This window comes from Tympanuchus pallidicinctus, unplaced genomic scaffold, assembly GCF_026119805.1.
Source record: "Tympanuchus pallidicinctus isolate F22 unplaced genomic scaffold, pur_lepc_1.0 scaffold13, whole genome shotgun sequence".
In the NCBI taxonomy this organism is placed as follows: Eukaryota; Metazoa; Chordata; class Aves; order Galliformes; family Phasianidae; genus Tympanuchus; species Tympanuchus pallidicinctus.
Window position 1 is genome coordinate 17587782 of NW_026294648.1, and position 59904 is coordinate 17647685.

The following is a 59904-nucleotide window of genomic DNA, read 5'->3' on the forward strand; positions in this document are numbered from 1 at the left end:
ATGAAGTAGAACCCAGCGTTCTCATTTGTCTTTAAGCAGAGAAGCTCTAAGGCACTGCAGGAGAAGCTCACGTTGCTCAGTCCGTGCTTGCAGCCTGCAGGAGCACGCCTCAGAGCCCTGCGTTTCTACGTTCTGGCGCTCCTCTAGGCCCTGTCGCACACTGACGGCCACTGCCGGGCCCAAACCCCACCGCCCGCAGGCAGTCAGGCCGGGCCTGGCGCCCCGCGGCGGGGTCTGAAGGAGAGGAGACTGAGACCCCGGAGACCGGAAGTCTGCATGCGCGCTTCCGCCTCGGTGCTCCCGTCGGAGTAGGCGGAAGAGGGAGCTGCCGGAAATGGGAACTACCGGAAGTGGAAGGTACCGGAAGATAGCTGCCGGAAGTTGAAACTACCGGAAGAAGGAGCCGCCACAGAACCGGCAGAGGGAACGAAAGCGGCCGAAGCCTTCCTGCCCTGCCCTGCGCCGGGCCGAAGCGCTGCTGGGCCGCCATGTCTAACATGGAGAGTATCCTCGGATCGACAAGCAGCTCTGTGGGGCGGGCTGGGGATATGTGGGCGGGGTGCGGTGGCGCTTTGCTCTCCGCGGCTGCCGGTCCCCTCGGAAGGCCTCGGTGGGGCTGGGCTGGGGGAGGCCTCGGCGCGGGGGAGGTATGAGGGAAGGAGTGGGCGGTGTGGTGGCCGCGTGTGGCCGAGGCTGGAGGTCGCTGCCTGAAGCCTTGATCGGGAGGAAAAGGTTTGGGGTTAATGGTGGGAGCTGAGGTTGTGGTGGTTGTTAAAGGAGAATGGGAAATGCTGATTTTGTTCTGATGGTGAGCTCGGGCCTGGCTGGTTTCACTGGGGCCTGATCTATGTGACTCAGGCAGAAAACCAGTTTTCTCTGTGCTGTGCTGTAGGACCCTGCAGATTGTTCTAAACACTGGCAACCCACAAAGCGACAGGCAGTGGCTGCTGTGCTGATGGCACGTTGCTCCTCAAGTGTTTGTTTCCTGAAGCCTGACTGCTGTCAGCTGCACAAACTGCTCTTTGTTTCCTGGTGTCAGAAAGAAAGTACAGCTGAGGAGAACCCTTATGGGTGAAGTTGAGCTTTCTGGCTGTATGCAATCATCATAATACAGAGAAGTAGAAAAGGCTTAAAAGACGACAAAGATCTCAGTGTAGCTGAAGCGTGCTGCTGGTTGTTGTGGTAGGGAGAGGGGTGGAGCTTGGAGCAAGTGACTGTGAGTCACCTCATGACTGGTGGTGGAAGTTTGGTTTCGATGAGGTTGTGCAGCTGCAAGGGAGGAGCGAGGCTGTGTCGTCATAGGAGGAAGAGCCATGGAGGTAGCAGAGTGCCAAGGGTAAATGTGTATCTGATGAGTAACTGGGGGAGTTACTTCAAAATAAGGTATTCTGAAATGCTCCTTCTCAGTGCAAGCAGGTGTGCAAGTCAGTGTAAGCAGGTGATCTCATCTTTTGCCTGGTTATTCTGGTCTCTGACCCATCGTATACTTGAATGGACTTCAGTATGTTTTCTGGTTTGGTAAATGGTTTGGTTTGTGACTCATTTATTGCTGCAGAAAGAAACAGCGACCCAGATTTTAAAGAAATGAACGCAAATACAAGCAGCAAATTCAATTTTATTGTAGTTTTAGCTCCCTTAATAGTTAATAAGTCCAGATGACAGAACTGTTGCTGCTCATGTGACACAAAGATGGAAAGGCTGCTGTTTAAGCCTGAGATCATCCTTTGGCTGGGAAGGGCAGCTCTGCCTCCTGTGTTATCCTGGGTGCGGTCAGCAGAGCCAGCTTGCAGTTATCCAGGAAATTTGTCTTTTGTTCCATAACACTTTTTTGGGGTGGCTGAGGAGGATCCAGGCAGGCCAGTAAGCTGCTCTTCCATTGCTGTGCTCTTCCATTTCACTGGGAGCCAGAGGCTCAGTGTGCGTGAGTGAAAGGAGCACAGTGAGCCTTTGATTTCTCTTGGGGGGTGTCTGTTTTGTTCTGTGTATCAGTCTGAATCGGATTTGCTGTTATGTGGAGCCAGCTGGGATCTGAACTGCTTTCCTATGGCCCAGTAGGATCAATAGGATGAGTGTCTGTTCTTAATGTCAGTAGAGCAGTGCTGGGGTTGGTAGCACCTTAAACAGGAGAGCAGGATGGTAAGGAGGAAGGATCGATCCTGTTCATGGACCCCTAACTTGTGCTGCAGAACACCTGTTTAATTTGAAGTTTGCTGCAAAGGAACTCAACAGGAACTCAAAAAGATGCGACAAAGAAGAAAAGGCTGAGAAAGCGAAGATTAAGAAGGTGAGCAGTGGGGCTGAAACATCTTCAGGTCTGGTTACATCGTGTAGCAGAATCTGTTACTGTTTCCTGGCATGCCTGCTATAGCACTGATAAATGCTTGTGACTTAAATTGCATACTGTACGTTTTCCTATGCTTATTAATAAGTGTGAGGATGTGTTCTTCATGAAGGACTGGTGGCATTTAGCTGCTAAGAAAATTGTCTTAGATCCATTTTGTTTTAATTCATAAAAATATATAATAAAAATATATTGATGTGATCAATTGATGCTTTTATAAAAAAATAGGCTGTTAGAAGAACATGCTTATGAAGATCCAGGAGAGTTGGAATGCTTTTTTTCTTCTCTCATACAGGCCATCCAGAAGGGGAACATGGAAGTTGCACGAATACATGCAGAAAATGCCATCAGGCAGAAGAACCAAGCCATTAATTTCCTGCGGATGAGTGCCAGGGTTGATGCTGTGGCAGCAAGAGTTCAGACTGCAGTGACAATGGGCAAGGTAAGTCTGTTTGAATGCATCCTTGGAAAGGATTAGTCCCCTCTGATCCTCTTGGGAGGGACTGAATTCCATCTGTAATGAGCTGGAAGGTTGGTTTCACATGTGTCAGTTAATAAGTCGGGTGCTGGAATCATACAGTAGAGGCATAGGATCTCCAAGGTTGGAAAAGACCTCTGAGGTCATCCAGTCCAACTGTCCAGCTGTCACCAAGACTTCCCCTGAGCCACATCCCTCAGCATGACGTCTGCACAGAGTCTAAAGGAGCTCTGCTGGCACTTGCTCCTTAGTAATAGGTGTTTCTTTGCCATGATTGTAGCTTGTAACTCGTTAATTGCTGTTATTCATGCTCCTAAGGAGGTCCCTTCCCAATTACATGCAGCCATTTGTGGACTTCTGATCCCAGGAGTCAGATTCCCAGGGGAATGTGGTCACTGTGCGTGGTGGGGTGGGCTGTGCTTGGGGACCTCAGAGGGCTTTTCCAGCCTTACCCTTTTAGCTCAGGTGATCTTTTACGGTACGTGGCTGTGCTGCTGCTCAGGCTCAGTTTGTGCTGCCCTGTGATCTGTGTACCTAAACACATCCGTTATCCTTTGACAGGTTTTGAGACCCTCAGAAGTTAATGCCATATTTTAGTGAATGAATGGATTTGTAACATTTCCAATGGAAGGACCCTAAAAAAAGGGATGTTCTAGATGGCAGTAAAATATGCCCTGCTATTTGGTACTGTAGGAACTGGATAGAAGTGAGAGGGCTCAGTAAGAAGCTCATCATTTTTCCTCCTTGTGGTGAATTCTTGACCTCGTTTCAGGTAACAAAGTCGATGGCAGGGGTGGTGAAATCCATGGATGCCACTCTGAAGAGCATGAACCTGGAAAAGGTAAATGGAAACTTTTTGTGGAGGTATATATAAAAAGTTCTAGGAGTTGTGCTGCTCTTCTGTTATCTGCAGCTCAGTGATTCGATTTGTATTTTTGTAGATATCTGCATTAATGGATAAATTTGAACATCAGTTTGAAACACTAGATGTGCAGACACAGCAGATGGAGGACACCATGAGCAACACTACAACACTAACAACACCACAAGTAAGAATACTAAACAAAAAACTGTGTTCAAACTGCATGGAAAAGTTACGTGCTCCCTTCTGCCTGCTTTGAGGCACCTGAAGTGTTTTCACCTTCTGCTTCTTGATGAGAAGAGAGTCATTCAAGTTACAGCCACAGTGTGGCGGGTCCTGCAGTTGCATTTTGCTCTCTCTCACTTCTAGTAGGACTGATTTTATATTATCCATTGAGATCTTCAACCCTGCTGTGGAATGAGCAGTGCTTTGGTGAGCTCTTGGTAAAGCTTCTTAGCTGAGATACATTCTTAAGCAATGCTTAAGGTAGTTTAATGTTCCTGGCACCTGCCAGCTCCTGGTAGCCCAGAAGATGTTGAACTTCATCAGAAGTTTTGTCTGATGCTTATTGGAGACAGAGCTTTGTAAATAAGCCTTAAAGCACTTCTGTTGGAGATGGGCTTTCTTTCCCAGTGTGCAGAGCACTGGTTTAATGGTTTGCAGTCAGCAATTGATAACACTGCCTTCAGAGATGTTTGCTTTGTTTGCTAACAGCTGACTGCAGTTCTTCAGGAGCATTATTTCTCAGACGCTGAAGTTCAATGAATGGGCTTTTAATAGTCAGAACTCTGCTGGTTTTTGAGTTCATGCAGAGCCCTCTGGTGGTTAAGCACAATTTTGTTAAAGATGTTTCACTTTAAAGCAGTGTTTTGTTTTTAAAATCTGTTCTGGCAGGATTGAGCAGAAGAGCTCAGCGTGAGCTGCAGCAGTGCAACTGAGCCAGCTTTGTTTTCTTTTCTCTAGAACCAGGTGGATATGCTTCTACAGGAAATGGCAGATGAAGCAGGGTAGGTAACACCAACCCTTCCAGGCAGACACAGAGGTGAGGTATCAGTGCTTCAAATGTGTCTCTTGGAAGCAGACAAGTATCAGTAACTTTCCTTTCACCCCTGGCCATCAGTCACTGTTTATAACTTAGCTGTAGGTTTTTCTGTCTGTATGTCACTCGTATACGTGATGTGTCTGATATATTACTGTTAAACTGAAGTCTTGCTCTGTCCTGATGCTGGTTGCCATGTGTGGCTTGTCTTGGTGGTGAAACTAGCTTCTTGACTGGGCTGTCTAAGCAGATCTGCAGTGTTCATTGGGTGCCAGGGATCTCCTGCTGTCTCAGTGTTGCTCAGTGTGTCACTTCTTGTACTTCTTCCTTTAGCCCTGTGTGCCTGACTTTTGTTCTGGTTTTGTACTTTTCTGTTATCTGCAGCCTTGATCTGAACATGGAACTACCTCAAGGGCAGACAGGTTCTGTTGGTACAAGCGTTGCCTCAGCAGAGCAGGTAAGTTAAGACTCAATAGAAGTCAATGTTTCTAAAGAGCTGTGGAACAGAACTAATGCTTCACTCAGCCAGAGCAAACTTGCTAAATTCTAATTAGATTTTGGCAATTCAAAAGAACTAATATGTAATGAAAGCAGTCTTGTAAGCACAGTGATTAAACATACGTTTAGTTTAGTGGATGCATTAAGTTTAGTTATTTCCAAATCTTTTTTGCATGATTGTCTAATAGAGTTCCAAACTGCTGAGTCTCCGATCTGCTCCAAATGTAACGAATCCTCCCAACTCCCTTTCCATACACAGAGACCTTGCTTTTTTTTTTCTTTTCCCCATTTAACCTATGAAAATCTTTAAAAGATGAGTGTGAAGTGCTCTACATTTGCCCTAGGCAGCTTAGAATTTCTTGCTGGGGCTTGGACTCGATGCCATCTGCACGCACGACTGCAGAACCCCACAGTGACCACGTGCTTCCTGAAAATCAGTGTTCCTTTTACTGATGGTTTCTTTGCTTTGCATCTCTGCAGGATGAGCTGTCACAGAGGCTGGCCCGCCTTCGTGATCAAGTTTAAGTTAAGCAGAGCTGCAGCCCTGGCTGTGCTTTCAGAATACTGAGGTTTCCCCCCTGCACTCGAAAGGTGCGCGCAGTGCGGCGTAGGTGTTCCAATATTTGTAACGTAGGGTTCTTCACTCTGAGCTTCTCCTCTTTCTAATACATTCAGTAATCCAGAAGTATCAGCTCTCTCATGTCTTTTTCTGTACATTTTGAAGTTGATATATTTTTGGCAAGCTTTTTTTTTCACTGAATCAAGTTGATATCCTAAGTCAGCCAGTAACGCCGGAGCATTCTAGCTGAAAGGAAAGCAGAGTGCTATTGATAAATATTTTAAATTATGAAGTGATTTTTTTTTTTTTTTATTAAATTATGAGAACTGTTTGTGGTTGGAGAACTGATATATTCAGTTCTGATGATTGTAGTAGCCAACTTTCTTATACAGCCAAGCTCCTGGAACCTTAGAGGTGGACAGTGTGGACTTCATGCAAGTACACTTGTCAAAATGAAAGAGTGGACTTCGGTCTGTGGTGGTTGCAATATTGTCAAGCTACAGTAATGGTGCAGGTTCAGTTAAAAATAAGTTACCAAGAGCTGTTTTCATGTAATTGGGAACTTGTACGGTTTGATCACTTTAGTCCAGGAGGAATAAAATATATTTTTCAACTTGGTTGGTTCTGTTGAATATTTTAGCTTGCATGTTGTTTACTGTTCAGTGCTGTAGCTTCTCCGTTTTGCTTTTCTCAGCATCCTGTGGTGCAGCCAGTAGTGCCCACAGTCGTCTCTGTTTCCACCACCGTGGTGTGGAGCTCCTGCTCTCTGTTATCCTTAGGCTCAAGCTGAGAAACCCATGTGAGATAACCGAAGCCTGCTTTTCTCATTCCTTATCATGCTTTCTCTCCATTTGTTTTTCCTTTATACGCAAGGAAAAGCACTGATCGTATCCCCTACTTCTGCCATATAAGAAACACCAAAGTGCTTTTCCTCAGGTTTGCATCCTCACAGTCATCCTTCATGAGCCAAGATCCCAACCTTGTCCTCTCCAACCAGGGCACACTCCTGGGTCAGCTTGCTTCCTCTGCTGGTTGCAGCTGGTCTGGTATTGGAGAGAGCAAAGTGAGAACTGGGTGAGCAAGGGGGGCACAACTGCTGTGCCTCCACTCAGCTGCTGGATGAATGCATTGGTTCTGCTGGGTTGAGAACAGCTGCCTTGTTTTGTGAGGTGTAATATTGCTCTCTGCAGGTGGGGTAATGTGGTCCATAACATTGAAGTCATCTATGGAGAAGGTGGTTTGTTTTAGTTCATCTCCTTACACTTCTGCACAGTGAGAGATTCGGACTGCTTTCAGGAGCTTTCAGACTCCTGTGGCTGTGAAGTAAAGAAATGGAGGTAGAAATTCATAGCAGAAACTACTTGTGGTGTGTTGTGGTAAGTGGTGATGTTAAAAATTTCTTCCTGACTTTTTTGGAATCATTTTTTGTAGGTGTGAGGAAGATGTGAAGCACCATAGACTTAGAATTACTTCTTAATTCACCGGTGCTGAGGACCATGCAGACTTGCCAGCATTGGGGAAATGTTTCAGTTAAAAACTGCTTACTTTCTTTTAGTCAGCAGGATTTTTTTTCAGTGAAAATGGGCAAAAATGAGGAAACTGTGGAGCTGTTTCAAGCCATTTTTGATGTGCTGCTCAGTCGCTTTGGAGACGTAGCAGGATGTTACGTGCTGAGGTATTCAGGGCACAAAGCATGGAAAATCAGATAAAGCAACCTGAAATGAGGGTTTGTATCTCAGGCTGGCAGCCTGAATTTGAGTGATTTAAATGTGCACTTTTCCTGTGTTTACACTTAAGTTCAGTGCAGCCTTCTTTCAAACACCTTTCAACGTTCCTCCTGCAAATAGGAGAAGCTGGAAGGTATTTTAGAGATGATACACTCTTAACTGTAGGTACAATCCTTTAAAACCATTAAGGTAAATGTATGCTACCCCTTTCTTCCTCCTAGCTACTCCTGAGCAGCATGACAAAATGGCAGTGGTGTATCTATGCAACCAGGTTACCCATAGCTGTGGAAACTGCTGGTGTGTGTGCCTTCATCCTGGTGTACTTGTTGACACTCAGTTACTTCAGATCTCGTGACAGGACTGGAAGCTGCTGCTGTGTAATAAATGCACTAAATCTGAACGTGCTTTGCAGTTGGTTGTTGGTAGGGCTGTACCATAAGCTCAGGATTCCTTGTGTTTGGCAACCTGCTGTGTTGCACAGAGCTGGGCAGACTTGGCTGATGAAGCAAAGAAGGTTGGGACCAGAAGGAATCTTTGCCCTGCTGCTTCAGCTTTGCTGTGTGTGAGTGTTGCCAGCATCGTGCACCAGTAGCTTCTGCGTGTAGATCTGCCTTCTCCTGGGCAAGGAGCCTGTGTGTGTGAGCTGCCCTTCACCACGTTGCAGGAGTTGCATTTGTAATGTCTGCATGTTTCTCCAGTGTTTTGCAAGTGCTTAAAACTGGAACTTCAAGCAATATTTGACTCTGGTATAATTCTTCCATTGGAGTTCTCCTGGAAACGTTTGGTTTTTTTTTTCTGACCCACTGTGGCTCCTTGCTTTTATGTTCCTGGTGTCTCTTGTGAGATGATGGTGTACTTCTGCAGCAGTCTGCTTTGTGTTAAATAAATTGTATGAGCATTTATGCAACCTCTTTACCAAACAGTGCTTCAGTATTTGTACTTATGAGCAGGCACATCTAAGGTGAAACGTTGCTTCAGGGTGGTTTTGCTCACTGTTTAATTCCTGATTTACTATAGACTGTGGTATCTTTGTGTTATGCTTCCAACTGCTCATGTCCAGGCAGTCTTCATTCATTTGGATTCCACAACAAAGCCATGAAAAGATCCAGCTGAAAGGAGAAGGGAGGAAAGGAACGAAAAGAAATCTCAGTGCCAACGGGAGAAGATCATCACTCTGCCTTTGTGGAGACCCTCAGAGCCCAGAAATTTTGTTACATATGGTCAGCAACGATGTACAGAGACAAATTCTGAAGTTGGTGACGTTGTATAGAGAAGAGAATAATTTTTGTAGCTTGGCAGTGTTCATGGTGGAAACGGCTTTACTTGTTATGGGACAATTTGTAACTGTAACTGCAACTGGTAAATAAAACTGTACAGCCAAATGACTTCAGGTTGTGTTGCCCAGGCTGTGGATGGTTTCTGGCATGGCTCTGTGCGGGGACAGATGAGCGGCGCGTCGTTGGTGTGCTGTCCTTAATGCACACAGTGGGAAAACTGGCAGCTGCTGGTGGCTGAGTTGGTCCTCCGTGGAGATAAGGTTTATTTTCTCCTTCCATCGTTGTTTGGGACCCAGCAGAGGGAGCCTTGAGCTCTGCTTTTGTGTGGGTCCAACAGAAATCAGCATTTCATTCTTACAGGGGGGCTTTGGCGACCCTGCGAGCTGCTTTGAGCTCTTTGTCTCATGGGGACCCGTTGGTTCCGGATGGCATCGCTGCCGTTTCATACAGACAGAAGCACACTGTGGACTGATGGAAAATAGGATTGAATAGAAAGTTTTGTTTTTGTTTTCAAAGGGTGTGTTGAGATTTTGATGGAGCACGTGGTGGCTTTGCTTCAGGACTCCGTAGAGCACAGTTCTCTGCTGTCAGCGTTGGCATGTGTGTCAAGCTATATTTTCTCCATGAAATCCCAGTGGGGTCAGTGGCCTTCCTCGTGTCAGAAGCAGCTCTGTTACCATTCAGATAAAGGAAAAGAGCAACGTGAGCAATCTGCAGCTGATTCCAAGTGCCATCGCCCTGCTTGACACGGAAGAAGACGCAGTCAGGCAGTCGCTGTGCTGTGGGATGTGAGCTCTTTGGGAAGCCCTGCAGTGTCCTCCAGCAGTGGGCTGGGGCAGACTCACTGCTCTCTGTTTGTTACTCATCCTTCTCAGCCTTTCTGCTCAGACAGACTGCGTGCATTGGTAAGGAGAGCCTGAAGTTGTTAGCTCAAAATGAAATAACTGTTTCCCTGAAGTCTAAAGTCATAAATCAGACATGCAAGCTTATCCGACAAGATAACAATCAGCTTAATTTAATTTCCCCACTATCTGCTTCGTAATACTTTGTTATCATCAATTTCTGTCTGAAGGAGCTGGCAGGGGTAGGAAAGCCTTTTGAAACATTCCATGAAGACATCCTCTCCCCATGTATTCTTTCTATGTATATCGTTGCTTGCTTTTAAGAACTCTCCTTTTATTCCCAAGAGGTAACGCTGCCATCCTGCTGGGATGTTTGCTTTGGTGGAGGTGGCAGTGCTCCATTCCTCTCCTCTCACTGCACACTGGGTCCACGTTGGCTGCTGAGCGCGTCGGTTCCGACCCCGGATGGAGCCCAGCACTGACTGCAGGCTGTAGGAAAGCTGCCAGTCCCTTTGGAGTGTTGTCAATTAGTTCCAGTCTCCCGGAGCTGGCCGTGACCAATTGCTGTGACCTGGAAGTGGATTAAGTCCGTCACAGGGAGATGGACTTTTCCTGCAGTAATTTGACAAACGCAGTCTTTTTTTTTCCTTTTCAAGTCCCATGTAGAAGCTGTGCCTCATTTGCTCCCTGGTGATGGACGTCGTTTCCGGATCGAAGCGATAACGATTATCCAGATTGCTGCTGATTGGTGTAGCAGGTGCCTTAATTTATTAATGCCAGGAGAAGAGAGGGATTCGATGGCAATGAGAGGAGGGCTCCTGGCAGCAGCTGTATATCACAGTGCTCCCTGACCCCCTTGCCCCACTGCAAGCACTTAAGAACCTGATATCTCCATACACTCGCATCCATTTCTGCACCAGAGATGTCTGTGGGGTTAGAATTATTAATACCTATCAGCCTGGCGTGGCTCTGGTTCGGTAAGATGCACAGCTGGAATTCAGCCGTTGCACCCACTGTTGACTTTTGCCACTTTGGAGGCTTTTGCCTTTGCTGGAATTACTGCCTTGCCACATTTGCATGCTGTTGCATACAGAAGGAGGCATTTGGACTTAATTTTTGGCGCTGCTGTGTGTGTTAATCAGCCAAGGTACGGCCTGCTCCCAGGCTGCGGCTGTTTGCAGGCACGGTGGGATGGAGATGTGTCGGCACAGCTGCTGAGCACATTGAACAGGGAGCAGTCAGTCACACTCCGGGAGTTTTAATTGAATTACCTTTGACAGTGAACAGCAAACCTGGTGGGTGATCTACTAAATTAAACTGATGAATGGGCTCCCGAAAATCAATTAGCGCACGGGGCTGAGAGCACGAGCACATCCTGCTGCTCCGCAGGGACCGAGCGGGGCCGGACTGACAGCAGCAAATGCGAGACAAAGTGAAAGCATGCATCTGCCTCTGCTGACCTCTGCTCCAGCATGAAAGCAAAACAGGAGCTGGAGGAATCCGCCAGTAAATCACCGGAGCTCTGTTCTGCAGAGCTGATACAGGATGCTTCCAACCCTCTTGATTAATGCTGGGCTGTGTGCTGAGGAAAGATGTGGAGGCTGCAGAGACACAGCAAGGGAGAACAGCTGGCAGCTCTTTGGTTTTCAGCTGCTCGAAGAGGGATCCTCTAATGCTGTAGTGCTGTGGATGGGCTCTGTCTGCAGCCCTGAGAACCTCTGCTGCCTGGTGCTGGGTGGGGGCTGCCCCAACCCTGTGCCCCAGCATGTAATGAGCTGCAGGTGCTGCAGATGGGATGCACACACCACAAGGGCTTTTGGCTTGCGGCAAAATGAGAAGGGCAGAGAGCTGCGGCCATCGGCCCCAACCCATCCCCAGTGCCCTCATCCCTCGGTGCCACGTCCCTCTGCTCTGGAGCAGCTCTGGGATGGTGAGCCCACCACTCCCTGGGTGGCTGTGCTGGTGCAGCGTTGCTCTTCGGAGAAGAAATTTGTCCTAACATCCAACCTGAGCACAGTGTGGGGCCATCACATCTCATCCTGAGAAGCAGCCACAGACTGAGAGGAGCACAGGGCTGGGAGAACCTCAGGGAGACACAGCACGGAGCGCTGCATTTCAGATGCACTTCTGTGACCCATCTGAGGTTTTAGCTGAAAAAGAGACAACTGGGAGCACGGAGCTGAGGAATAGGAGCAGCCCCTCCGTGGGATCCGTTTTCAAGGGGTATCTGCCACAAATTGGAAAACAAAAAGCACCGAAAAGACAACAGCCACAAACCTCACAGCGTGCGGAGTGAGAAACGTGGCTTTCATTTGGGCGACTAATGGCTTCCAGCTGAAGCAGCCATTAAAACCAGTTGAAGAATTACAATGTAAATAGATTAATGCAGACAAAGCAACATGTGTGCTGTCCCGTGTCTTCTCATTACCTACAGAATGCCTCAGCAGTGACACGCTGTTAGTCTAAGCCACTTGTTGGGCCCTGTGCTAATCAGCTCAAATTAAATAAACGCGGCCAATAGAAATGGATGTTGTGTTTGAAAACCGATGCACCAACAGAGTTGTTCTCCAGGAGATAATTACAGCCGGGTCCGTGACAAAGAAATGATTCTTGCAGAGGACTGGGGGAGCAGATTGATTCTCCAGGCTGGAGAAAGAAGATCTGAAACTCTTTCTGAAGTTTTGGATGCTTTTCAGTTCTTGGCATTGCACGAAGGCAATCTCAGAGATTAAGACTGACCTTCCAAATGGGAAGATGTTCTTCAGGCAATATTTAGAGTGGCTTTGGGTTGGAAGGGACTTAAGGGCCATCTCATGCTTGTTCCTTGTGTGATTTACCATTAACACAATAACATCGACTGGAAAGGCTGCAATTCTTGTTTGCCTTTTTCCCTTCCCCACACGCTGTGCTGGCAGAGTGGTGATAGAGACATCCCAAGTGCTGTCAGGACTGGATGAACGAAAGGCATCATTTGCAGGCGTGGCATCTTAATTAATTGAACACAAAGTCCTCGTCGGTCACAGGTGAGCTTCATCATCACGTCAAAGAGGAGCAGCTCGCCCCAGGAGTGGTAACAGGATACGGCCCCAGCTGCTATTTATTTCTACAGGCAACCCAGTGCCGTGGTCTGATGGCACGGTGTGGCCAAACCAGTGGCAGATGTGCGCTCAGCCCTGCTCACAGCCTCCCCTTTGCCTCTGTTACTGCAGCAGTGTCGTGCTCTGCTGCCTTTGTGGGGCAGGCAGGGGTTGCCTTATCCCAGCAGTAAGGTGGGATGCTCATGGGCAGCTTCTTGTGCAAGGGCACGGCGTCTCCCCTGTTTGTGCAGACCTGTGCTCTGCCCAGCCTGCTGGGCTTGGGGTGAGAGGTAACAGCCCCACGTTGTGTCAGGGGAGGGGCAGGTTGGATATTAGGACAGATTTCTTCTCCAAAAGAGAGGTGGTGATGCACAGGATGCCCAGGGGGGTGGTGGGTCACTGTCCTTGGAGATGCTCAGAACTGTGGGGAGGTGGCACTGAAGTATGTGGGGATGGGCATGGTGGCTTGGGCTGGGGTAGGATTGGTGATCTTAGAAGCCTTTTCCAGTCTTAGTGAGCCTATGAAAGCTTAGAGCTGCTTCAACGTGTTTCCAAAGCGTGGTGCCAACAAAGCTCTTACAATTCTGCTTAGGTTGCTTACAACAACATTTGCTCTTGTGGGACCATTATAGGTGTGAGAAGAAGATGAAGACAGTGCCTGGTATCACCTTTTTCTGTTGTATTTTGGATGCCTCCCCCAAGGAGAAATCCCCTGAGGTTCCACCAGGACCGTGCTGATGAGCAGCCATGTGTGCAGCCAGCAGATTCAGAGGTGCAGAGCTCAGTGTGAGGAGATGTGTGGTTGGCTCCTCTGCAGATCCTAACCCTGCAATTTCTGCACCCTGCCCTCCTTCTGCTGCAGATTCTTCAGCACATTCAGCTGCTCAGTGCACTGCAGAGCATGCGAGTCCAGGGGAGATCAGCCCCCACGTCACGAACGTTGCTTGGGGAGCAGGAAATAACTCTGCATTGAAGCATTTAGTGCTGATTTATACTCTGTGTCCCCGAGAAGGAAGTGAGACTGAATTTCGCTCTCTCCTTGAGCAGCCCAGACAGCTGGGCTTTGTGGGCTCTGCTGCCATTGTGACCAGCAGTGTGGAGCAGGCAGTGCTGGGCTCTGATTGATGTATGGGACTGGGGGAGGAGGGGGAAAGCATTTGTTGGGTGCTGTCAGATCCCGGGGAGCTGCTGACAGCTCATTCCTGGCCTGCATTGCCCAGGCTGACACCCTGACCACCCCATTGCCAGCACGGGGCAGGAGGTTTTTCCCACAGTGGGATCTGGGCTTTCCCTTTGCACACACTTCAGTGAGAGGAGGCAGAGACAAAAAGGGGCCAGGGCTGCCCCTCACCATGCACCTGGTGCTGGCACTGCTCCTTTTCTCATGAAAGCCCTTGAAGGTTGTGGCTGTAGAACACGGAAATTGGGGAAGCGTTCACCTCCAGGTTGTGTGCGATGGGAGGTACAAATCCCAATGGAAATATCAGTGCTGAAAGCTAGGAATCAATATAGACCCAATTCAGGATTACTGCTGGAGCTGTTTCTGCTTTAACCCTCTGAACAAAGGGACCCTTGGCTGTGCTGCAATGAGCTCAGTGCAGAGCAGTGCCTCCGTAACCACTGCTGCTGCTCCTTTCCTGTGCTGGGAGGGCTGGGGGAAGGCAGGGAGTGCACAGTGCCTGCAGGTCTGCTGAGCTCTGGGCTGTCCCAGGGATGGGGATCTGCCTCCAAGGTGAACACAGGTAGAAGGAGAGCCCAGAAATGGCGTGCTTTGTCTCCCTGTGTTGGTGCCAATGGGCAGGAGGTGCGTTCTGCTGCGACGGTTGGGTGCTGTGGGCTCTGGTTTGCGGTGAGAAATAGCAAAGGATGTGACCTAAGTGTTCACGTGTGGCTCTGAGCGTCCTGTGGGGGAGTGGGAAGCAAACAGAGACACAATAAATGCCAAAGAATGGGCTGTTGTGAACACGTGGTGATGGGAAGGGATGGGGTGGCAGCCCTGCCAGCCTCTGCGTGCAGGGTTTTGTTAAAAATATTTGTGCAATTAAAATCTTCATTCCCAAAAGTCTGTATACGAACTGGAGGTAAACCAAAAGAAGCCCGTTCAAAGCCAGGTTTTGCAGCAGAAGGACGTTGGCTTCAGTTTATAAAAGCCAAAAGGAAAAGCTGTTCAGCTGCAGCATTATGTTTGAGATGGAGGTGGCTGCCAGGTGTGCAGGGATTTGAATGAATGCTTCGAGAGGATCGCTGTAGGAAATGCTGAGTGTGGTCATAGGAGTTTTATGTTTCCTGCGCCTGGGGCACGGCGTGCTCTGAGACTGGGAAAGGAGCTTCTTTTCCGCTTCCTTTCCCCTTTATTCCCCCTCATTTTTCCTCTCCTTTCTCAGTTTTCTTTTTCTTTTCCCTTCCCCTTCCTTTTTTCCCCCCTTTTCCTTCCTTCTTTCTCCATTTTCCTTTTTTTCCCCTTTCCCCCCTTTTTCCACCCTTTCATTTCCTTTCTATTTTTTCCCTTCCCCCCCATTTCCCCCTCTCACTTCCCCTCTTTATTTCCCCCCTACTTCCCCCCCAATTTCCCCTTCTCCTTTTTCTTTTTTTCCTCTTCCCCTCCTTTTTCCTCCCCTTTCTCCCCTCCTCACATACAGAAGGGACAGCAGCCAGGCCGCCCCACTCTCCCCATTGCAGCATTGAAGCCGAATAGAGGAATTTTCCACAACTTCCAAAAGTGAAGTAAATTCCCCTGGCAAAAATAAAACCCCACCCCGGCATTCACAGCGGCTCAGAGCTTCTTTCCTTTCTCTCTTTCCCTTTTTTTTTTCGGTCTTGAAGCCGTGTCCAGAAATAAACAACTGTTTCAATCCGCTGCGCTGATCAAAAGCGCCGTTCTAATCAGTCCCAGGCACGACATCACGCTGCTCCGTTATCGCCGGAGCAAATCATCGCAAATACACAACAAAAATATCAACGTAATGCGCTCCAGATCAGGAATGTCCCGAAGAAAAGCTCCTTCCTCGCAGGTGTGCCTTATTTTAGGAAGAAAGACGGTGGAATTGGGGCTGCTTTGGGGCGAGTGTGGCTGTCAAAGCAGAGAGGAGGAGACGAGAGCTGGCTGAGCCCCGTGTCTGTGCGTGGAGCTCTCCGAATGCTCTCCCCTTCCCTGTGTGCATGGTGATTATGTTCTAAGCTGACAAATTATCTTAAAAGGGCCCATTGTGCTGTAAGCCCTCCTCTGAAGTGCTGTTAGGGAATGAATGCTGAGCTCTGAGCCCATCCAGGGGCAGCTCCGTGCTGTCCCCCCGCCCTGATCCCATAGCGGTCTGTGATGACCATCCTGGCCCTGCAGTGGGGGACCCTTGCACCAAACCGATGTTGGGGCGCTGTGAAGGTTTGGATTTGCTTTGAGGAGAAGTTTGGGATCTCTCTGATGTGTCGTGATCCTGGAAGGCCTTTGGTAAATGCAGTGAGTAGTTCCTCCCAGCAATCTGATGCTGCTGTGAGCGCTGCTGAGCATCGATGCTGCTGTAGGGATGGAGATATCATAGAATCACAGCGTGGCCTGGGTTGAAAAAGAGCACAGTGCCCATCCAGTTCCAACCCCCTGCTGTGTGCAGGTCGCCAACCAGCAGCCCAGGCTGCCCAGAGCCACATCCAGCCTGGCCTTGAATGCCTGCAGGGATGGGGCATCCACAGCCTCCTTGGGCAACCTGTGCCAGTGCCTCACCACCCTGTGTGTGAAAAACTGCAGTGCAGTTTGTACCCTAAAACGCTGGCTGGGATGGGGAGGAGTGGCTGGCAGTTCTCAGTCTTGCCTGTAAATTACAAGGAGGGTGACTTCTCCATTTTCCTTCTTTGTCTCAACGAGGCTTTTTCTTTTGCCCGCGTGCCCCAACCCATGCACAACTGGGAAGCGTGAGTTTAAAAAGGGGATGCAAAGACGTAAAATGGGAAGCACGGATTTCCAACGTTCCGCTGCACTTTTTGTCCAGCGTTCCTCTCCAAAAGTCACCCCATCCTCTTGTGCTCTGCGCACACGAATGGAAGGAGAAAGGAGACGTCAATGCCGTGGGCTCATCTGTTTCCTATCGCGTGTGTTTACATATTAATGCGCAATACAAATTTGTAAACACAGACGTTTGATGCTCTGGTGGGAGCCGATGCCTGTTCCTTTCTGCCCCTTTATTGGAACAGCATGTCTGATGCTGCGGAGCCGCAGATGTTGGTGGTTTCAATACTGGATACATTTCAAATGCTCCGCGCTCTTATTTGTCCTGCTGCGTATCGCTAACCAGCCCTCCTTTGTTTTGCGTAATTGCCAGACAAATTATCATCTAATTACAGCCCAAACCTCAGGAGATCAAATTGGAGTGAGGGGGCTCCTCCCGGCGCGACCGACCCTCCCTCCGTGGTGTGTGGGTGATGGCAGGACGTCCCTTTGGTGGTAACACGAGGAGTGCTTTTGTGTCTCGGCGGGTTTTAAGCCCTCGTTCTGCGGATGGGACACCCCCACCCCAAGCCACCCCGCAGGGACACGGGGCACCTTTGGTGCTGTTGGCTCTGTTTGCTGTGTTGGAGTGCGGGCGGACGGTTCTGAGTCACTTTGGGCTCCTCCTGAGAGCAGCGGCCAAGGCGCCTCGACCTTTCCGAAACCTCAGGTTGTTTTCTCCTTGTTCCCATTAACGACAGCACAATAGCGCTGGGTTTGTGTTCTTGTTCACTCCTACATCTATAGAAGTGAGAGCTCCTGCAGCCATCACCAGCCTCCAAACACTGCGAGTGGCGTGAGGCACCGAACAGCCGCAGTGTGCTGTGATCCCCCCAGCTCATGGCCAACAGCTCAGGGATATTCCTGTTCACTATCTGGGAGATGAATGTTTGCCCACCACCCTCAGCCCAAATCCAAAGAGCCCCAAAAGCACGGCCACGAGCAGCGCTCTGCAGCGCCCATCCCAGTCCACCGCCTGGAAATGGGGGCTCATGGAAAAAAATCTCATGCTTTTAAATAAAAAATCAGTGCAAGTTTTGGTTTTTAAACCTACGTTTAATCCTTCTATGTTGCTGTTATGTTTGTAGATACAGAATTTTCTTTATTTAATCCCAAAATACGGCAGGTCCCCGTCAGGCACTTTGTATCACACCTGTCATAGGTAACAGAAGTGGCTTTGGGGAGTGAATATAAGCTGTGCCCCAACTTACAGCGAGCCGCACTGTGCCCCCAGAGCCAGAGATTATTTACAGGAATAACACAATTATCATGGGTGAAAATAAAATGAATGGGACTGTGGGAGGGGTGTCCAGAACTCTGCTCAGTCCTCATCCTCTGCAGCTCCTGCTCTCATCCCCCAGCACTGCGTGGGGATGGGATGCGAGGGGACGGCTCTGGGAAGACCTGTGTGGGGCTCTGTGTCCTTAACGCAGCACCAGAGCCTTCAATCTATGTCTGCATTGCGATGTGGGTCCATCGAGGCACTTCTGTGGGGTTGACCAGCTCCAAGTCAACACATGAGCGCATGCAGCTCCTCTGCTGACCCGCACTCTCTGAGGGTCCCTTTGGAATTAGGGGAAATCCACAGGGAGGATGAGCAGGAGCTGGTGCGGCTCAGGAGTGACTGTAGGGAAGCTCGATAGTTTCAGGAAAACAGATCTGTGGAAATGCATCTATGTTCCCACTTCAGAGTGCAAATAGTACAAAGGTGTCTGCACCGCTCGCCCATCCCTTACAACCCTACACAAAGATCACCGATGGGTATCGGCTTGCTTGCATCACCACAGCCCTCCGTGCTGCCTGCAATACTGCACATTTAGCCCCAAATTAAAGGCCCATCAGCCTGCTCCAGCACCGCACCGTGTTTCATACTCAGCAATTAGCAAGACTCTGCGTCCGACCGGGTTTGCGTTACATAGCGATGCGCTCGGGAACATGACAGCATCCCGCTAAAGGCAGTGGTTAATTGCTGAGTGCCAGCTGGGGTGATTGCACCGGCCGTCCCTGAAGGCAGCAGGCAGGCTGTCACTCACCCCAAAATGGCTCGCCGCGCTCGTCAGTCTGGATGGCACGGAGAAGCTGTAGCCGTACAAACCATATGGAGGATGTAAGGAACAATTAAGTGCTTCCCGAGCAATGGGACTCGATGGGAAAATGTTTCCAGATGCGTGTAATCCATACAGCATTTGGCTGGCAGAGTTGGGGACCTGCAGACACGGCCCGTTCAGGTCTTCAGACTTCGAGCTCTTCAGGCTGGTGATGCCGAGGGAGGAGAGCTTGGGCACATCGACCACAAAGTGGGGCAGGACGGGGGGAGCGGGGCCGCCTGGCTTCTGGTGGCTGGGGAGGATGAGGGGCTGCTGGCGGAGGAGGTTGGCGGAGCAGAGCCGGTAGCAGAGGGGCATGCCGAGGCCGGGCAGGTGGGGATCAGGGCACGGCGCACCAGCACCGCTCACAGCCAGGTGGAAAGTGGGAGGTGAGCACGGAGGGGACAGCAGCGGGTTGAGAGGAGAGGGTGTCCCAGCACTGGAGGTCACCGGGGAAGAGCTGGAGCTGCTGCCTGGAGGGAAGAAGAGGAATAATCTGCAGTGGGTCAGCGGCTGCTGCAGCCAGCAGCTCCGCGCCGCTGTGCGTCCCGCTGTCACCAGGAAAAAGGGAGATCCACCCATCAGCTGAATGCTGCTCCCACTTGTCTAAGAAATACCCGTGCGTGTCAAACCCCATCAGCGTGGCTGTCCATACCCGTGTGTGTCAAACCCCACCGCTGTGCCTGGAACAGCCCCGCGCCAGCTCTGCGCCCGCCGTGCCAGCCATAGCCGCCTCCCGCGACAGCACCTCTGCTTATTTCAGGCTCCCAGTTTTCTGTGCAAATTACAGGCAGCTTTCCCCCCTTCTACGTGAGAACAAAAAGATGCATTCAGCCCAATGGAGAGTTTCTTGTACCCTCCTGCTCACAGGAATTGACTCATTTTCCTCGGCTCCCCATGCAATTTGAGACGTACCCTCGAGTACCGTAGGTGTCTCCCGAAGCCGTAAATGCACACAGCATTTTGCCATTCTCTTTTAGGAAAGAAATGAATGAGCGCTTTCCCATCCAGATGAGCTCGCTGGGTGCAGCCCGTGCCCGAAGCAGCACATCACTCAACCCCCACACAAATTTGGGAATAGCAGTGGGAAGAACAGAGCAACTCAAAGACCAAATTCTTTTTGCCGTTCCTATCAGGCTGATGACCAGTTATTTTATTTTGCTTATCATTTTTAATTTGTCTCCTGGCTTTGAGGCTCCATGATTGCTATTTCTCTTCTTTTCCTTCCTTTCTCTTCTTTCTTTATTGTTTTTCCCCCAGAAATACACTTTTCTTATCAGCAGAGATAAGAATTTTGTTCTATTTCCATCTTCACAGAATCATAGAACGGTTTGGGTTTGAAGGGACCATTAAGATCACCTCAAATATTGGCCCTTAGGAAAAATACCCATTATGTTACAGTGAGTTAAAAAATAAATCCAACCAAGCCGTGACATTTTAGTGCCTGTGTGACAATAGCTGCAAGTTGCAAAAGTTCTCTCAGCCCCCACCTCTGCCCCTCTCCCTGCTCTCGCGTTGCAGCCCGCACAGTTGGTTCAAGAGAAGCTTTTTGTTTTAGAAATGGTCTTTTCTATTAAAAAAAAAAAAAAAAAAAAAAAAAAAAGGTTAAAAAAAAAGGTTAAAAAATTTGGAAAAAAAGGAGAAAAAAAAAAAGAAGAAAAATAAAAAGAAGAAAAGGGGAAAAAAAGGGAAAAAAGGAAAAAAAGGGAAAAAGGGAAAAAAGGGAAAAAGGAAAAAAAGGAAAAAAGGGAAAAAAGTGGTCTCTCTTTACAATCTGTTAAACCTCTTAATTCCTCCCAAGTCTCCTTTTTACGACTCGTTATTCTTAATGCGGTGTTTCTAAACAACATCCTCCAGTGGTTTGGGAACAATTAGCACCGCGGGCTGCAGGACACAGCAACCCTACTCCAAAATAACCTCTTGCATCTTTATATATATATACATCCATATATTTATGCTTTTTTTTTCTTTCTTTTTTGTTTGCCTCAATCTTCCTGCAGCTTCTGCCACGTCCGCCACCGCTTCCCCCGGAGTGCTCACACCAAATTCAACGGGACTTTTGGCAAAATAATGATAAAGAATCACAGAACCCCGTGCACCCGCACTCTCACAGCCCCAACCCCACACTCGTGACCCCACTCAGCCCTACATCCTCGTCCTTCTGCCCGCAGCTCCAACCCGGCCCCACGGCCCCGCACTCACCCTGGCTGTCCGCCCCGAAAGCCTTCAAGTCCAGAGCGAGTTGTGGCCGCCATGGGAACGGCTCCAGGAGCCCATCCAGCACTCCCCTGCAGGCAATATGGGGCTGAGAGCCAGGGCCGGGCCTCGGGCTGTGATGGGGGGTGACTGAGCCGTTACCTGTTCCTGCCAGGGTCCCGAAAGCCTTTGGCAAAGGGATTCCTGTCGATCTTCAGCTTGGTGATCTGCGGGCGGAAGCAACATCTCAATGGGGCCATTGGGGAGCGGGAGGCCGGGCGGCCGCGGCCCCACGGGTACCTGCTGGTTCTGGTAGGCTGTCACCGTGGTGAACTCGGTCTCTTGGAAGGAAAAGGTTTGCACCCCTTCGGCTGGCAGCGACTGAATCTGCGCCAGGTCGAAGCGGGAGTCCTGGGCGATAACGTGGACGCGGGGCTTGTACTTGTGCATGGACTGCAGGATGATCTGTGCGGGCAGAGAGGGCCGGGCTGAGCCGCTGCCCCGAGTCCCACCATAGCCCCACTGCGCGGCTGCCCCACACCTACGTGCCCCTTGTCGTCCATCTCGTTGTTGGTGAGCTTCACCCGGTCGAAGCTGATGATTTGCCTCATCCATGTTTCCCCCGAGCAGGGGGAGTCGGGGTGGATGTAGAGCCGTGGTGTGATGCAGGAGTGGTCCGTGTTCCCTGCCACCATCCACTGCGAGCTGTGGTAGACGTACCTGCGCCAAGCGGGACACCGTCAGCACACCGTACTCCTGATGTGCCAATCCATCCTGTGTCCATTCATCTATCTGTATGTCTTTCCAATCTTTCCATCCATCCATCTGCATGTCCGCCCCTCGGCCTATTCCTAATTCCATCAGTCCATTCTTACATCCATCCATCCATCCATCCATCGGTGTGTCCATCCATCCACCACCCATCCATCCCCTCATCCCTCCATCCCTTCATCCATGAGTTTGCCACCTATTCATCCATCCAATCCTCCATTCCTCCATCCATTCATCCCTCCATCCCTCCATCCCCCCACCCATCCATCCATCCCCCCATTCCCAGCACAGCCCAGTGCAGCCGTTGGCCATTCGGCCATGCAGAAGGGCTCCATCTCTTCAGCCACCACTGGAGCTCACCATACCTGTACCGTTTGGAGTCCACTGGCACGACGTCGATGGCGATGTAATACTGCTGCATTGGCTCCAGCCCCTTCACCTTCACCCTGACCGATGGGAACATCCGCCTGCACAGGGCACGGGGCAGCAGTTATGGAGTGCCCATGGCAGTGGTTGTTTAAAGAGGTGAAAAGGGCTTGAAAAATTAAACAGATACTGGAGAAAAAATAAATAAAGAAATGAAGAAATAGCAACAACAACAAAAATAAATGTAGCAAAAAAAAAAAGAGAATTAAAAAAAAGAAAAAAAAAAAAAAAAAAAAAGAAGGTAAAAACACAGCGAAGAGGAGTTGAGAAAAAGAAGAAATGGATGTGAGACGCAAAACAGAGCGGGAAGGGCTGAAGGCAGGAGCCGGGGAGCCGGGGGCTGCTACCTGCCGGCCTTGGTGATGATCATCTCGGTGCCGATCTCGTGGAACCTCTTCCAAAGCTCAGAGCCCTGCAGCTCCACCTGCACCTCGTCCCCCACCTCCCGGCTCTCGGCGCCGGCCTTGGGCCGCTTCTCTGCGGGGAAGAGAAAGCGGAGGGAGCGCTGGGGCGGCTGCCGGGACCTCACCGGGACCCCCCCCGCTCTGCCCCGCCGCTACCAACCGGGCTCGGATGCTCTGCGGCTCTGCCTGCAGCCCGCCCCGCTCTCCTCGTCGCGGCCGTCGGGTCCCTTTCTCTTGGCCGAGCGGCCCACGAGAGCTTCCACCGAGAAGGCGTGAGCCCGGGAGCTGAGCGCCATCCCCCCCCCCAGCCCGGGCCGGGCTCCCCCCGGGCGGCCGCGGGGTTCAGGCGGGCGGCGGAGCTCCGGGCGGCGGCTCCATCAGGGCGCGGGGGGGGGGGGGTCCTGCAGCCGGCGGCCGTCGGGGGGCAGCGGGCACGGCGAGGTGCTCCGAGTGAGGAGAGAGGAGGCTGCGGCTCCCACTGTTTGTTTTGGAAACTGATGGGAGCGTAAGAAACATTGAGTGACATTTGGTAGGACTGGGACGGGGGGAGGAGGGGTGGGAGGGGAAAGGGAGAGGCGAGGGGAAGATGGGGGAAGAGGAGCCGGCCCCGTCTAGGATCAATAAAAGAGTTACTGTTCTCCATTAAATTGTAAAACTCAAAGAAATTTGACATAATTGCACACTAGGGGCCACTTTCCCAACAAAAGTGCAAATAACGTTTAACAAGAACCAGCGCAAAAAAAAGGGGAAAAAAAAAAAAAAAGAATGAAGGACGGAAAAGAAAAGGGAGGTTATGAGCGGGGGAGGAGAAGTTGGGGAGAAACTCCCCACGCTTTGGCTTCTCCGGCGAGCCCCGATGCTGGCTCCGGGCTCCGGCTGTCCCGACGGGGCCGCTCCCAGCGGATCTCGGTGTCCCCGCTCCTTGTGCCGGCGCCGAGTGCCGATTTTTGCCTCCGTCGGGTTTTTTCTCCTCACTGACCCCGCGTGCTGCCTGAGCTCCGTGCTCACGCGTCCTGCGGCGGCAGCGGCTCGGAAACGGAGCCTCGGTGGGGCGATTAAGCCTGAGGTCCCGCTCTGCCGCTCCACTCCTGCATCCCCTTCCCCGTACCTCCGGTCCATTCCAGAATCCCGGTCCCAGTCCAGCATCTCGATCCCATTCCTTTATTCTGATCCTTCTCCAGCATCCCGATCCCACTCGTACATCCCAGTCCCGTTTCCGTGTCCCGCTCCCAGTCTCCCCTGCAGTGCCGTTGTGCTCCAGTGGGACCCGCATCCCAAAGCTGATGGGGGCTGCAGCCCCGGGCCAGGAAAAAAATAAAATAAAAGAAAATAAAAAGGAAGTTGAATTTGTGGACAGTGTTGGTAAAGCATCAGCTGAGGCAGGTGAGCCTTCGGGAGGGAATGTGGAGGTGGGTGAGGTGCAGGTGGGGATGAGGCAGTGGCAGCATCGAACGTCAGCCCTCTGCTGATGTTTGTGTCAGTGCCACAAACTGCTGCTGGCCTCACAGCCCACACGAGGATGCACAATACTGAGGATGCACGTTACTGAGGGTGCTTGTCACCGAGCTTACTCACTGCTGAGGATGCTGGTTATTGAGGATGCTCGTTGCTCGGCTCACAGCGGACTCAACGCATTCATTCCCATTTACACCTGTCTGTACCCATCTGCACTTCTCTACCCGGAGAAATGGATCATTCCTTCAGCATGTTGGTAATTAGAAGGGGGTCTGGGGGGTCCCTCCCTTCGCAGCACTGATAGAAGCCAGCTGAGCTCACGGGCCACAAGCCTTTATCTCTGCTGACACGACAGATTATTAAGAAGTATTTCAAGCAATCTTTGATTTCCTCAGCATTGCAACACATTGCAAGAACTTGGAGCGGGATCAAGCGGCCCCTTTTTAATTTCCTACAAGGAGAAATAAAACAAAAATAAAGCGCAATTGAGACGATATAATCAGGAACATTTTGAGGGTTTAGGTCAGATGGAGGCGGCAGGGCTGCTTTTCCAGGGGCTGCTTTCAGCCATCCGAGACCGACTCAGCCCCTCCCTGGGCTTTGTCATCTTATTGTCCTTAACGAATTACAGGGTGGGATGTCATATATTTCCATCATTAGAAAACGGAGCAGATAATCCCTTGGCATCAAGTTCAGATGAACTAGCTCCATTTTGAAGCAAGTGTCGTGCAATACATCAGAAATGTTTGCCTCACTTGAGAACGATCCTGGATGGTGCCCATTAATGCTCTGAGGCACACAGGTAGATGCCAAAGCCTGGCATTGCTGGCCGTGCTGGGGCAGCCACGAGGCATTTCACTGTGCTGCACTGCTGGCTTTTGCCCAGATTCACTCTGAGTTTAACAAAGTGAAACCAAACTGAAGGAAAGGTCTCGAAGCCGCCGTTGGGAAGGCAGGGATCCTCTGTGCTCCGTTACGCTCCGACGCCGTCATCCTCTGTGCCTCCACCTGAACGAGTTTATGTGAAAAGCGGTCATAAACCTGGGGCTGAGGCACTGTCAGGTCTAACAGCAAAGCAGAGGATCCTCATTTTCTGTTTTGAGAACCGCGAGAGAGAAAACCTTCCTTTGTACGCAGTGTGAAACAAAGCCCTGTTTGCTGACCCTGGAAAATCTCCACTCGTGGTGTGGATGGGAAAACTGTTTTCATCTCATAACGGAATTACGGGATAGAAACCTTGAGACCAAATATGTGCTCACGGGTATCAGACACGCAACAACAGGGCAGGGCTGGGAGCGCAACGCTCAGCTCGTTCCGTTGTGCCGCGGGAGAGAGGCGAGCGAGAAGCTGATGGTGCACGGCGCCAATCGCGCTGTTCTCTTGCAGAAGAGCTGCGTCCCTGCGCACCGCCGCTCTCGGCCACGGGGAGGAGAGGCACTTCGCTCTGGGGCGGCTTTACGGCTGCGCTGGGAGCGGCTCGGAGCGGTTCTGTGCTGGGCACTGCGGGTGCGTGCATCGACCTTTCATTTCTCTAAGCGTGGCTGCTTCATCTGAATCACTGAGCCACCGCTCAGCAGCAGATTAAAGGCAATTTCCAGCAAACAATGGGTTGAGAAGACACTCCGAAAGACTAAGCAAAAATTGGCAGAAACACTTAGCACGGCACTTAGCACAGCGCTGGTGAGATCGCTTCCCCTCGCGTTCTTGGATGTCAGGTCCCACAGCGTAGCTTCTATTTCACCCCCCATCCCAGTTTGCCCATCATGAACTCTGAAGGACCCGTGGGTGCAGGAAGGGGCAGCGCTGAGCCCAGGTCAGCCCAGTGGGTGGGCATGGGAGGGTACACAGCACTTTGGAATTGGATTTGCCTTCCTGCCCTCCTGCCACATGCGCGGCATTAGCTGAGGATGTATTAAAATAAATCTCTGTTATGTTATTTTATCCATCGGCACAAAGGAAGGTTGTACAGGGAGGAGGATTAAGCCCCGAGGAAATGATTCAGCAAAGCAAAAACAATCCGAGCAGCATTTGGGGGAAAGTTAAGCCGAATTTGGTGCTGGGGATCAGTTTGTTGTCCCAGCAGGTCCTTGTCCACCTGCTGCCACCTGAGCCCACTGCCGTGGCCAGGGCAGAGCTATTGGGATGCTGCAGAGTGCCCATATCCCACTGCAACCCCCAATGTGTTTGAGGGAAAGGGAAGAATTACTGGCTCTGTGCTGCAAAGGATGTTTTTTGGGCCTCTTTTCCCAGCCCATCTCCTGCCTTCTTGTTGGTGTCAGTGATTGCAGCTGAGGATTGTGTGGAGCGCACGCACTGTTGGTTATCGGCCCCATTAACAAACAACACAGCAAGGCATTTTCCAAGCTCTGCCAGACATTCAGGCTCATTGATGGGGCTGGGAGAGGCATCTCTGTCTGGTGGGAATGAGGTCCTGTCCTGCTGGGCTTTCCTTCCCCAGCACAAAATCTATCCAACAAACAGCCCCTTCCACTGCAGAGCAAAGGGGAGAAGCCCTGCTGTGGTGAACTTTCCTTGTAATACCTAAAGAAAACACTCCAAGAATGTGGAATCATAGAGGATTTGGGGAGAGCAAAGTGAACTGTGTGGCTGGAGTGGAAAACCTTTGAGGACAGATTGGAGACTTCTGTGGGTCAGCAAGGTAAGGGTGAGCCCAGGGCTTCAGCTGAGCCTGGCAGGGAGGGACACACTCTTCCTGAAGCTGCTGTGCCAGAGCACTTTGTTGATATTCTCCATTTGGATATTGCAGCAATTGTTGATGTGATAGCAAATATCAGAGGGAAGAGGAGCAGCTCAGAGAGGGGAGTGTGTTTGGGAGGAGGACAACAAGTCAGAAAAGGTGCGAGGAAGCTTTCACTTCTAGGCACCAAGTGCTGGTGAACCGTGAGCTTGCACTTTGGTTAGGAAGTGATTATTGGAATGAATCAGAAAAGATACGATCTTAATATTCCATGGGAGCTGCCAATACAAATATCTGTCAGCAGATATATAAGAGAATAGCTTCAGAATAAAAGGAGAATGAATTACAAGACATTTCCGAAGGAGAGTGATGTCAGCCCCGAACCAAGCTATATATATTCTTTGTATTTGAAATTGAAACCACGTGAACTCTCCATGCAGAGCTGGGTGAAATTCTGCTTTTTCACGTTTCCCCTTAGGGATGAGGGATGTTATCCTCTGGTTTTAATTTGGAAGTAATAAATAAACGTGATGGATTTGCCACCCAATGGCGGCTGTGGAGCTGCGCGCAGCTCAGCGCAGGGGGGGCTGCAGGGGTGGTGCCATGCTGTGCTCCTGCTGCTGGTGCTGCCATCAGAAAGGAAAGCGGTGCAAAGCCAACTGGGCATGGGGCTTCATGGGGGCTGCAGGTCAGAGAGCAGGGAAATCTGTCTTATCTTTGCATCCCAAACGTCCTTCTGGCTGGGGTCGTAGAATGCACACTGTAAATTACACGGCAAAATATCCAACGGTCTTTTTCAATAAGGAAAGAAGGAAAACACGCAGGGATTTAAGAGACGAAGCAGTTCAACTTGCGGGTTCCTTTTGTTTGCAAACGGGGACAGTTCTGCCGAGATCCAAAAACCACTCCAAACCTTCAAAATTAGCAAATAACCATCTGGCCTGGTGGCTCAGCGCCTTCCGCGGCCATAAATCCACAGCCCTGCAATGTTAGCAGGGGATTTGCTCTGTAAAAACCCACTCAGTCTTTGGGTAATGGGAAAACAAGGCAGGATGGCTGTTGGGAGCTGCAGGGTCCAGCAAGCATTGCAGGGTGCAGAGATCTGCACAGAGATCTGGACCCTCGGTGAAAAAATCCTCAGCATGGAATAGGGAGGCTAGAGGGGAATGCTGGCTCTGTGCAGTGCTTTGGTCTGAACTCCTTCGCCTCCATTGATGGATTTTTTAAGCTAAGACACAGTTTAGAAAGTAGGAACAAAGAGGTAATATCCCTGGGAAGGCTGTCTGCATGCAGAAGAGCTCTGAAATACTCCCGAGACTGTGATTATGGGCACGATGGTCCCAGGAATTCAAACAGCCCTGGGTGCACAGCATCAGCCTGCACCCACTCCCTGCCCTGCCAGTGCTGGACTCTGAGCTTCAGCCATAGCACTGGTGTGAGCTTTGGCATGATGCACAACGAATGTCCCCTTTCTCACCCTCGTCCTGCATCCCACATCCCACAGACTTCAGGCTCTCCCAGATACAGCAGGGCTGGTGAAAATCACACTGGAGCTCAATGTCAGTGCGAAGCAATGCGTGCAGCCCTTGTTTCTGCTCCACATTAATTCAGGATCTTTGAGACCTCCCTGAGAAACTGCGAATGGCTGGGGATGAGGAAAGCTTTCTGTGCTGCAGGAGGGCAGGGAACCACAGCCGGGCTGTGCTCGGTGTGCTGCTGTGATCCATGCCCCAGCATCATGTGCTGCTTGGTGTGCTTCATGCTTGGGAAGCTGCAGTTTGGAGGTCAGGGTAAGATGTGTGATACCCTCTGAGTGCCAGGGAGCAGCATCAGCTGTAGGAGCAGGAGTGTGAGAAAGGGATCCAAAGGCAGTGCAGTGATTTGTTTTCCTGTCACTTGTATCAATGAAATGCAAGTAGAAATATTAGTAGGAAATGCATAGGAAAAAGCTTATGGAATCGGGCCTGTTAATCTCTATCACTGACAAATAAAGCTGATGGCAGAGAGATGGGCAGGGTTCTATGCAGAATTGTAGGATTGCTGCCTGCCCCACTGTGTGCAAGCAGAGCAGAGCAGGGCCCGAAAACAACTGCACTTCATTTGCTTGCACAGAAATCAAGGGCACATCGAGCACAGTCTGCAGGACAAAAAGCAAAGCCTGCAGTTATCCAGTGCCTGATCCAACAGGTCACACTGAATGCACTGCAGTGCTGTGAGCTCCCGTGGGGATCTGTGCACACAGGAGGTGCTGCAGCTGTAGGGAGTGCCTGCTCTGCTTCTCAGCCATGAAGGGCTCGTTTTGAGGGAGGGAAATGCAATTAAAGACATGCAACAACTCAGAGAAATGAGCAGAAGGACTGAATACAGCAGCAGCCCCAGCTTTCAGCATCTGTTCAATTATTTGTCTTCGGTTTGCTCTGCTCCTGTGCCCACATTGTGCTGTGTGGGACCTCCTCCACCCATTTGTTCCCTACAGAGCAGGGGTGTAAAGGAGGCAGCAGCTGTGGGCTACAGGTGAGCACAGTGATTGCCTTCATAATTACTGATGGGATTTACCTGGGCCACAGCAGTTAAGAGTGGTGCTGCCCAGCATTCAGAGTGATGGAGGTGTTTCTGTGAGCACCTCAGGTAAGAGATTAGTTTAAAAAGTACTAAAATAAGCCTTTTTTGGAGTGGAGTGGAGTGGAGTGGAGTGGAGTGGAGTGGAGTGGAGTGGAGTGGAGTGGAGTGGAGTGGAGTGGGACTTTCAGCTGTCATGTTCAACCACAGAATAGTTCTGTATGTTGCTGGTACAGAGCTGGGGCTGCTCAGCCTCAGTGCCTGCCTGCAGCCCCCTCTGAGGAGGGGTTTGTGGTGCTGGAGGAGAGCTGTGCCCTGCTTCCTCTCCCTTGCAGCCTCAATGTCTGCCTGGTGCCTGGCCTGGCTCTGCAGTGAGTTCTGGGCAGGCTTTGAGCACGGAGTTGTGGGTGTTTGGATGAGCTGTGGGGCACAACCTGAGCGAGGCAGCAGCAAAAAGCATCGTGAGCAGAGGTGAGTTTGAGCACATTGTGTAATGGTGTATTGCACCGCTTACCTATGGCAGCGTTACAGCTGGGGTGGATGGGAGCTGCTTCCTTCCTGCTGGGTGGATTCTTCCCTCTCTGAAACCCCACTGGTTGCTCCAGGAGCAAACCCAAATCTCCCCTTGGGCCCTGAAATCCTGGGGAACTTTGGCTCAGATTTGCTGTGCAGATGGGGGACTCCAGGCTACAGGAATGAAGGTACCCACCTGCATGCAGTGCAATGAGCCAGAGGTCCTTTGCTGGGTAGGAAATAGCCCTCACTCTGCAGCAATGAATGGGAGGAAGAAAGCTTTGCAGTTCACCCCATCTCCAAAACCTGCCACGAATGAGGAGAAACTGTAAAATTCCACTTAGAGCCTTTTATTTTTTCTGTAATGTATCGGTTTACGTTTCTAATGTTGGTATCATCCAGCACTTTAAATCAAATTATAGCTGTATCAGACTGCTTAACAATGTTTCTTTTTAATTAAGTTTACCAGTCCCACATGCATTAAGAAAAAAAATTTAAAAAATTAAACAAACTTAATTAAATTACATTTCGGGTTTAGGTAAGACTGCAAAAAAACCAGCAAGAGCACAAGGGCTGGAAAATGCCTTTAGATGTGCTCAGGCTCTCCTTCAAAGCTGTGTTCTTTTAGGATGGTTTCTGAAGGTGCATCCCATTGCCTGCAGGTCTGTGTGAGCTTTGGTTTCTTCCCCTTCCATGTGATTTAAATACTGCCTTTGCTGGCATAAAAAGCAGGGAGCCCTTCGGGAAGCTGAGGATTGGTGAATTTGGTGCTTTGAGCAGGCTGTCTCAATAAGCAATGCAGTGGCAGGAAGGCCGTGTGTCTTTGGTGACCTGTGCTGGTCATCCCAACGCCCAGAGCTTGTGACAGCCATTCCCAGGGTCAGAATCCAGCAGTTCCCAAAGTTTGGCTGCAGAAAACCCACCGAAACTGGGATTTCAGTGATGTTCAGTGGTGGAACAAAGCAGCCAACCTGCCCAGCAACGCCAAGCACCACGATGCTGCCCATGCCAGCCACCAAAACCCAACTGTCCCCAACAGGAACCCAGTGCCCTGAGGATGGGCAGCTGTCACTACGTGTCACCATGTGATTTTATTTTTTTTGTCCTCCCCCCCAGCCTCAGCATCTGGGGCTGTGAGGATGAAGTCAGCCCCGGAGCTGCTGCGGGCTGGAAGTGATTTCACCGAGCTGCAATGCAGATGGATTAATTCCAGTGCTGCAAAGTCAACATGGTTGAACACTGGCTACATCACAGTCTTCATTACTGTGGTCTGGATCGGGTTTTGATGAAGTAATTTCCCTTGAGTTTAGCACTTAGAAAACATATAGGGCGTCCTGCTTGGACTTGCCCCCCTCTTTCCTCCCCCCGATGGGCCTTTATCAGTTGCACGTGGACCCCTGTGATCTGGAGGGCTTCCAATGAACCCCATCTGCTCTGTGGCACGCAGTGCCCAAACAGCACTGAGAAAAAGATGGGTGTTACTAATAACAAACGGTACAGTGCTGCATCTCCCTGGAGGGACGAGCCATCTCTGTCTTTGCTCTGTCCCAAGGCCATCCCCAAAAAGTACAGCAGTGACCTGGGGAGGGAATGGGGTCTCATCCAGCTGAGCTCAGCAGTGGGGCACCAAGATGCCAATGCTAATCATCCTGCTCCATTTCCAGTTTCTGACACTTGAAAATTGCCCTTCAAGCACAGAGTTTATTCTGTGATTTTTTTTTTATTTTTTTTTTTTTAATTGTTTTTCCTTTTCAGCTATGATCTCTAATCCAATACTTGTCACATGCAATTTGCTTCCTTGGAAAATAATCCTGGGAAGGTGAGCTGGTTCTGTCCCAGCGATGCCTTGCAAGGGCACCTCCTGCCTGGCAGCCCCACCTCCTTCCTTCGGTACCAGGATTTCAGCAGAAGTCGCTTTAAGGGGCAGCGATGGGGTTTCCCTGCTCTCTCGTTCATCCAAAGCCATCTTCCCATCTCGGCGTGATGCTGCAGGTCGGCGCAGGGTCTCTTCAGAAGGACGGGAGGCACTTCCAGCTGTGCGATAGGCATCGTGGGATGGCAACAAGGAACGCGCCGCTGGAAACTGCTGAAGTAGCCAAAAAATGCTGGCACGGGGTTGGAAAAAACACCCAGGTGGGTGGGTTTGCATCGCCTGCCAACTGAAATGTACGGGGATAAGGGATGCAAGCCGGCACAGCGCTCTGAAGGACCCAGCGCCGTTCATCCGTGCCGGTTTATTTACGCGCACCGGTAAATTACACCTCGGAGCAGCCCGGCCTCTGCCTGCCGCCTGGAGGCCGGAGCCTGCAAACAGCGCTTCCTGCAGCCCCCCCGGCTGTGCCCGCAGCGTACGGGCGCGTTCTGGATGCAGCAGCCCCGGTATCCCATCCCAGCCGCTCTCCTGCCCGGGCTCCGTGCTTCACTCCCATTGCAGCTGGGCAGCAGCTCGCGTTGCTCCTCATCATGGCACCAAAAGGTTTCTCCTCCTCGTTTTCTTTTGCAGGTTCTCCCCTGGGCGACAAGGCGGAATTTCCTCTGAAACTTGAGCAGAGGGGAGGAAATTAATTTTCTTCTTTTTTTTTTCTTTTTCCCCCTTGGTAAAGTAATGATCTCCTGCTCCTCAGAAGCGCCATAGCAAGCAGCTCTGCGAGTTTTGAGTTGAAACATCGTGATTCTCAGCACTGTTTGCATGGAGCTGGGATGTGGTCGCTGTCAGCGAGGCAGCTGCTGAACCCCCGTGAGGGTTTTGTCCTGGGTTTATATTGGAAAACAGGGGTAATTATCAGTGTAACTATCAATGAAGGAGAGGTGGAAAGTGCCCCAAGAATTGTTGGCTGTAGATCTGTAGGGCTACAGGAGGAAAGCTTTGCTCTGCCTGCAGTTACCCTTTGCAGGGCTAAAAGAAATGAAAGGTCGTGGTACTCTGAAAGGCCACGGAAAGGAAAAACCTTTAGGTCTGTGGGTCTGCTTTGCTCCAGTTGTAACAGTTCATGATTTGTAAAAATCCATTTTTTGATGAACAACAGAAAAAAAATAATAGGATGCTACTTGTGAGATCAGGTTTTGTAAACCCCGTGTTAGAGAATCACAGGGGAAAAATAAATCTCCAATCTGATTCCCAGAGAAAGTCACAGGGGAAAATACATCCCCAATCCAATTCCCAAAGTGTTTCAGTATCTGTGAGCAGCGAGAGCTGCAGGAGGGGATGGGATCTAAGCACCCATTTTAGGATGTATTTGCCCAGATTCTGCCCTCCATCCCACGGTGGGGAAGTTCACTGAGAGCTTTGCTTCTCTGACCCAAAGCTTTGATTGGTGGGTTTTGTTTTGTTTTCCCAAATCTGCCTGAATTTTGGTAGGGCAGAGCTAGGAAAGCTGATGTGAGGAGCTGCTCCCCTCCTTGCTCTCCTTGGCAATCCCTGTCCCCACCAATCAAGTCTGAAGAATTAACTTTTTTTCTGCATATTTAAATGACAATTTACCTAATTTTCTTCATTTTTCTTGATTGAGTTGTTACACTCCTTTGCTTCGTGCTCTGATAAAAAGGTTTTTCCTTTCATGGCCTTTCAGAGTATCACGATCTTTCATTGCTTTTAGCACAGGGTAACTGCAGGCACAGGAAAGCTTTCCTCCTGCAGCCCCACTGCATCCTCACTGCTTTCTTTGCCCGACACAGGAGCGTATTGGAGGAGTGAAAGGACAGAGCACCCACCTCTCCTGGGATCCACAAAACATCTCTCCGAGTGGAACGGCCCTCAGTTTTGGAAGGATGGCCCCAAAACCTCTGTGGTGGTGGCACAGATCTGCACGGGGAGCATAGGGCTGCAGGGCGGCACCAGGACCGCGCTTCTGAGCGAGCAGCAGTGATTATTTCAGATCTCTGCTATGTGAGTTATGTTCCTCCTTCACGATGCGCGTTTTTGGCAACAGGGAAACAAGAAAAACCGCCTTGGAAAATATTAACAAAATGGAAACTGAGATCGTAAAGCATTTTGCTCTGGCCTGCTTTCCCTTTTGCGATCCGCACCAGCGGGGCCGTAAGCCAATTTAGGGCCATTTAACCTCAGGGCTTTCTCACGGAAGGAAGAGCTCTGGCAGCGCACAAAGCCCAGCACCTGCAGGCTGGGATGCAGTGCAGATGTTCCCAGATGTGCTGAGGGCACCGCGCTCGGGCCGCAGGGTCACGTTCTGCCTCAGTTATGAAGGGAACGTGATGCTGGTCTGTAATACCACCGGCGTGTATTTTGGACAGGTTTGGGTAATTGGAGAAGTAATGGAAATTTAGCACCGTGTGGCCCTGGGGAAGAGCAAACTCCAAGAATAAGAAGGGAAGCACGGTGCAGAGAGCCGGCACGGCTCAGCAGCTCTTCTGCTCCTTGGGATTTTGCCTCTTCCTTTGGAAGTTCCTCGGCTGCAGCAATCCTCGCAGTGACACCTCTTGCTTTGCAGTGTTTTCTCCACCAAGTCTCCGTAGCTGGAGGCCAACCGCTCATTTCCCTTCGGCACCCAACCCGCTGAGCGCTCGCAGCCCCTTTGCATCCTGAGAACTCACCAACAAATTGCTTCCACACTCTGGCCCGACATCAAAACTCGTGCAGTACAAGGGTTAACCAACTTAAACGTTTAAAGAGTCATGAAATGGACGGTTTCCGCTTTCCATCTGGCTTTTATCAGTCCTAAGTCGGTTTCAGAAGTACAGCTACACAATCAAAACACACAATCTCCCTAGTCAGATAATTCAATTTCATAAATGAATTACTTATGTGCCTGTAAGTAAATACATTCCTATGCGGGGAGATATTGACTGCTGTCAATGGAGTAATGAGGTCCAGGGGAAGTGGCTGTGGCCCCTCGGGGGTGTCCTGTAGAGATGTGGGACTGATGGAGCTCCCAGGATGGGGGATCTGAGGGGAGAGGAGGGGCTGCCCATGGGAAGGTCGCCTCGAGACACCCTTGGGGATCATAGCATGGGCTGTGAGTGGTGTGATGGATGGGAAAGGGGATGGACTCGTTTGTGCCTCGTGGGATCTTCAGTGGTGGGGTCAGTGGTTGGGCATGATAGCCTTAGAGGTCTTTTCCAGCTTTAATGATTCCATAATTCTAATATCTGGGGGAAAACGTTGGAGGAGGTGATCAGAGAAGGCCTCAGGATCCTGCCCAGGAGGGCAGAAGTTCTCAGCTTTCCCATGCAGGCTGATCTCCTCCCCTCATAGCCTCTCTTTGCTCCACAGGATACTAAAAATCTCACACTTAGGCCCGCAGCTTCATACAGGAAGACTCGGTGCTGCAGGAGATGATTTGGAAGCTTTTGCACTTTGGTGTCTTTTCTTAACGTGGACCTTAATGTGTCAGTGCAGGCAAGGGCACGAATCCGCATCCACGGAGCCACTTGGGAGTTACACAGCAAAGTGTTGCACAAGGGAAACGTGGAGTTGTGCTGCTGAGCTTCCCCTGGGGCAAGGAAACTGCGGAACCTGACGTTGTGCACATCTCAGCCCTGTGGCGCTCTGCTGCCTTCTAGTTCCATCTCTTCATTTAACAGTGAGCTTCAAGTACCCAAAGCCCCTATCAGGATGGCAGTGCTGGGCTTTATTGCCTCTTTGACATCTATTTAATTGCAACCAAGTCAAATTGCAAACAGAATCGTGCTCAGTTGCTTGAGCACAGCTGTATGGCTGGCTGCTAGGAGCTCGTAGTGTTTCCCACACTGCACACACTGCTCCTTGCCCTGAGCCTCCTCTTTTGCAGTGATTTTCTGCAGTGGGGATTTGACAGAACGTGAGCAGTGCTGGCAGGGCTGCATTGCTGAGCTCTGTGTCGGTGCCTGCTGGGGTTTCATCCACGTCACGCAGGAGCTGGAAGCTGCTATCAAACGAAATAAAAGCCAAATATCACAGCCTTGAAGGAAAACCAGGCTGCTCCTGCCCTGCATGTGCCTTCCTCCGAGCAAATCCGGCCTGTTTCTGCATAATTGTGCCATAGATCTCCCTTGCTGAAGGGGATTCAATGCGAAGGTAACGTTTGCTCTCTTCTGCTGGAGTCAATTGCTGAATAAATACAGTGTTGAAAGCCTGGAGAAATTCGGAGACAACTCTTCAAAAGGACAATTTTGGGGGGTACAAATTGTAACCACCAAACCTGCGTTCACATTCTGCATCTGCGGATAATTGCAAGCATCTGTGGGGCTGAGTGAGTGGGGATGGGGGGGGTGAGGGCAAAGCTGTGCTCTGGGAATGGGGCTGCATGGGGTGGGCTGTTTGGGCCCTGCAGCATGAGAGAGCCTTGTTGCGTGGGGGTGGATGGAGACTTAAAATAGAGAAAAAGAATAGAAATAGTATAACGAATAACATTTTGAGCTGGCAAAACACCTTTGGTGATCAAACCCTCTTTTTTCTTTTTGCTGGGGAAGTTCTATGGGCGCTGACAGCCGATGGGCATTTGTGCAACCTTTCTGGCTTGGGAAGGTAACACGCATATTTTGGCTCTTTGCCTTGGGAGTTCTTGCTGACATCCCACTCGGTTCCACCTCTGGGGGTTTTCTCCTTTCTGCCTTGTGTGGTTGCACCCTGCACACTGCTGCAGGACAAACGCAGCACGAGTGCAGTCAGATGCTGCCCCAAGAGCAGCTCCTGAGCAATCAGCTCTGCGGGGTTCAGGAGGTCCTTATTTTCAGGCGGGAAGTGCTTTAATCAAGATTAATTTTTTCCAGTTTTCAGTAATCGGAGCTCTTCCTGAGTTTTCCTCAGCTCTGCTGTAGAATGAAATTATCAGATTTCCATGGCAATTAAAGCAGAAAGCTGAAAGCACGTGGATCGCTCAGTACAATGGCTGATGGGGAACAAGTGGATAGAGGCTGCGAGAAGGACAGAGGATTTTCACGGCTGCTGCAGGGCCAGCCAAGCCTCGCAACAAACTGCAAGCTGCTGAAGCCCTTCTTGCCTTTCCCTTAATGCAAAACACCCAGTGTGCAATGAGGGAGAGAGCAAAAGGGCTGAACTTTGGTGCTGGTCAGTTCTGAATCAAGCAGATGCTCCACAGTGGGTGCATCCCTATAGGTGATAGAGGGGTGACTCTGTTCTGTGCTCTGCACTTCCTGGGTCCTGTTGCTCCTTGCAAAATCAGGATCAGTCCCTGCAAAGCCTGCCAACGGCTCAGGAGCTGCAGGAAGCTCACCAAGTCCAACTATCCGTCCATCCCACCATGCCCACAATGCTGTGTCCCCATATGCCACACCTACACGATGCTGCACGTGAGTCATGGCTGCTCTTCACTTTGAGCAAAGGAAGAGCCAACCAAACCAAGGTAACGTCCACAGTGATGAGGTAAAGAGCTTAATTACCTGCTGCATTTCATTGCCACGCCATTTCTGAGGCTGACTGCTATGATAAATGTGAGAACATGAGATGTTGAACCCAAAATACAAAGGGAGGAGGAAAAAGAAGTCTCCCTATGGTTTGAATCCTGAGCCCAGATTGCTCCCCGCAATAAAGCACAATTTTTCAACTAGAAAATGGCACTTTTGGCTGGGATGTTATTTTCTGGGCTCAGTCAGAGCCAGAAGGGGCAATGCCAGCCAGCAAACCCTCGTCCCATTGCTCTCAGGTGTTGACCCATGTGTCCATCCTTCACTTTTCCCTATCCTTGCTGAAGGAAATCACATCCCACGGAGGGCACTGGGCTCTCCCCCATGCTGCAGCCCCAGCCCCTATTCTGCAACCATATGCAGGATATCACTCCCTCCTCGGGGTTGGGTTACCCTGCAGTAATTAAATTACAGTTTGTAAATGATAAATCCTAGCACAGTTGGTTGAGAAATCTGGGCTAAGAAGGAATGGAAGTGAATTATTAAATCCAAATGGCTCCACGGCCTGGACCTGTCCACTCTGCTTCTCAGCAAAATTAACATCAGCGTGGGGCACGATGAGCTGCTGCATGGTGACAGATGCTCCCAGGTTCACCTGGGGTAGGGCTGCAGCTCTGGGTAGAGTGCATAGAGGTGTCACCTCCGAATTGCATGGCTGGAGGGACAGATGTGAGCCGTGTCCCAGTGTGGGTGTCCTCACAGCCCGTGTCGTACCCGAGTGAACTGCTTCAGCAGTGATTTAAATGCAAACAGCAGAAAGGCACTCAATCCTGACATTTGCCCCTTCTCATCAGGCGTTGGCACTGGCTGATCCCTTCATGCTTTGCAGAAATAGCTGGGGCTCTGCTGTGCCTTTCAGCCTTGGCTTTGGGGAGAGGTGAGGACTGCAGAGGGAAATCCCAGCAGCGGGGCTGGCCTTGATCTGCTGTGAAGTGAGTGTTCATCTGACCTGCTCACCTCCCTGCGCCTGCCCTGGTTTTATTCATAGATGTATTCATTTCATAGCATCATAGAATCCCAGAATCATAGAATGGTTTGGTTGGAAGGGATCCCAAAGCCCTCCCAGCCCCAAGCCCTGCTGTGGGCTGGTTGCACCCTAACAGATCAGGTTGTCCTGGGTCTCCCCAGCCTGGTCTTGGGCACATCCAGGGATGTATCCTAAATCAGTGGGACATCCCATCAATGGCCTTTCCAGCCAATGGGCCAGCCAGTCAGTGGGACTTCCAATCAGTGGGACTTTTTCCTTCAAAAGGACCGCAGAACATATGGAAAGTCACGGGGTTTTTCCTAAAGATGAAGTTTATGGAAATGAATATTACGGCATTGTTTTCAAGCTTATTAGCTGTGTCATACTGTTATTGCCTCCAGTCATTTCTTGTAGAAAACAAATAAACAGCCAGTATTTGTCAATCTCGGTAATAAACTATAGTGGCAGCAAGCTTAATCTGGTGTTAATTAGGCTTGTGGAAAACTAAATCAAGCACCAGAAACCACAGATTATTTTAGGCTTCCTCTAGCATAAACACAAAGGCTTGAGGATTCGTAACGTATTATTTTTGTTGACAGTTTTCCACTTTTCCCTCAATTTATTTCATGTATCCGATAGGCCACTCCTTGATTGCTTTTAGTTCTGTCTTCTTTTGGCCTCAGCGTGGCAGTTTGTTAATCCTTCCTATTTTTGTGTATTTAAGCAGGATTACAAACTTCAAATACGCTGTAAAAGGAACCCGTATACAACCCTTCAAAATCACTTAAGTGGGCCAATGACAGAAGAACTAGCCCTGCAAATAAATACAGAACATTTCGGAAACCATCCCCGGTGTTTATTTATGAGCCATTTTTAATTACTCAGCAGGAATGAATGAAAGAACTGGAAAATGGGAACCGACAGAGGGCTTTGCATTGAGTTACAGCTCGTGGAGAACAAGGGAGAGATCACGGCTCTTTCAAGTCGGGATGGTCGGAGGGTTATAATTACACCCTGCTGCTTTATGGACAAAACCTCAGAATTAAATGGCAAGCTGTATTTCAGACAGCACGAGGATCCCTCAGAAGGCTTCGTGCAGCTTTGAGGAATAGCAGGAAGCCTCACGCAGGGAGCAGCAGGCGGGGAATCAGCAGGGCAGAGCTCTAGGATCAGCAAGGTGACCTGCCTGAAGGGCAGCTGATGGAGAGCAGCGTGAGTTCTGCTTGGTGTGTCTGTAGGGAGGAAATACAGAGGAGGAGAAAAGCTGCCATGCCACGAGGTTAGCCGAAAAGTGTTTTCTCTGCAGCTCCCACAAGAAAGGCCCGTGACTGAGAAAGAACATCGCGTTCATTTGTTGGGACAAACTGATCTTCAAGCTGATTTGTGTTAATTTGGAAAGTGAAATTTTGTTGTTGTTGTTGTTCCCCCTTTCTTTTTCCAGGAAAAACTGAGCTGTCTGGTTTTGATCACTTGGCGTGCTCAGAACCAAAGTCCTCAAAGTAAATATTTCCTATGAAGGACATTAAGGACCAACTCATGGGGAACAGCAACAGGAAAGCACTGCTTTAAACCTAATGCTACATCACAGTGCATTCGTTTGCCACTCAGTGCTATAGCCAGGGCAGGGAAATACATAGAAAGGCATGGAGTAGAGTGATGAATACATCTAAAGCAGCATGATTAACCCAAGCAGCAGAGCTCTGTACGTCTCCTGCAAGGCAGCTGATGGCTCTGTGCTCCCTTTCCTGCTGGGTATGGGAGGAAGGAGGGGATGACCGGGCATGGTGCAAACCAGCCTTACTTTACGTTAGAATCATAGAATCATAGCCAAGGAAAACGAAGAAGCAGAAGAAAGGTGACGCACGGCAGCGAGGTGCTGGCGATGAGGCGGCAGCTGCTGCTTTTGCTCCGGGCTGCCCAGCAGAAAGCTGAAGGCAGCACTTCCCGGCTCCTCACCCAGCGCTGGGGAAGGACTTCAAGGGGCCGTGATGCAGTTTGGGAGCGGGGAGCTCGTTGGGATGGCAGGCAGGGCGCTCAGGGCTGGGCGGAGAGCTTGCGCACGAGTGTGAGCAGCTCCTGTTTGCAGCCCCGAAGTGAACTTGCTGCTCTTTGCCGCGAGATGGAGCCTTCAGATTGAGCTCTTTGCCTTAGGGTTGATTGTTACTTAAGGCAATTAAGCCGTATTTAGAGATTGCACGCGTTTAATTTTCTCAGATCACTATCTGTGGGTTTTTATTTTTTTTTAATGAACCGTATTTTTCATCATCTCTCGTTTATCTGATACGAGGAGACTGCAAAGGCTGCCAAAATAGGTGTTGCTCCAGCCCAGCTCTGCAGAGAGCAGTGAACGCTGCAGCTCTTCTTCCTGGAGAAGTATTGCTCACAGAATCACAGAATGGCCCGGACTGGAAGGGACCTCAAGGATCACGAAGCTCCAACCCCCTGCCACACGCAGGGCCACCAACCTCCACATTTCACAGCAGCCCAGGCTGCCCAGGGCCCCATCCGACCTGGCCTTGAGCACCTCCAGGGATGGACGGGGCATCACAGCCTCTCTGGGCAGCTGTTCCAGCACCTCACCGCTCTCATAGCAAAGAACTTCCCCCTGACATCCAACCTCAATCTTCCCTCCTTCAACTTAAAAATATCTCCCCTTGTCCTTGTTTGATACATTGCTCAATGCCACACTGCGGGGTCGACATGGCTGCAGAAAGAGTGTGTTGTGCAAAAGCTGGGGCACAAGTGGGGGCTAAAAGGGACACGTGCATGGCAGCATGCTGTCCTTCTCTCTTGTTCACCTTCCGGCTCAATTCTACTTCTGAAATCTGCCCCCATTCCATATCTTACTGTTCTTTCTGAAGGGCAATGAATAAGGATGGCTGGAAAGATGTCCCTGGGCTTTGCTGCTTGGCACCGACAGAGCTGCTCCTGCCCTACCCGCAGTGCACCCATCTGCCAAGCTCCTCCCTGGCCTCTGCCCAACAGCCACATCCCCAAATACCCTGAGATCTCATTTCCCTTTGATTTCACTGCCTTAAAGCCCCGAGGGGACTGAATGTTTTGTTTTGCACCGTGCGTTTCCGTGTTCATTTTTTGTCTTCTGTTTGAAGCTATTGTGAAGAAGCTGGGAAAAGCAATGTGGCTCTGGTGCTCCTCTGGCAGCACTCGGGCTCCGCAGAGGTGTCTGAAAGCTGACAGCAGAGCATTGTGCTGCTGGGGGGAATCACCTCCTGCATTTGGGTGTCTGCGCCCGCACCCCACCCTGCTGGGCTTGGGGCCAGGATGGGTTGGAACCCCAAAGTCAGAATGCAATTTGGTGTTTGCCAGAAGGCAGGGGCTGATAAGGCATGCTGGGCTCTCGGTGTGCCTCTTTACACACACAGTGGCAAGGAAAAGGTTCAGCTCAGTGAGGAGAAGGCAGTGAGCTCACCTGGCACTGCTCTGCTGCCTCTGCCCTGCGTGGGCAGCCGTGCCCTGGGAAGCCCTTTCCTTTTCAGGCTTAAAACCAACACCCTTCTGAGTGCCTTCCTGTACCAGCTCCTTTCTGCTCTCTCTCTATTTTCTGGGGTCACCCATGGGTCCATCATGCATTCGTTGCACATGAACAGACAAACACGCCTGCGTTGCTGCTGAGTTCACTGCAGGTCCTCTGGTGCCAAACTTTCGTTTTCAGGTGTTGCAAATCATTTATTTCCCTTAATCTGTTTTCTGTCTGCAAATGGTTCTTCTTCTGTTCTTCATGGACTCAAGGTGACAGTGATGGGCTCGGTGCTTCCTCACATAAGCAGAGCTCCAAAATCACTCTCAGCCCATTGCTGCCCGACGGCTGCATGCTTTGCAGAGGATCATGTGCATGTAAATGGTAGAATGTTCTCAAGCAGCACTGAATTTTGCATTTTAGCAAGCATTTCCCAATTCCTCCTTCCTCAGAGCTGCTCATCACCTCTTCCCCACTCCTGCCTCTTGTTCTTTCCTGCCCAGCTCTTTGCCCTGCACAGCACTTTCCAGCCCCTCCTTGCTGATCTCAGTGATTAAAACGTGGTGAGCAACATGGTTATGAAAGCAATGATCTGTGCAATATCTTCAGTGGAATGTCCACTAGCACTGTCTGCAGGATGGAAACCAGCAGTGAGGCTGCTCCTTACCCCTGTGCTGTGGCAATTGAACAGATACTGCCCTCAGTTAATAACAATTCCCAATAAATATTGAAATGAACCAGGCACAGTTCTGCTAATTAAGGTGAAAAAGAAGCTCATCCAAATAACTCTCCTCAGAAAGCACTTCCATGGAGACTTCTATTTGTTACATTGCATGTAGTTATTATCCCCAGTAGATTACACAGGATGCAAGCTGGAGAATTTCTGATGCTCTCGTTAATTTTGGTGTCAACTTTTTGTACTGGGAATCACCATCCATCTCCACCCATTGAAAGCAGTTGAATTTCAGGGAAGTGGCAGTGCACGCATGACACAAGGTTAAATTTGGGTTAAATACAGCATCGTCTCCAGGCCTCTGTCAAATGAGATGGAGTAAGCAGGACACAGCAGGGGAGATCGCGTCCTTCACAAATGGGGGATATTCACTTGGGAAGAAGTAGGAGAAAATAACCTAGAAATAAGGTCATTGGTCTCCAGACAGCCCAAACAGTGCTGAGACTGAAATAATTTTCCTGCTGAGTGTGGCAAGCACACTCATCATAGGGAAGCGAGAGCAGCACAGGCTTTGGAAAATATTAAAAACCCCAGGAGACCACGAAGAGCCCTTAAAGGGTCCCATGAGAACACCCAGCACCATGGATTTCATTATTGTTGCGTGAAGCTGGGAAACAGTTTGGGTCTTAGTTTATGTGAGCATTACCAAAGAATAAAACATTGCAACATAACTGTCAGGAACTGTATTTCTCTGTGATGCAAGCCTTGAAGAAGAGGAAGTAAACGCACTGCTGGCTCTGCACAGTTCTTCCTGTAGGGCAACTGCATTGTCATCCCCAGGAAATGCAACACCAAGCCCTGAAATGATCTGCACTGTAAAGGGCTACTAAAATTCTAAGGAGCTGTTAAATTCCAGAAGAGCAGAGTTGTGTTTGATTGGACAGGATGGTCAAATTCCTGGAAACTCTTCACCCTCAGCTGTATGATGGAGTTAGAAACAGGGCACGGGGAACGTGACCTCCTCCACATCACTGCAGCCAAGCGACCTGGGGTTATGAAGGAAAAGGCCACGGTGTCACAGAGCAGAGCCGCAGTTCCCCTGTGTCCCAAAGCTGTTCCCACCACTCCCCAGGGCTCTGGCTGAGCCCATATCCCAATGCTGTTGGGGTGTGAATGTTCCAGTCAGACCGCAGTGAGCTGCGGCTTTGTTGGTTTGTAAGTTTGAGTTTGTTGGTTGGTTTGGGTTTATTTGTGGTGTTGTTGTCACTGTTTTGCATTACTGAGGATGTAAACCAGTATCTCAGAGTATTTTACTTAATCACCTGGGGATTGCAGCAGATTCCATGCTGCCCATGAACCAATAGCATGCTTTTGTCTCAAATAGAGAAAACCACAAGTTGGCCTGCAGGAGAATGAGGGAAACCATTACAGCTTTCTACTCAGTGAGGCCTTTCATTCAGCTTTACTGCAACTTCTGCTGGGCCTCATGCAGACCGAGGACACTGAGACACCACGTGTGGGGCCAGGAGGCAGAAATGTGTGCAACAAACACTAACTGTGGCTTGGGAGACCCAACTGAACATCAGGAATATAAAGATCGGTAGGAAGGCTTAGTGGTGGGTTGAGTAGTATGGTTAGGTTGAGGTTGGAGTGGATGGTCTCAAAGGTCTTTTCCAACCTGAGCAATTTGATGATCCCATGATAAGGTGGTGTAGGACTGGAACAGGTCAATGAGGCCAGTTGGAGACTCTCCATCCATAGGGATTTTAAAGATTCAGCAGCACAAAACCCAACTGAACATTGGTGGAAGTCCTTCACTGGGTGGGAGGTTGGACTAAACATCCAACAGAATTCCTCTCCAGCAAACATTTCCATATTTCTGTGATCTTAAATTCAGGCCAGTACACATGCCCTTAGCATTAGTGGGTAAGATTTCAGTGTGTCTTGAACTGCTTTCGGAACTGGGGAGTTTCACACAAAAGTGCAGCAGGAAAAAGTGCACAGTTTTAAAGCATTTCTCAATTCCACTCCTTTCAAATCTGAGGGCTGTTTACTCTGCTGTCTGCTGGAGATCCAACACGTTCAAAAATAGCATGGCATGGGGTCCCATCAAAGCCTTCTAACATCACCAGGTGTCTCTTCAGCGTGAAAACAAATTCTTTGAAGAGATTGCTTGGAAGAGGAAAATAAAGTACCGCAAGTGAGTTCCTGCGCCGTGATGTGGTATCGGATGTACAGAAAACATCTGCACTAAAACAGTCTGCAAAAATGATGGTGGCAGCAGATTTCCCTTCTGTGAACATGAAAAGCCACCTTTTCTGCATTAATAAAAACAAGAATAATGTTATTGGGATCTGTTTGGACACCGTAATATTTGGTATAAGCATCAAACTTAGCACGTGTAAGCGGGCATTTCTGTATGAGTGTGCGTGTGATCTTCCTATCTTTGTGCTTCTTCCTCCCTGCACTGTAATGAGGAAACTCAAGCTGAGCTTTGCAGCCTCCATCTTACTGAGCTGCTTTCATCTTCACCCGGAGCAGACACCACAGCCTTGATGAGGCTTTGCCTCTCAGGGCTGCGAGTCCCCCTGCTCAGAGATAAAGGCCATAACAGGATACCGCTGTCACCTGCTCTGCTCCTTAACAGAAGATCTCCAGCCCGTTGCACAACTTCTCCTCCAATCTGCAGGAAAAAAAAAGCAACAAATCTCTTTAACTGATAATATTTGTACTCCGAGCTGCTGTTGGGACAGGTGTTCTGTGCTACTGCTATTTTTGACAGCGTAAGCTTCAGGCAGATGAAAAAGGACACCTGTACTCTAAAAAAACACCCAGAGGAGCTGACGACGGTGAGGGGGGTTCTTTGTCCATAAGTGCTGAAAAATCACATTGTTTCACTAGTTAAAAGGATACAAAAGTGACAAAGTGCAGGCAAAGTGTCTCTATCACTGTAGCACAGCTTTCTCACTATGCAAGATCAGTTCCAAATTTGATATACCTCTGCATAATGAATGAAACTCTGCCAAAGCCCCTGAAGATTTTCCTGGGATTTTTCATTCCAGCTCCAAAACCTCCCATAGTCTCTATAGTCTCTGACAGTCTCTGATATTCTCCCTTGGTCTCCCACAGTCTCCCATAGCCTCCTGGCACAGTGCTCCTCAGGCAGAGCACCTGATTGCATCACCTTGCAAAGAGGAAGAGCCTCCAGCTGGAATGCTGTCTAGCTATACATCCCTTATTAATGCCATATTAACAGACACAGCTGTTCAATATGCAAACAGTATGCATGCAACACACATGGGTGTAAACAATCAGAGCAGAGGAGAGCTTCTGTTTCCTCGGCTTCTTTCAGAACTGCCTCCTCACTGTGAGCCTTAATGAATGTTAAGCTGATCATACGCCTCCACAACAACCATCTGCAGGATTTAGGGGTATCCTTACTCTGTTTCCATCATGCCAGACAAGAGCTGCTCCTGTGCACACAGCCGTATCAACACATTGCAAAATAAAACAGCACACAACGAGTCCAATGAGCTGCAGCAGCCAATGCATGGTTTGACAGTACAGGGGGACCTCTGCCAACACAGCACTGCTGATCTGGGAAGATCATCACACAGCTGCAGTGTGTGGATGGCTGCAGCTTAACAGCGTTTGTAGGGAAGCACAGGCAGCATTCAGTGCAGCATCAGACAACACAGCAAAGCAAGAAGCTCCTGTGCTGTGCTCTGTCGAAATTAAGCTCGCAGAAAAGCTCTTCACACCAAGTGGTTGTTTTGCTGCCACCGATAAGCAAGGCTGGACGTTGCTGATCAGCTCAGTAGGAGATAGCTTGAGCTCTGAGTGTTCATTGTTTTTCCTCCAATAACAGAGATAAGCAATGCTCTTTCAGACCTGTCTCCCTCGTATCTCTCCAGTGGAATTCTACTTGCTTCACTGCAGCTAACCCAGAGGTGAAGGCGGTCCTGCAGTCGCTGGGGCTCGGCTCGCTGGGTGCTCTGGGCGTGCTGCTTGCACTGCACATTTTATGGAGGACTGGAATTTCTGGTGGAGTTCTGCTCGGTGAGGCAACTGCTGTGTGGGCAGCTGGGTCCTCAGCACAGCCTGAGCACAGCTGTTGGGACACACTGGTGATGTTGGGGTCACCTCTCCATCTCAGTCTCCTTCAGGCTCCTTTTGTGCTCCTCACAGTTTGTCACCAAGGAGGAAATGGACTCACGATTTTCTCTTGAATACAGATGAGCTACTTTGCATGTAACTAATATTCTTGTTACGGTCTTTGGCAATGAGGCAATCAGTAGAAGTGAGTAATGCTTGCTGGTTTTGCCACAGATACTAATCTAATATTGCTGCAACTACACCATAAAGAAAAGCGCTGCATGCAGCGTGGGAAACAGTGGAGCAAACACAGTCATTGCTCTCCAGAATCATCCTCTCAGTCAAAGGCCCAAATTCACCACAACACACGGGGAACACTTTTCTCCTGCAAATGTTTGTGTTGGCAGCTGTCAGCACAACAGTTTCACAGTCTGAAATGCAGACAGATTCCTGATCAACAGCCTTACAAACATGAGTGAGGTGCGCGTGGAGGGATTGAAGGAGGAAAGAACAGCTTTGAGAAGTAATGAGGATGGTGATTATCAGAGTTAGAGAGCTAAGGAAAACAGGCTGAGGAGATGAGGAAGATTTATAAAGAGGGATGAAAAGGACTGGAGTTCAAAAATGGGACTTTAGGCATCTGCATAACCATAAGTAGTCAAACTTAGGGAAGGTCTCCATTTGCAAACGTTGCCGTGCCTGTACTTTCTCTTTCATTTTTAAGTCTTACACGAACACTTGTTTACTTTTTGTTGCCCTCCTTTCAGTAATGATGCTACTCATAATGAATGTCAATTGAAAGATGTGTATATTTAAAACCATTATCAATTACTTGTGTTAATTACTGTTTCTCTATGTGTGCTCGGGTGGTTCCAGGCTGGAGCTCAACAGTGCAATGCTCCATATGTGTTTTTCACAAGGGGCAGCCACCATCCATGTGCACGTGTGATGTTCAGGAAGAGCTGCAAGACCACAGTGACTGAATATGCACTTCAGTGCTTGGCTGTGTGCATGGGTTTGGGTCTAACAGAATCCTTAAACACATGCTCAGCATTCAGCTGTGTGTGACCACTGAAATGCAAAGCGTGTGCTTACAAGTCTTGCCAGACTGCAGCCCTCTTGCTCATAGTTTTGTTTGAACTGGAGCAATGTATGTGGCTGGAGATTGTGCACTTACACGGTGCCTCCTGTTTCAAAGTCTGAGAATACAAACTATGACAACTGGAATATCACACTGCTCCCAGAAGGTAAGGAACCATTCTCCTGGCATGCACGAGAAGGAGGCAGAATAAACGCAGATACATAATGCTTTGATGCTTAAAAAACTACATAGGAATAGTCCAAAAATTCCTACATGCTGAAGATTAGCTGTGGGGCTACGGCAGGGTTGCTCAGAAAGATGGCTCAAGTGACATTATCCACTGAACCCACGCTTCAACAAAGGATGCTACCTGGTGTCATTAGTGTCATTATCACTTCATGTCATTATCACCTCATTAGTGATAGGACCAGAGGGAATGGTTTCAAGCTACGGCAGGGGAGATTCAGGCTGGACAGTAGGAAGTATTACTTTTCAGAAAGGGTGGTCAGGCACTGGAATGGATGCCCAGGGAGGTGGTGGAATCACCGACCCTGGGGGTGTTCAAGGAAAGACTGGATGTTGTGTTGAGGGACATGGTTTAGTAGGAGCTATTGGGAATAGGTGAACGGTTGGACTGGATGATCTTTTAGATGTTTTCCAACCTTGGTGATTCTATGATTCTATGATTCTATGTCACAATTCATGACGTAAGGGCTGCTTACATCATCGTTGCCACCAAAATAAGAGGTGTCCACGTTTAATGTCACTTATGAGCACCTTCAGGAACGGCTTAAAGGCGGCACCATCACAGCCACTGCTGGGCTCAGCGCAGGGGATCCTGAGAGCAGCTGATCGCAGCGCCTCAGTGCTTGGAGGACTTGGAGCACCATTCGCGCACGTGGCAGGTTCAGCCCCCTTTATGGGCTTATGGAACCTGCAGGACGGTGCTGTGCTTTGCAACACTGCGAGCACGAAGCTCGCTTCCTGCCCCAGCGAAGACGGGCGTCCACCCACCCACCCGCACCGAACGGGCAGGAGCCGCAACGCCCGCATTGTGACGGCGCCCGCCCGGCAGGGGGCGCTTTAACCCCGACAGTGGGCGGAGCCCCGAGGTGGGCGTGGCTCCGCGGCTGGCTCCGCCCCCTTCGGCCGGAGGCTGCGAAGCGGAGCGGCGTTGAGCGGCGTCGGCGCCATGGTGAAAATCGCCTTCAGCTCCCCTTTCGCCCAGAAGGGCGAACCCAAGAAAGAGGCGAGCGAGGCTCTGGTGGCCGACAAGGTGCTTCGGGGAGCCGGGGAGCGGCGGGGAGCGCGGGGTGAGGGGAAGGAGGCGGCCAGGAGGGAGGCGGAGGCCGAAGCGCCGCCATCTTCTCGCGGAGGGCTGAGGGCGGGCCGGGCTGCGCGGATCCACCGCACCGCGGGCACGGAACGGCACGGCACGACACGAGCGGGATGTGACGGCTCCGAGCCGCCCGGGGGGCTCGGCTGTGCGGGCAGAACCCGGCCGGCCGTTAGGAGCCCGGGGTAGCAGCGAGCGGAGGAGGACAAAGTGCGTTTGAAGGTCCTTCGGTCCTGCGGGACGAAGCCGGCCCTGCTCCCCTAACAGCTCGGGCTCTGTTCGAGCGGCTGCCGGTGTTGCCGCACGCCCTCTCCTGTCGTCACACAGCTGCTCTTCCCGGCTCGGCTGCGTTGGTCCCGGCGCTGCGCTCGGTGTCAGCCTGCGCTGCGTGCTGCCTTTTGGTCTGAACTCCGTGCCCGCGGTCGGTGAGCTCGCAGTGCTGCTCAGAGGTGCTCCGATGCCGGTTTTTCTCTTGGTGGATCGTTTGTGCGCAGCAAACAGATTTCACCTCTAATGCCGGTTGGAGCAGCACGGCAAAAACCCACCAGGATGCCTGCACGGAGCCCTTGGGCTCACGCAGCGCTCTCCCTGCAGAGCTCATCCCCGTGGGGGTGGCTGTGTCAGCCTTGCAGTTTGACCTTGCTGCAGATGTGATTTCTTTCCTCTGTTGCTCCCGGCTTTCTTTGCCTGTTACTGCACGGCTTAGAATCAACGTCTTTATGCTCCTATTGTTTTAGAGCAGAAGCTGCGTAACCCACTGGAGCAAACTCTTGGTATTGTGTTCTCTTATCAGCTCTGTCAGCCTTCTGAGAGTCAGGCTTCCTACGTTGTGTCTTAATGTGATAAATAGCTTGGCTTTGTTTGAGGCAAATGTAGAGCAAGTGTAGCTACTGACATGCTGACATTATGCAAGTGCTGGGATGTCTGTAGTGCCAAAACCTGCTGCAGACTGCTGTGTTCAGCTAATGACAGGCTTGATGAGTAACTGAAGGGCTGAAAGGTGTGGGAGAAGACTGCAGAATGCAAGGAGAACAGAAAAGCAGGTGATCCCAAAGCAAAGCTAGCTCTGAAAGATGGTTTCTGCATAATGGTGTGGCATCGTTCTGACTTGAAATCAAGTTGTTGGGTTTTTTCTCTTCCATGTTTTTGGCAAGTGCTTAACCAGCTGATCGGAGCAGCTTAGATCTTGCTGAACTAATGATTTTCTGCTTGGAGGATGGGAGAGTGGAATGTAGGAATGCTGATTTTTCACCGAACAGCTTGGTTTTTGTTTCCCTGCTTGTGTAGTTGGAGCGTTTGATTTCTGTGCTGACCTATCCTGCTGAGCACAGGAGTGTGTGCAGCTTTGGTGCTGGTGCTGTGGCTTGTTCTGATCCCAGGTCACCTAAATGTGCTGTACAGGAGTGCAAATAAGGGGACTGGGATTAAGAAGAGCTGTGGAGGCTGCTGTGCTAAATCTAGGCACTGAATGTAGAAATAGCAGGAAGAAAAGACTTCTTGCACCCCACGTGAAATCCTTGTTCTGCGTGTAGAAGTGAAAGAGCAAGTCTTGAGAACGAGGGAGTTAAATCCTATAGTCATGAATCATCACAGGGATGTTCCTGACCAAAGATTATCACGGTGTTTGTGGGTGTTTTAAGGACCTAAAGACAGGGTGTTTTCCAGGTGTGTGCCTCCTTTGGTTGTTTAGTATTTGAGAGTGCTTTTCTTCTTCTCCAAAGGGCTCAGTGCGGGCTTTTTGCTTGTGAGCCTGGGAAGGCCTGAAGAATAGCATGTAAAAATGAATGCTGTGCTATCAGCACGAGGTATCACACACGGGATCACTGTGTTATGTAATGGTGATCAGCCTTTCCCTTGGCTGCAGTCCTGCTCTGTCAGAGCACAGAGGAAAAAACAAGGCGCTGAACTAGAGAGCTGTAGGCTGCTGGGTTAAAAAGAAACAAACAGCTTCCGTGGTTCTGTGGAAGGAGGAGTATTTTGGGGCTGCAAGGTAGGATGTGCTGCAGGAGTTTATTTTTGTTGGCCATAATTGGAAGCTGTGCTAGAGCTAATGAGTAGTTCTCCTTCACGGTGAACTTGTGCTTGTTATGACTAAGTTCTGAAACCCGAATGTCAGCCTCGTGCTGGATGTCTCTCCCCCAACTAATAGGAGAAAAATAAATAAAATAGCACCTCGGTTTTTTTCCTGTTAGTCCAGCCCTGTAAGGAAAAGCAACACTGTCTCCTTTCATCTGATAGGGATAGAGGAGTATAGAAAGTAGGCTTTGGGAACAGGGCTGAAAACACAGTGTACCTGGAAATGACCTTGCTCTACAAATCTTGCTTTCCTTGTACTATTCAGCAGCTGCAGCACTAAATCTTCTGTTACAGCTAGTTGAATTTCCTGTAACTCAAATTGCTTCTTTCAAATAACTTCAGTGTCTGAACATAGATTAGTCTAGGAAGCTCACTCTGAGACAGTATCTTCTCTTCAGTGCTGCTTGAAAACTGATCTTAATATGATTTAACAGCATTTCATGCAGGTGTTTTCTTACTATATTATGCTTGACTTCTGTCTCTTCTGTGTGTATACTGAGAACTGTTGTTGGTCAAAGTACTTGATTTCTGCTTGCTTTAAATTCCGAGTGGCTGCACCATCTCAGTTCTCATCATTCCTTGCTCAAAGGATCCTGAGGTTGCCACGCAGGGAGGTGAGAACTCGTCTGGAAGATGCCTGTTGACTCTGCTGGGTTTAGCATTCATCTTGGCAGGAGTTGTTGTTGGAGGAGCCTGCATCTACAAGTACTTCATGCCGAAGGTAACGTGAAAGTTTGTTCTCTTTGAGCATCAATAAACAAGAAACTGTAACTAGGAATGGGTTACCTCTGTAATCCACATCTTTTGCCTCCAGACGGCTGCATCCTTAACAATTCCAGGCCTTGCAGATTTGCACTTCGTTGTAACGCAAGTGGTGGAAATGCAAACTAACAGAGAAACCTACTCTTGCTCTTCCCTGCAGCACAAGGTGTACCGTGGGGAGATGTGTTACTTTGAGAATGAGAGTCGGGATCGGGCGGTCGAACCTTATTTCCTCCCTATTGCTGAAGAAGCTGACATTCGGGAGGATGACAACATTGCCATCATCGATGTGCCTGTGCCAAAGTTCTCTGACAGTGACCCAGCTGCCATTGTTCATGACTTTGACAGGGTGAGTGCGTGTGAGGCAGCAAGAAGTAGCTGATCCGTGCTCCCTGGGAAGCTGGAGCAGATGGGAGTTGTAGTAGCGCCAGGGTTTTAATTGCTGAGATGCTGAAGCTCGCTGTCAGTGCAAACACTTCTTTGGGCTTCAATGTGGGAAATCGTACGCTTGGAATACAGTGGGTTTGTTGTCTTTTAACTCTCCAGTAGTGGACTGAGTTCTTTGTTACAATTATATTAGAAAAGTTCAGGCCCAGACTGAGCCTGCTGCATCATTCCTCCAGTAATGTGTCTCAGTGATGTGCAGTTTTGACTTCTGTTGCCCGTGCTGTGTATGGAAGTGACACTTGCAGTTCAAGAATCCTGGGTGAGCAAAGCATTACTGTAACAGCTTTGTTTGGAAGAGTAGTCATTGCCAAGTTCTTGTAGCAGACATTTGTGTCAGAGCATTCAGCTTGCTGTGCATGGTCTTCAGCATTTTGGAATTCCTTTTTTAGACCTTTCGAGTTGTGTTCTAATACCCCAAAGCCACACTTGATGAACTGAAAACTTGTTTTTTTTTTCCTCAAATAGCTTTTGACAGCATATCTTGACCTGCAACTGGGTAAATGCTACGTGATTCCACTGAACACATCCATAGTTATGCCACCAAGAAATCTGATGGATCTCTTTGCAAAACTGGCGGTACGTGGGGGCTTCTAGCTGTCCTGACCTGATCAGTCCTGCTGAGAAAGCTGGATGTTGGCTCTGGAGCTCAAATCTCTTGCTAGAACAGTCCTCTTGCTATCAAAGTGCATAATCCTCCTGGCTCAGTCACTGTGCTGAAGTTGAGGCCAGCTGTCAGTGTATATTATGTTGAGCAGATTCGTGCATAATGCTCTTACTGACACATAGCTTTATGGAAACTGAAAGCAACTCGTAACTAAGGTCAAATTTAACCATTATAAAGGAATTTCATGAGGCTCCAAGTGTCGGTGAAAGCCTAAACCTGAAAGTGACTGCTGGAAAGCTCACTTGCTCTGCAGGAGTTGCCATGAAAAGAGCAATTGTTCTTCCCTTTCCCTATCACTATGGTTATGAGCTCACTGCAAGCATTTTGACTTTTCAGTGACTGAAAGTGGTGTTCTTCCAGGAGGATTTAACTTACAGGTCAAGCTGATAGAGCTTGCTGTTATTTCCAGGTTGAATGCAATACTGAAGGATCTCGTGCCCAGTGATCTAGCTTAGTTCAATTCATTTTTCTTACTTTTTTTCACCTTAATAAAGACAAAATTTAAGTGTGTTCCCTTGCCTCTGCATTTACAAGTTGACTGTGAGCAGCAGGAAGCTATTTTAATAGAGCTATAACCTCTTTTGGTGAAGACTTACCTTTTATAGGTCATGCTGCTTCTTTCTGTACTGGGTATGTATTGCCTCACATAAGACAACCTTCTCAATACCTCATTTTTCCTGTTTTCACTGTGAGCTTCCTGTTGCACTCAGGTAGACTTGAACAGATCATATTAATGTTTGCTTTGTACGAGGTGAGAAGTGTGCAAAGCACTTGAAGGCAGTGTTAAAGGTAGCTGTGCTATATTTGAATGTAACTGTAGCTGTTTGACATGGCCTTTGTTGGTTTTTAACATTGCTGGTGTGCAGCTCTTCAAGACCAGCATATCTTTAATATTCAAAAGAAAGCAAGCTGGAATCTGGGACTTCAAGTCCTTCCAAAGCAAAGGATCAGATGCAGTGATGCTTGTCCTCTTCAGGTGTTACAGTACATCTCAAAGCACTTTGTCCTTGCAGACTGGTTCCTACTTGCCTCAGACTTACCTGGTGCGTGAAGAAATGGTGGTTACAGAGGAGATAGAGAATGTATCAGATCTGGGGATCTTCATTTACCAGCTCTGTGTTGGAAAAGAGACCTTCAAACTTCAGCGCAGAGACCAAATAATGGGTAAGTTTCCTGCAGTAAGAAGTAAAACTGTTATCAGAGCAGGGAAAGAGTAAATGCCTCTAAATTTAGTGTTTTTCTACCTGTAAATCTGTTGGTGTTGCTCATGCCTTCCGAGCTGAGACTGCTGATAAAACTGCTGTGTGTTTTTTTCCTACTTTCAAGCATTACTGTAAGTTTCACTCAGAGTAACAGAAGATTTCAGTTACAGAGTTGAAACTTATGGCTGGAACAGATTTAAATGTAAGCCATGGGTTGGCTTGGCCCCAGAATTCACATGGTCCATCAGATGATGCGATTCTCTCTAGCTGTAACTTGCTCTCTCACTCTCCTTTCTAAATCTGAGTCACAGGAGCACAGAATGACAGCATTCCCATTTTGTTAATTTGCTTTGAAAACGTTGAATATCTGGATCTGGACATCCCAGGCTTCTTCTCTGAAAGGGGAAGAAGACTTCTTAGGAATTTACGAGCTCTATTTCTACCTTCCCGTGTCTCCTTGTGCTGCTCCCTACCCTTCTGTGGGAAGGACTGAGTTTGGCGTGGCAGTGCTTTGACACATTGGAGGGAGGTCTGAAGTACAGGACGATGATTCTGTGCTCACTTGAGGCGTTTTTCAGCCTGCTGCTCTCACCAAATGCAGGGCAAACGAATCCTTTGTCCCCGACTGCCTTTCAGAATGCAAATGATGGGTTTATCAGAACTCTCTGCTCTAGTTTTCCTGCCAAACTGTTGGGCAAGATTTTCCTCTCCCCAGTTACAGCTACAGCAGCCACATCTGCTGTTTGCCAGACACTTACGTCCTTTTTACAGCAAGATGGAAGCCTCTGTGTGTGGAAACATAAAACAGTGGTACAGTGTAGCAAAAGCAGATGAAGAAACAATAAATGTTGCCTTTAAGGGAGGGCGAGAGGTGTATCTTAGCTTTTGTTAAGTCTAAACTGGCTGCAGCTCTGACTGCAGTCTGCTGACAGTACAATGAAGAGCAGTTATGGTATTTTCTGAAGATCTCCTTGCTCTAGCATGTTTCAGCTGATGCTGCTGACAGCTTCACTGCACAGTAAGAACTTCTGTAGAGTACTTCCATGAAAGGATTTTAGCAAATAAATGATGCTTCTTGGGACAGTTTCTTTCGTGTCATTGACCTTGTTTGCCCTTGATGGGAGAAGAATCTAGACAGATGAAGACTAGTGGTGAGGTGAAAACACTTCTTGCCTTCCAGATAAGATGTTTGCACCCCTTCTGGCGAGTACAAAACCGTCCCACTTAATTAGACCAGAGGATGAACTCCTGTAACCTCTGTGGGGAAGTCTGTTCATTTAGCTGATGCTGCGTTTGCCCTCAGATTAGAGCTTGGCTGGTTTGCTACATTGGACTGTCTGTAGGTTCTGAGGCAGTTCCTGGAGCTGTGGGTGAAGGTAGCAGAGACTGGGCAGATCATCTGCTGTGCTGTGTGTGCCTGGATAGACAGCCACTGGAGACTTCCTAATGCTTGTACAGGCTGGGATGGAGATGAGTTGAAGGATGAGCTCACAGTCCAGCCATTAAGGGTTCATAAAATGAAACAGCACCCTGCTGTGTTTAGTTCTAGAGGAAACACTCATAGGATTACAGCTCTGAATGATTCTGTGCTTATTACACAAGCTGTGGAGCTTTTTTCTTGTATACTGGAACGCTTTGATTGATCAGCTTGGCTTTGGTTGTGAGACTACTGTATTCTTATCTCCTATTAAAGACCCACAGCTGGTAAAAGTAAACTGTTATCAGTTCTGCTGCTGATGTGTCCCAGAACAGAGGAAATCACATTAATAATGTTAGGAAAAGACCCCCATAAGGTCATCAGCTGTGTGGCAAATCCCTATTTCTCTTCTCACATGAATGCTGTGCTGTGAAATTACACTTTCTGTTATGTGCACTGGCAGTGGAGAAATGCTGATAACTAAATATTTTTTTTTTTAACTTTTTCCTTTTTCCTGTACTTTTTCAGATATTTTTTTTCCAGCTTTCTCCCTGTAATTCCAGCCTGCTTTGCCTTTCTTTCCTTTGTGATTAGGAAGGACTAAGAGAAATGATAAAGAATCAATTTAATGTTCTGTCACTGGAATGTCTGGATACTAGGAAAAATAGGCAGTATCTTAGCTTGCTTTATTCCCTGTTTGTATCTGGCCCTCTCCTGAGTTGTCACAATTCTTCATCATGGAGATGGGGAAGGTTTTGTGATGGAGTGTCCAGCTCAAATGGCAATTTGTGACTTCGTGGCCGTGCAATCAACAGGCACAGAATGGTTGTAATCCCTGCTGTTGAGAGTTACTCAAAAAGAGGAGTGTGTAAATATTGCTGCACAGTTCCTGATCTCTTGCTGTACTGAGCCTCTCGTCTCCTCTCCTCCCCAGGTCTGCAGAAACGCTCAGTGGAGAACTGCCATTCAATCAGACACTTTGAAAACTCTTTCGTGGTTGAAACAAAGATCTGTCAGCAGTGAGAGGTGCTGGATGGGCGGTGACCAGTTCACACCTTCAGTGAGAAGTCTGAGCTTTAGGGGGCGACTTCTTAAATTAAAATGTGCAGTGATAATCAAAAGCCTTATGCATTTTCTGTGTATCGCTTGTATTTCAAAAAGACAGTCACCATTTCAGCTTTCTTTGATCCTTGGTATCTCTCTTTTTAGTTGTCTCACGTAGAACTTAAGTTTGAATAAGTTTTTTTAGCAGGGTGATATCAGTTTATCCATTGAATGCGTGTGATCTGCAGTAACCTGGGAATGGCAGGAAAAACCATATATATATAGAGATATATATATATATATATATACACAACAATGTTAACCAGGAACCAGTCCTGTTCACCTTAACTTTCACAGAATGATTGCTGTATTAATAATCTGTGGTTTGCACATCTTGTGTAGTTCTGTAGAATAGTTCTGCACTCGGTCTTCTGCCTAAAAACCTGGTGTGTATCATTAAAGGTTTCTTTTGACATCCATGTGTGAAGCATGTAAAATCCAACCTCAGTGATCACAAACCTCTAACACTACCCTCTTTCTTTTTGTGCAATTACTGTATTGAATTCGTATGTATATTTGGAACCCTCCCTGAGCTTACATTTAATTCTTCTACCCTTTGTTTTTGTTTTGGTATTTAGTTGTTTAGATTCAGATGGATTTGCTCTTGAAGCTCGTCAGTATTTTGGTTATGAATTGGTTTATCCTATAACTTCCTATTTCAAGAATCTGTTCTGGTAATAGCTCACTTGTGAATGTGACTGTAGTTGTAAACTTAAACTACTCTGGCTTACACAGACTTTTTAGATCAACTTTTTATGAGCAGGTAGCATTACTGCTGCAGCCAGCGCGTTGTTCTTTCTTTGAAAGCTGTCATAGGAGGGTAGTGAAGTTAGCATCCTGCAGTTGATGAGAGTTTTATTAAGGGACTTTATATTGGCATAAATTCTGCGACCCTATAATAAATGTTTCTCTAAAAACTTGGTGTTTGTGTGACTTCCTGGTGCTCAGAAGCAGAGTGCAGTGCAGCAGTGTGTGGCTCCAGGGCAGCAGCTGCTGTTCTCCCTTCTTCCCCCATCTGCCCGTGATGCTCGCTTTCCTCATATTGTTAATGGTGGAAATATGTCATGCTGCAAGGCTAGCTTGAGCAACAGGGAGGAAAGGATGCATCACTTCAAACTTGATCCCCCGAGGGACAGTTGGATGCTGTAAACTGAATTCATGGAGCAGACTTCCTGGCGTGAGAATACGGCAAAGAAAGCGGCTGGATTGCAGCGTGTGCTTTTGGGTGTTGTTGAGGCTGGTGAGTGAGATAACGGCTCCTGGGCAGCAGGGAGTCCTGCTGTCTTGTCTTGGAAACAAACAGCTCTTTGCCTTAGGTGTATGGCAATGCAGAGCACTTGTCCTCACACTGGAGCTTAGTAAATGGAGGAGATAGTAACGAAGCTGAGGGCGTAAAACTGAAATAAAACTCTGAATTGGTGATGAAGCCTGTGTTGTAACGTGGAGGCAGCTGCCCGGACAAGTTGCTTGCTGTGGATTTGGACAAGTTACTGTTGCAACAATTTCCTGATTGTCTGAGAGGATATCGAGGGTGGGGTGGTTGTCTGGTTTGTTTTGGTAGCCTTCAGTGGAGAAGGCTGGAAACGAGTTCCTTGCAGGGAATAGGGAGCATCTGATGGCAGCATGAAGCCCCGACTTTATTGAAAACAGAAAAGGTAATTTTCCCTTGGAGCGTCTGCACGGTGGATGGCTCTCACTGTGCAAGACTTCAGCCTCTGGCTGTCTTGAGACACCTAACAGAAACACTAGAAATGCTTCCAGGTAGGCTGAAACAGTTTCTCTTACCTTTGCCTGGTAAAGATTTTAAAAGAATGAAGTCAGTTCCTTAGAAATTTATCAGATGTTCTAGGCAACGAGCCAACATGTTCAGAGGAACGCATTGTTCTCCTTACCTGCTTTGTGTGCTGTCAGTGAGAAGGTAGCTGCAGTTTCAGGCCTGCAGTTGCTGTGCGTGGCCCCAGTTGCTGTGCCCTGCAGGCAGGCATTGGGATGGAAGGGCCACGCTTTCAAGGCTGTTTCTATGACAATAACCAGTATCCCCAGGATTTGGTTCTGTATCTGAGCAGCTCCTGCCTTCATCTGCTCTGCAGGAAGCTGGGATGAGGAGGGTGAGAGTTGGAAAGATGGTTTGTGCCAGCAGATGGCACAGTCAGCAAGCCCTTGTGCTGCTGAGCTGCTTGGGCTGAAGTACAGGCAGCTGGTGGAACCTTGGTGCAGCAGCACCAGCTGTGCACTGAGTTAACCCACACTGCTGCTCTTTCTTTTTAGCCTAAAATGCAGATTTCCAGTGAACTCCCATAACTAAGCCTAAAAATGGGTCGATGCAAGCTTTCTTCAGCTGCTGTTAAGCATCTTTGCTTATAGGCATGAGTTTTCTCTTCAATAGCCTGTGTAAGTGTATAAAATCCTACTGAATGTCTGGGTAACACTCAGCTTCACCCACGGGTGTGATAACATTAGCATTACCACGATGCACATGCAAACTCCTTTACAGAAGCTGCTGCTTTTGGTAAGTATGTTTACTGACAAAGTGATCAACATGCACAGTATAATCAGAAGCATCTCTGCACTAGACCAGTTATCTGTATGCTAGCTTGCAGTTATCTTTTTAGTGATCTAATGTTTAAATCTTAAGCACCTTAAGGAATGTTAAGATGGAATCCAGTGCTTTGGATGATTCCTGTTCCAGCGTGTGTGGATTTTTTTAAGGTTTATTTGTGTGCTGATCAGAAAGACACGTGAGAAAATGGCACATAAGAACAAATGTGAGTTTGTTACTCTGGGGAGATGCTGCTGGCCTTCACAGAGTGTGAAGGCAGCTTTCTGAATGTGGCTTGCAAGGTGCAGGCTGCTGGTGGTGGCATAATGATAGGCAGATGTTTCCATTAAAGAAGTGCTGGCCTGCACCTGAACTCCAGGTTTTTCTCCAGCTTGATTTTTGTAAAAATTCATAGGAATTTAGTTGTTCTTTGCATATATAAATACTCTGAGATGGAGATGCAGGGAAATTAAAGTGGAAACAGCAAGGAGACGTTTGGAAGACTTACAGGGGCCTCAACCACTGATGAGCCGTCTGGCAAGCAGTTATTTTCACCACAAGCTCAGCTCAATACCACAGCCTGTTGTAGCACAGTCAGGCTAGCATGGGTGAGAAAAATCTCACCTCACAGCTGTAGCAAAGGTGATGTTGTACACATGGCCAGAAGAGGAACCTGCTGGGACTCCAGCAAGACCAGTCTGACTTCTGTGGACCTCTCTTAGTTCTCAGCATCACAGGAAAAACCACCAAAAATACAGATGCACTCAGAGGATTTAGTGGTGAGTGGCATTAAGTATTCAAGCCCTGAAATCAGCTCTGTATTTCCCTGAAGAAGGTCGTTTTCATGCTTTAAAATCTTCCTCCTGTGCTTGGGATTGCAACAGGGCAGGCTGAGTTGGATGGCTTCCTTCTTGGT

At 49.2% G+C, this 59904-nt stretch overlaps 3 protein-coding genes across 3 annotated transcripts; 2 read left to right on the forward strand and 1 right to left on the reverse strand.

Moving 5' to 3' along the window:
* Positions 1 to 361: 361 nt before the first annotated feature.
* Positions 362 to 6390, forward strand: CHMP1B (charged multivesicular body protein 1B). The gene is made up of 8 exons (XM_052673088.1): positions 362 to 504; positions 2187 to 2284; positions 2637 to 2783; positions 3592 to 3660; positions 3761 to 3868; positions 4645 to 4688; positions 5105 to 5177; positions 5699 to 6390. Exons 1-8 carry the CDS (start codon positions 489 to 491, stop codon positions 5741 to 5743), a joined length of 600 nt encoding a protein of 199 aa, XP_052529048.1. The 5' UTR covers positions 362 to 488; the 3' UTR covers positions 5744 to 6390.
* An 11372-nt stretch (positions 6391 to 17762) lies between these two features.
* TBX22 (T-box transcription factor 22) lies at positions 17763 to 22856 on the reverse strand. The gene is given in 7 exon segments (XM_052673065.1): positions 17763 to 19236; positions 20966 to 21051; positions 21122 to 21186; positions 21260 to 21424; positions 21505 to 21679; positions 22096 to 22197; positions 22504 to 22856. Coding segments are annotated over 7 exon segments (1557 nt in total). The 3' UTR covers positions 17763 to 18625.
* Positions 22857 to 48572: 25716 nt separating this feature from the next.
* On the forward strand, positions 48573 to 57366 carry ITM2A (integral membrane protein 2A). Its single transcript, XM_052673084.1, has 6 exons — positions 48573 to 48717; positions 51443 to 51574; positions 51776 to 51964; positions 52528 to 52638; positions 53740 to 53890; positions 56280 to 57366. Exons 1-6 carry the CDS (start codon positions 48634 to 48636, stop codon positions 56366 to 56368), a joined length of 756 nt encoding a protein of 251 aa, XP_052529044.1. The 5' UTR covers positions 48573 to 48633; the 3' UTR covers positions 56369 to 57366.
* Positions 57367 to 59904: the final 2538 nt, after the last annotated feature.

Excerpts from the sequence above, each read along its gene's own strand:
- CHMP1B (XM_052673088.1), top strand. Across the intron at positions 3,661-3,760 it reads AGAGCATGAACCTGGAAAAG|ATATCTGCATTAATGGATAA; the intron begins GTAAATGGAAAC and ends GTATTTTTGTAG. Across the intron at positions 3,869-4,644 it reads CAACACTAACAACACCACAA|AACCAGGTGGATATGCTTCT; the intron begins GTAAGAATACTA and ends TCTTTTCTCTAG.
- ITM2A (XM_052673084.1), top strand. The coding sequence starts at position 48,634 with ATGGTGAAAATCGCCTTCAGCTCCCCTTTCGCCCAGAAGGGCGAACCC. Across the intron at positions 48,718-51,442 it reads AGGCTCTGGTGGCCGACAAG|GATCCTGAGGTTGCCACGCA; the intron begins GTGCTTCGGGGA and ends CCTTGCTCAAAG. Across the intron at positions 53,891-56,279 it reads GCGCAGAGACCAAATAATGG|GTCTGCAGAAACGCTCAGTG; the intron begins GTAAGTTTCCTG and ends TCTCCTCCCCAG.